Source organism: Oncorhynchus clarkii, chromosome 21 (assembly GCF_045791955.1).
Source record: "Oncorhynchus clarkii lewisi isolate Uvic-CL-2024 chromosome 21, UVic_Ocla_1.0, whole genome shotgun sequence".
NCBI classification, from domain to species: Eukaryota; Metazoa; Chordata; class Actinopteri; order Salmoniformes; family Salmonidae; genus Oncorhynchus; species Oncorhynchus clarkii.
Window position 1 is genome coordinate 12,756,694 of NC_092167.1, and position 69,025 is coordinate 12,825,718.

Here is a 69,025-nt window from a genome sequence, read left to right on the forward strand (position 1 = left end):
TTAACTCAGTACTGCTAGACCGGATAGTGTAATTTGTACTCTATAGGTGGCGCTGTATATATGCACACACAACCCTCTGCTAAAAATGGATTGTCTGGATCATAAGGTGTTTCGGATATCCGCCGGTACTGAGGTTGTGTCAGCGTGGTGTTGTTGTAACTCAGAAATGGCCTTAGGTCTGATGTCTTTTGGCACCAAACAGTTCTGACCACAGCAGCCACCGTTCCAGCCCTCAAGCGGACCAAAGTGGGCCAGACCAGTCACTCGATCAGTGCGTTCCGGAGTTTATTGTCTAAGACTCCTCTTCATAAGTGTTTGCTTTCAGTTACTTTATTTGTGCACTCACCAGGCAGCCACAATGATAATTGCTGGGGGGATGTGAGGCGGTAGAAAAACAATCACAAAGGGACTCACCACAGATTCAAGTTCATTAGTGCTTCATTGAGTGAGGTAGGCATATTCCGGTCCCAGAGCTGAGCTGGGCTTGTGTGTAAATATCTGTGATATAGCCTAGCCGACACGGCGAGACATTGTATCCAAATTGTAAATGTTTTGTACAGGAAGTATATTGAAAACACCCAAATTCAGTTGCAGCTGTATAGTACATCAGCAATGGCATATTATTCTGTAACCTTTGCGCAGAACTCAGTCCTCAAACACTCCAGAAATAAAATATAGCAAAAATACAGTTCTATATTTGATGATGGAGCACTATCAGAATAGTGCATATGAATAAATATCAATTCTGTTGTATCATTCATATGCTGAATCATTCTTGGGGAGGAATGTAGGAACTTGAGTTCTGGGGAAGGGGATGTGGGGGGTTGTTGCCAGTGTCAGCCCTGGGTCAGGCATCTGCAGTATGATTACAAGTGTTGACAGACTCAGGGGATATAAACAGCATCTGAAGGGCCTCGCAGCATTCAGTGCTGCCAGTCTTACACTCTGACACCATTCAAAATAGCATCTTTAAAACAGCATAGTTTTCTACACTCTGGCGTGGCACTTGAAGGGCATCAGCCTCATTAGGACGATTTCTCCCCCAGAGGAAGTGTCTGGATGATAGACACTAGCAATAACAATCCCATCTTAATATCTTAAAAGCCAGCGTTCCTTTGTAGGAGTCAACTGTATGTAACTATGTAACTAGCCGTATGTCAAATTATTATGAACATTTAACTGGAGAAGATGACATACCTTCAAGTGCTATTGTATTACTTTCCAAATAACCTTGTCCACCACACCCAGGCTAATTCCTACTGTATAGAAAGCCGGCTGGTGAACGAGACTACTTGCAAACTGATTTCATATTCTTTATACAAAAAGTATGTTTTGCTCCTCGTTAAAAACAGTAAATGACTATCTGTAAATCTGTAAATGACTATAAACACAGTTTGGCTGGGATTTATGTAGCAATAGGTGTATTGCGTGTGTGTTCACTGCAGCTGTCTGTATCAGACCCTCCCTGTCATACTTAGTCTCAGACTCTCCTCTGAGACTCCTCTGACACAAATTAGTTCTCTTTAGGGAGGGAACAACAGTGACAGCAATTAAACTGCCGTATTAGAAAGATTTAGGCCTAATGTAGCTCCCTCTTGTAGATGCTCCTGGGCAGTTTTTCCTGTTTTCTATTCCACTGAGACTCACTGCCTGCAATGCAGGGGCTGACACAGTGTCCTCTTACTAAAACAATGCATGATGCATTGGCTTGATGAAGTTAATCTGCTTATGTTCGTGTTCCAAATAAGGAAAGATTGTCTGTGAAAACAATGCAGATGTACAGTTCTTAATTATACTTTTCTTAATGTCATTTAAAACATTTTTTTAAAGATAGTTGATGTTCAGTCAAGCCGTGTGCTGGTGGTGGTCCAATGAAATGCTGCAATGCAGTGAATTATTATCTGTTGGACAAGGTGTGTTGTCTTTCCACCTGTTCCACACCAGATGGCGATGTTCCCAACAATGACTCACGCAGCCCAGAATGCGAGCTCATTTCACAGTGCTACCCCAAGTCTTTTTCATCAATGTCAAGCATTGCCCTTTGACTGTGATCCAACAGTGCTTTCTAACAAATATGCTTACTACCATTTAAAAAATAAAAATAAATTCTATGAGTTCTATCTGGAGAACAAGGTGGAGTATGAATTTGATTACTTGTTGTAATATGTGGACTGTCAAGAGCTTGAACTGAATTTTAAGAATGTCACCAAAAATAACAGATGTTGATCCAATAAATTAACTTTCGAAACTAAAACTAAAATGGTAAACCACTATTAGATTTAGATCAAGACCAGGGCCTGTATCCACAATGCCTCTTAGTGTAGAAGTGCTGATTTAGGATCAGTTTAGCCTTTTAGATCACAATAAATCTGAATGTAAAGACAGGTGATGACCTGATCCTAGACCAGCACTCTTACTCTGAGACGCTTTGTGGATGCGGGCCCTGATTAGCATTATTGAACATTTGAGACGTTTTCAGCAGGCCTTGATCAATGTCCACTTTATTAAATTCATTACATTTATCCCCTCAGTTTTGTCTGATAAGTTCAGTGAATGCGGACATCCTGTCTGTTCTGTAAAGGCCGTGATAGACTGAGATTATGTCAACTTTGGTCTGCTGGCGCAATGACAGAATCGGTGTATCGATGACTCACACCCACAGCGATGTGCCATCTCTGAGCGTCTCCATCAACATGATTACCTTTATGGATGCATATGGCATCACAAATCACTCTGCGGAGGCTAGGTGGTCACACCCTCACACCGTGCTCAAAGCCGGTGGCACAGTTTACGTTGTGTGGGGGTGAGAACGTGCGAAGCGGTGAGTGAATATGTCACAGAATTCCTTACATTCCCGGGATAGGTCTGGGGGAGTCTGGCCCGGTGTTGGGTTCCTGGGGTAAGGAAAGAGGAGCCAGGGGAATAGGGTGCCGACTCAGCAGCTGACACCTCCTCTGATCTCTCTCACTCCCTCCGTCCTCCACCCTTAACTAAATTCTAAGCCACACTGTAAAAAAAAAAAAAAATCTAGCTGTTTCAACTAAATATTATAAATATAAGTAACTGCTTTCACAGCCTTTTTTTCTGTTTACTCAACTTTTTGGTCAAAGTGTTACCTGAATTTAACATTTTTAGTTGGCTCAAACTTAGCTACAACATGAGAAAAACAAAGGCAAAAAAATGACAAAACGTATAATGATGTGTTTGCTCAAATTGTCTCATAATATGAAAATCACACACAGTGCTTTTAACATGCAATGTTTTCAACTTACATATTTAAAACACGTTGACATGATTACATTGTGCATGTTAATTGATACAGTAATTAATATTCAACATTATCTCACCTAGGATTTGAGCTCCCAACCTCTTGGTTCACAGCATTCCAATCGTTCTGCTCTCCACCATGTCTGTGTCAATAACTGATTTCACCTGTATTTCTACACATTGCACTTTAATGTAAATTTCAGCTCTGTTAAAAGTACACTCAAGAAAAATAATTGTATTTATCATAGTGATTAAGGAGTAACATTAAAACAGAGTAACATGCCCCACCAACATTAGACAAAAAAAATAAAACTTTTAGCAGGCTTATAGGGAAGGCCACTCAACATGCTCGGCACTGACACAAATGACTGATGATTGGCTGAAAGAAATGTGTAATAAGAAGATTGTGTGAGCTGTTTTGGAGGGACTTCAGTGGAGCCTTTGGTATCATTGAGCATAACGTATTGCTGAAAAAACGTAGGGGTTATGGATTAATATCTTCTGCCTTATCACGGATGGACAGATACCTATCCAATAGAACTCAGAGGGTTTTCTTTAATGGAAGCCTTTCTAATGCAAATTCGGTTGAGTGTGGTGTACCGCAGGGCAGCCAGCTTGTCCCATTATTGTTTTCTGTGTTTACTAATGACCTTCCACTGACCTTGAATAAAGCCTGTGTGTCCCTGTACGCTGACAACTCAACACTATATATGTCATCTGCAACAGTAAAATAAATAACTGACACCCTTAACATAGCTACAGTCAGTTTTTGAATGGGTAACTAGCATTAGGCTGGTGCTAAATATCTCAGAAACAAAAAGTATACGGGCCTCCCAAGTAATGTAGCGGTCTTGTGGTATCACTACAGATCCGAGTTCGATCCCGGGCTGTGTCGCAGCCAGCCGCAACCGGGAGACCCATGAGGGGGCGCACAATTGGCCCAGCATCGTTATGGGAGGGTTTGGCCGGACAGGATTTCCTTGTCCCATTGCGCTCTAGCGACTCCTGTGGCAGGCCGGGCGCATACACGCTGACACGGTTGCCAGAAAAAGGGGTTAAAATGAAAAATAAAACATTTTAAAATCTAAAAGCTTCATTTTTGGGAAAATCACTCGCTCAACCTTAAACCTCATCTGGATCTATTATTGAATAATGTGGCTACTAAGCAAGTTGAAGAGACTAAACTGCTGGGTGTTACCCTAGATAGCAAGCTATCATGGTCAAAACATATAGATAATGGGTGCTAAAATGGGAAGAGGTCTGCCCATGATAAGGCCTTGCTCTGCTTTCTTGATATCTCAGTCAACCAGACAGGTCTTACAGGCTCTAGTTTCATCACACCTGGACTACTGTCCAGTTGTGTTGTCAGGAAGGACATAGGCAAATTGCGGTTGGTACAAAACAGAGCAGCCCGTACTGCACTTAGATGTACACGGAGGGCGAATGTCAATGACATGCATGTCAATCTCTCCTGGCTAAAAGTTGAAGAGAGATTGACTGCATCAATGTCAATGTCTTTGTGTGAGGTGTGATGTATTGAAGGTACCGAGCTGTCTGTTCAAGCAGTTGGCACACAGTCTGGACACTCATGGGTACATCACAAGACATGCAACCAGAGGTGTTTTCACTGTCTCCAGGTCCAGAACAGAGGCTGGGAAACACACAGTACTAAATAGAGCCATGACTACATGGAACTCTCTGCCACCACAGGTAACTCAAGCTGGCAAAAAAAACATATAGAAGAACACCTTACAGCACGACAGGGACAGTGAAGAGACACACAGACATATTTTTATGTATTATGTATTGTATTATGTATGTGATACCTGTTTTGGATACATCTGTGATTTGTGGTTGTCTCGCCTGGCTATCTTAAGATGAATGCAATAGCTGTGGGTCGCTCTGGATGGGAGTGTCTGCTGAATGGCTAAGTTATAATGTAAATGTAGTGCTATCTATGTATATTTATGTATATTATTTGTTGGGTTGTTCCTGTTTGGAACCGGGGATTCTACTAAATGATGAGAGAGTAGTCAGATTAACTGAAAATTGACACAGACACAGTGGTGTAGCAGGAAGATTGGAATGCCCTGAAATTGAGAAGGAAAAAAAAACTGTGGAACCAGTTGCTTAATAATAATTAGTTTAAACAACTATATATTATTATTTAAAAAATATACAGTGCAGAAGAATATGACACACACATCTTTCATCGGTTCCAACAATGTTAGTAGTGCTGAGCATGCACATTGGAAAGCACACACGTTAAACATTTTGCCATGTAAGGCCTACTAATCTGTTAGATCACATCTCATTGAAGAGGCATTGCTGTTCCCCTCACCTCTCACGAGGTGAATCAATGTCCATGTTGTGAAGCATCCTCTTGTCATTTGGAGTGAAAACCAATCTATGAGTTAGCCTACGAGTGATGTGGCTCGAACAGGAATAGCTTTTTCACCACTCAAGCCAGATGAGGAGAAAATGCTCCCATGGTCAACATTCTCCAATTCATTTTGTCCATTGAAATTGCAACCTTGTGATCGAAATGAGCGTAAATACAGTATCTAAAGACTTCATATCAGATTCTGCTTAATGTGTATTGAATGGACTTAAATGCACAATTGAGTTTGGCTGGCAATTTATCAGCATTGGGTTACATTGTTGTCATACATGGTGTATTGTATTTATAGACTGAGAAACCTCTTAGGAGATACTGGAGAAGTATCACATCCTTCCGACGACAGCCCTCTTCTAAGACAGTCCAGAACATTTTGCTGGAAGTTTGCTAGTGGTTCCTGTTTAAATTGTATTTTTGACTCAAGTAAAATGATAATGATTTCTGCTGTGTCATCGATGACTGTGGACCTTCAGAAAGGTCACCTCTGCCCTGGTACATTTCCCCTCAAACACTTATGCCTATTTGAGAATTTCTGTGACACTTGTGTACCAGATGCACTTTTCCTTTCTCTGCAGAGGCTGTATCCTCGAAAACTGCTCTCCACTCTGAACACTCCCGTCTGCCGAGCTGCACTTACCCAACTCAATGCTGCCGAAAGGTCGCACTGAGCATGCCATTTCAACCAGGGTTTTATTATTGATTACGTTCAGTGGGCCCTCTGTGGCAGCCTGTCTGTTTAGTGGTGTATTTCGTTTTTTTGTTAGGCTAGTGAATGTAGGCTACTGTGTTGTGTGGCGTGCTCACTGCTGTTCAGTAGCTTACTCCCAATCCCTCCCATACACCTCTGACTCTTTCACGTGTTTATTCCTGTCAGAATGTTATGTATGCACATGTTATCCACAGTACATAACTTAGGCTATCAGTTACCTTTCTGAGTAAGCGGCATGCATAAGTATGTGAACATAGTATCATGCATGTACAAGCACATGCTCCATCAAACCGAATGAATCAATAAATACAACACTGCCAGTTCCTGCTGTCGTAGAAAAGGCCGAACGGCAAAGTCATACTGCTTCTTTTTCTGCTGATGAATTATGGATCAGCTGCAACAGCAAGAAAATAGTCCCCAGACCCCAACGTTGTATCCAGTCCCCTTTGACTTGACTGGCCTATTTTCATTCCAAATGAAATCCAATGCTTTTCATTTCAAGTCTATCCCATATTGATTACTGGGTTTCTTAATTGTCACAATATCACTGAAGTGAATGCTTGTCCACTTTGTTTTTGTGAGTTTTATTGCTTGCTTTCAGTAAGATGGAAATTCAGCTTTGTGATCTGAATGAGCTCGTGCAGCAGAGTTACTGCTAGTTTTGGGGTTCAAAGTTCAAATGTGAATTTCTCATCCCACTGGACAAAAACAGGTTGAATCAACGTTGTTTCCAAGTAATTTCAACAACAACAAAAATCTACGTTATTGCATTGAATCAACGTGGAAAACGACATGGTCACATTTTGTTCATTTCACGTTGAACTCTCGTTAGTTGACAACATAACCGAATCTAAATCAAAACCAGACGCTGAAATTACATCTGTGCCCACTGGGATGTCAATTCCTGAAATGTAATGGTCAGGAATGTTAGTACTGAAAGGGATAGTTGATAGATGAACAGACATGCAGTCGTACAACAATTTTTAAGTACAGTATTGACTTTCAACACAATGTTTCTCATCGTATCCTATGTTTAAAGAATGCTGTTGGCATCAATATCATTTAGGCTACACTAACAGTGCTGGTTGGGCTAGTTGCTTGAAGATAGCTGTGTTGAATACACTGCTGGGGGTATGCTAGTGGTTCTGATGTCATCCTTGAACAATTCTCTTCCAATTGCATATTGGGTCTCGCCAGCTGTTGTTTCAATATCATCTAACCCCACGTTAATAAAAGCCTAATTGAAAGAGCTTGATATCCCAGTATATCCAGTTACTTACACTTGTACACAAAGCCTGTATGAATGGCTATACCCTTCGGCCCATTCTGTGTGTGTGTGTGTGTGTGTGTGTGTGTGTGTGTGTGTGTGTGTGTGTGTGTGTTGAATAGAGGACCCTATAATTGGTATGGAGACAGCTGACCTGCCAATAACAAAAGAAACCTCTCTGGCACATTCCCCTCCGGGTAACTTCCTGTGTCTTTGTTCTGTATATTTCACATCCATACACACGCGCGCACACACGCACACTATTAATGTTTGAGATCAAGGCAAGTCAATTAATGCATTTTGATCTAGCTGTTAACCTTACAAGTCTAAATCACATCTTGATATTATGTGCCGTTGTGCCAGATTAGTAGTAGGCCTAGGCTGAGTTTGCTTATCAATCATATATAGTACTGTAAATCTCTCTTTCACCCTCCGTGTTGAATAATCCTGCCGACTCAGTGATATTCTACATATCAAACAAACTGTAAGGTCTTAGAAATGTGATGGAGAGGGAGGAAGAGAAACGATGATATGAACTCCATAGAGGGGGTTACTTCTTCTCAAAGTAGAGAATTTCTCTTTTCGATGGTATCCTTAGTTTTTCTGAAATTGGTTGTATATTATTATAAATGAAAGAAAAACACACATTTGAGACCCAGTTTGTTCGACAACGGCAGTTGCTGTTGACCTGTTTCTGTTTCCTTCTTGTGCTGCAGGCAGCTGTGTTTAATTGTATCTTTCTAGTCAGATTGCTGTGGATAGTAACCCAGCTGTTAATGGGTCAAGTGCAGTTCTCTCTGTCAAGGATTCATGCATCTAGACGTGTTGTCTTTTAATCTCGCTGTGTGATATAATCCATTCTAAGTGCTAATGGAAAGAATGTCAGAACATGCTCTAGGAAATTGCAATGTTCTTGGCTGATGCCCATTAATTTTCCTCCCATGCCATCATCTCCTCATGGTCTGCATTGGGGCTTTGAAAGAATTGTCACTATTCAAAATGCAGAGGTGCCTAGGGGTCGTTAATACGATTAACAAGATTAACTTGGCCATTGGGCAACCCCCCTAAGAATTTGAAATATTAACTTTGTTCCAGAACATTCTTTTTAGGATGTCCCAAAGAGTGAATACCATTAAACAACCCATAACGTCTGTGCACTTCAAATTTGCCAGTGGATCTCTTGAATTTCTGCTAATGAAATCCCTCAATTTTGTCACTAGAGATGTACTTGATATGGAAATTCTGGACAAAAACAGATCAAAACAATAACAGAATTTTTTTGTACAAACGATACAGATGTGATGGCCAATATTATGCATATACATTATCATGTATTGTCAGGACTGGACATATGGTGGTAAGCTGCTGATGATGGTGGTGGTATAGCAAGGTCTACCCTAAAATCACTATCTGTTAGGCTGTCATTACACTCAGCAGTTTTAGCTGCACTTTAATCAGGCTATTGAAAGCTCTCTATGGTCCATGTCTGTGTCTCAGAGCTCAGCAGTGTCAATGTCAGGGCCTCAGGATGGTTCTCATTAACATAGCTTTCCCAAAATTGATTTAAGGTTTACTTTGTCAATGACATCTTCCTTTTGCCTATTCAGATGCTGTTTGCAGGACTTTCTGCTTGCCCAGCCAGTTAAACGCTGTAGGCATACAATAAATGTGCTTTTCAGCAGGGTTTACTGATGTTGTAACTTAAATTGTAGAAGCAGGTACAATGAAGACATCTAACTAGCTTGCAGGAATCCATTGTTGTGGGTTCCCACTATGGCCAAGCTGCAAAGTCAAAATTGGCTATATCGTTAAAATGAATGGGTAAAAAATTAGCTTAGGGTTAGGTTCAAAATCAGATTTTAAGAAACCAGGGCTTCTTGGCCAGATAGTGATGACCATTGTTGTGCACTAACAGCCCGTGTTAAATTAAGACGATGTGGGGCGATGAAACAATGGAAGCCATTCATTTTCAATGAAAGAAAAGCGATGAGAAGCGAAGTGGGCGGAGGACCGTTGGGCGATGCGAGCATGGGCAAGAGAGTGTGACCATAGTTGGACCTAAGTTTGGGAAAGCTGAACTTCATGCAAGTACTCAGCAATAATGCGGGGCTATTGACCAATCGAAGCTCACTATAGCTTCAAGCCCCTACTGGATTGAGCACTACCTAGCTTGCTAGCAACCACATGACGAGCCACTCTGGACAAAGCTAGGTGATGCATCACTGCATATTAATACCCCCTAATACCACGGCGCACAAACATTCAGCACCATGGACAGATCCCTAATCAGCACGAAGTTAACAGAACAGACAATGCTCAAACATTAAGGACAATGGACAGTACCCCGATCAGCAGGAAGTAAACAGACTGTTTATTAGTCTCTGTAACTGTTTATTAGTCTCTAACTATTTGTTGGCCTCTGTAACTGTTTGTTGGCCTCTGTAACTGTTTGTTGGCCTCTGTTTATTAGTCTCTGTAACTGTTTATTAGTCTCTGTAACTGTTTGTTGGCCTCTGTAACTGTTTATTACTCTCTGTAACTGTTTGTTGGACTCTAACTGTTTGTTGGCCCCTGTAACGGTTTGTTGGCCCCTGTAACGGTTTGTTGGCCCCTGTAACGGTTTGTTGGCCCCTGTAACGGTTTGTTGGCCTCTGTAATGGTTTACTGGCCTCTGTAACGGTTTGTTGGCCTCTGTAACTGTTTGTTGGCCTCTGTAATGGTTTATTGGTCAATGTAACTGTTTTGTTAGCCTCTGTAACTGTTTGTTGGGCTCTGTAACTGTTTATTGTCCTCTCTAACTGTTTATTGTCCTCTCTAACTGTTTGTTGGCCTCTGTAATTGTTTGTTGGCCTCTGTAACTGACTGTTGGCCTCTGTAACTGACTGTTGGCCTCTGTAACTGACTGTTGGCCTCTGTAACGGTTTGTCGGCCTCTGTAACGGTTTGTCGGCCTCTGTAACTGTTTGTCGGCCTCTAACGGTTTGTTGGCCTCTGTAACTGTTTGTTGGCCTCTGTAACTGTTTGTTGGCCTCTAACGGTTTGTTGTCCTCTAACTGTTTATTAGTCTCTGTAACTGTTTCTTGGCGTCTGTAACTGTTTGTTGGCCTCTGTAATTGTTTGTTGGCCTCTGTAACTGACTGTTGGCCTCTGTAACTGTTTGTTGACCTCAACTGTTTATTAGTCTCTAACTGTTTGTTGGCCTCTGTAACCGTTTATTAGTCTCTGTAACTGTTTATTAGTCTCTGTAACGGTTTTGTCGGCCTCTGTAACTGTTTATTAGTCTCTGTAACTGTTTGTTGGCCTCTGTAATTGTTTGTTGGCCTCTGTAACGGTTTGTTGGCCTCTGTAACGTTTTGTAGGCCTCTGTAACTGTTTGTAGGCCTCTGTAACTGTTTGTTAGCCTCTGTAACTGTTTGTTTGCCTCTGTAACGGTTTTGTCAGCCTCTGTAACTGTTTGTTGGCCTCTGTAACTGTTGACTGTCCTCTGTAACTGTTTGTTGGCCTCTCTGCCATGCTTGTCTATTCTACTGTTCCCCTTTCACTTGAACTGTAGATAACTTAAACTGTATAATTGTGAAAAATATTGCTGTCCCAAAATATAACTGTCCCAATTAGAATTTCTATAGAAATCATTTTTGGAAGTTAAAACATTTACAACAGTCATTGCTTATTGTATAGTAATGGAGTGTTTTATGATTTTACACAAATGGAAGAACAGGCCATATCCACTTCTGGAAGAACAAAAATCAGGCTGCAACTCCATTTCTGTAGTCATATTTTTAATGCAATCTTTGCTATGTAATAACATGTTAATACAATGTTAAAGGCTAAAATGTTATTTATCATGGAAACTGGCCTACACTCTGATTTTAAGAAATGTATAGATATAAAAAATGTGATGTAGCAGACAAAATGCTTTGTCTTTTCAAATTCAGAATTTTACCAAAGCAAAGCAATGATTTCATATAACTGTTGTTTGTGTATCAGCAACAGCGCCCCTCTTTGTGGTTGCCAAGGTATGACTTGACTTGTGCTCCTTGGCACCCTAAGCACCTGGGGAACCACGTATCATGGTACTCTCTGACGTATAGGCATTCCCCGCGGCGTATGCGTATATATGTAGTCTGTTCAAGGCAGACAATAACGCCGCGTTTTCCTGAAGGTTGGGGGGTAAAGGAACCCGTAGACGGAAAGATCACTCACATTCCTGTGACATGTTTATATTGGTTTTCCTTTTTTAATTTGTGCATTCTCTCTATAATACACAGAAATCTTTCCAGGAATTCCGAAATGTGTTGTTGTGTAAACTTCCTGAACAAACAGCGAAGGAAGTGGCGGACAGGATTGCCATTGCTCTCCGGTGACTACTGGACTGTTTTTACACCTTCATTCTAAATAAGGAAGCAGCCTGTCAGACATATGACCAGCGTCCCAATTTGGGCTCGGTCAAAGTACCCCATCGCATCCCATGATTGCTCAACTCTACCCAATGAAACTCCTCTCCCCCTGCCCCATCTCACATGTGAGGTGACAGCGGCTGCACATACATACTCTCATCAGACTTGCAGCTCAGCGCTTGCTGCATACACTTGCTGGGTTGCAACTTTTTCTTCCTCTCTCTCTCCCCTCCCTCACTTTGACGGGCAGCAATGAAGTCAGAGTGATGTCATATAAGGATACGAGTGCCTGGCAAGGTGACATAGGTTTTTGGTGAGTGGTATTCTCCACAGCCAGCGTTGCCAATCGAGAGAGGCGCCAGCGTTGCCTATCGAGAGAGGCGCGGAGCTGCAAAAGATGATCATCACCACCACCTCAAGCTCTGTCACGCTCTCTCCCTTTTCTACTCCTCTTTCGGGCTGTCATTTCATGCCAGAAGACCTTATCTGCCTTGCAAAAATAAGCCTTTACCACCATGCCGAAGGAAGAAAAACAAGAAGACAGGTATTTGTAGGGCCATTAACTTTGACCACGTGCCCCGAAGGTAAACTGGATGGCTATTGCGCAAAGGTTCTTCATCGGTATGTGCAACGAGGCCAGCACGCACTCGACGTTGACTGCAATTGTTCTCTTGGGGTCTCTATTGGGGATTGTGTCATCATATCCGATTCCAAGCAGGACTAATGCAACTTTATTGGAGCAAAGGTGGGAGACCCTCTTTTCCCGCTCTGTTCTGGGAATCTCTGGGACGAAATCGGACATGAACTGGGAGAGTGACTATTTGATGGGCATCAAGAGAGTGCGGCGACTTTACTGCAACGTGGGCATTGGATTTCACCTGCAGATCCTCCCTGACGGCAGGATAAACGGTGTACATAATGAGAACCAGTACAGTGAGTCGCATCCTGAAATGTAATTCCATAGAGAACGTATAATATGAGCGGTCCCAAGTAAAGGCGACTTGAGAGCTCCTTGTCGGTCTTGCATGATATTTAATCATTGGGTTCGGCAACATTGAATGTCTCTCAAAGCAAAGACAAATCTATTAAAAAACCTTGTATCATTCAGTGCTAAATATCTTCCCAGGCCAAAACATGACATGAATGCTTGGACCAATATAGACGCCAACTTATTTTTACACTGGCTCCTTCTGTGGCCCAGAAAAGGATTGCCATGCACGCCAGAAAGTGCAGTTATGATAGATATTCATTTGGGCAATAGGAAATGAACAGCATTGCTCCCCAAATGATACAGAACAAAGACGATGCATGCAGAGTAGCCACCTACAAGGTTACACCCACCGCTGCATCATGCACGTCTTTGTTACCCCATAGTCAAACGCATTGATAGACTGTCAATTTGACAAGGTTCCTCTGTATAACACCATGCTTTGTTTGACTAGGTCTAATAGAGATCTCTACGGTGGAGAGAGGAGTGATAAGTATGTATGGGGTGAGAAGTGAGCTGTTTGTCGCAATGAACAGCAGAGGAAGGTTGTATGGAACGGTAGGTGTGCGCAATTGTATTTCCCTCTTTTGCTGGGCATGCTATTTCTAAGAAAGATGGAGAAAAACGCAATGTGTTTGAGATTAGCTAACTTCTTTGTTCATATGGTATTACCAATTATATATTTTTAAGAATTTGTTTTGTTAAGTAGACCCTTTGCATTATTTTGTTCTCTGTGAATCAAATATTACCTCACTGATGGGAGCGTTCTTGAGGCACGGAATGATTCCATTGTAAATTATTCATAATTTCCAATTTCCCAGGTTATAACTTGTTTCAGCATGGTCTTTCTGTAGCTTGTGTAGCATAATGGAAAGCATAATGGAAAGGGTGTTTGTAAAGGATAACAAAAATGTAATGCTTATTGAAATATGATCTGTTGAATAAGACGATATAAACGATGCCTATTGAACTCGCTAGCCTAATATTCTATCAATCATCTGATTGCTTTTCTGAGAGTTGAATGTCTGAAGCTATTTATTGAAGGAATCAATCAATGTTCAAGGTAGGAATACTAATCTAAAGAGAAGGTGCTTTAGCATTGATTATATTAAGATTTAAGATTTAAGATTTGATTTTATGGCCCAATGTTGAATTAAAATATTGCACCATATTGCACGTCTAAGTGTTGGCGTACTGCTGTAAATTGGTCTGAATTGGCAAACATTTGGCTCTGACATTTTAGCCTATAAAACTGCACCCTGCTTTTGGCTTGCAGTCAAATATGTTTTAGTATGAAGATACAATAAAACTTCAATAAAATGCAGTCTCAAATAGCCGCCTGTTCCTTTTAATAGCCGGGCATTGTCACACATTTCAGCAAATAAACGCCTGTTTCGAATAAACGATGGGTCTAAATGCATTGTTTACACGTGAACTTCAGTGCATATGGTAAAGATTGCGCAATAAGGTACAGGAGAGCAACATTATTGCCATGGATGAGACTGCAGTGTGGTTTGACATGGTCGCCTCAATTACAGTGGATACAAAGAGTGAGCGAATGATGCTGAAGCTGAAATTGCGGTGTGTGATAGGGAGCCTAGTCATTGCAAGTCTGATCTGCAGTGCATGTGTTATTAAAATGTTTATACTGGTCATACTGGTCACAAAGTGTGGTAGTCTTTTCAACATGTTTTTGAGCAATAGATGCCTTGCTCAAATGGAAGCCTCCAATTCAAACTCCCATTAAACAGATCTGCAAGTGTTATAATGTAAGCGCCAGTTGCGTTTGGTGACTGAAGCAAATAAACCGCTCTGGCTATTATTTTAAGTTGTACAGTATGTAGAAACTGCATCTCCAATAGAAATCCCCTATCTCGCTTGTAGGTGATGTCATGGCAACGTTGGCTAGCTAAACTCATGCGCAGAAACGCGTCATCGGTACAATGGTCGTTTGGCGCCGAACTGCGCATGTGCAGGCCACTAATCACTAATCACTTTTTGATATAAAGTTGTTTTTGACGAAAATTAAAACATGTAAGTGTCAATCTAGGTTGTGCCTTTAGATTTCGAGAAAATTAACAACTAAGGAAGAATTTTTTTCACTTCCCTCATTGACTTCTCAAGTGTTTTCGGAAGTCTCGCGATGTTGGGCCTCTGGGTTGATAAACTGGGACTGAACAGAGTAGTGTTTAGCTGCAGTAAACATCCAAATCTATTGCCGTGGAGGAGATCTACAATTTGCTGAAATGTATTTAATGTGTTCAGCTTGACAAGACACTGTAAATCAGCAGGCAATGATTCATCGTGACGTTGATGAACAAGGAGTGTCAGAACTCTTTTTAACCATGTTTAGTCCAGTCCTCTGTTTCCTCTGTATTTGAATTACTTTTGAAATTGTTTATTGTCTGTATGTTTATGTTAGATTGGCAGAAAACCCAATACTTGAATCATGAAAAATTATCTAAAAAATGATTACTATAGAACTTGGAAATTATTGAATATGAATGACTGCGTTACAACAGAAATTTAGAGCATGTGGTTTTAGAAGTTTGAAGTGGTAATTTAAAGCCAGCATGCAGTCTTTTTAATTAACATTTTTAATCATCACTGTATGTCTATTTCATGGAAAATAACTTCAAATGTATTTTTGTAATTTATTTCACTGCACTTCTTTTTGCCATTGAAATTATGTCTGATCATGTATGCGGGTTGATAGAAATGTACATATATTTACATACACAACCCCGATAGGTGGATAGAATCGTCTAGACTATAGAGCCTAACCCGCTTACCCCTTCACAGTAGGAGGATACATATGCAAATAAAAGATGACCAGTCATTGGTCAGAATAACCAGATCAAATTATGATGTCATGCTGTGGGCCAAAAACTCCATCCCACCGTAACAAGCTGAAATTCCAGGCATTTTTTTCCAAATGTTTTTATGCTAAAAGCTTTTTGTTGACCTTGTCTCTCCATTTGCCATTTTTAGAAATTCTTCCGGGATGAGTGCAAGTTCAAGGAGACCTTGCTGCCAAACAACTACAATGCCTATGAGTCTTCGGTTTACAAGGGCTCCTACATCGCCCTCAGCAAACATGGCCGCGCAAAGAGAGGCAACAAGGCCACCACCGCCATGACTGTCACACACTTCCTCCCCCGATTATCATGATCAAAGCTGGCAATAACTCACTAATTTGCACATGTGGAGGTTCTCCAAGGTAATATAGAATTATACAATATAAATATATACCATTACAAAATGACTGCAAAAAACTACACAAGTATTTATTATCTTTATATATGTATATTTGGATAGCTACCTTTGTATTAGAACTTATGTATATGCCATTATTTGCTGCTTATCATTATCAATTGAGGAGTGTATCTGGAAGTACCTTTTCTGGAAGTACATACCGGTCGTAACGGGAGTAAATCAAGATAATTGCTTAGCCAAACTCCATAACAAACAGATTTTGACATTATAACGCTTGCATAGCTGTCAAATGGGAGCTTGAATCGGAGCTTCCTGGGCGTTCTCTAACTCACAGATACTGGGGCAGCTTCACCCTGTCTTTGGGGTGGATGACTAATATCCTTAGCTTTTAGGAGTGAAATGGATACTTTTTATTACCTCAAAGAACCACTTGACTGGATAAAGAGATGCATGGAGTTACTGTATGCTCAAAGTAATACCTGTTTAGTCTATCCTTTCTCTGAGACCTTTGAGCACTTGCTGGTTCACTCCCCTGTGTTCAAGATTGCTGTTTTTTAGCAAAAAGGGGGATTGAGAACGAGACTACTTAAATGCACTTCCCTTGCTGAACGATGTGAAGGTGCCTTGGTGTTCCCACTTGTGGCCCTCTTAAACTTGCATGTAAGAGACACCCGCTGTAGTCAGAAATAGGGCTGACACTCCGAGGAGGGCCTCAGGGGGGGGGGGGGGGGGGGCAGGTCTATCTCTGGTTTATTTTCTTTTTCTGTAATTAGATTGATTAAGTAATATACACTCTGGTACACAGAGAGAAGACTAGAGGAGAACTTCCATGAGTGTGGGGAGATAGAGAAACTCAGTTGCCCCCCCACAGTAGAAGTTTAACCGCCATGTGAGACTCTAGTCTCTCCACAAGGTCATTTAAACATGGTGGGGCAGTTATGTGTTACAGACTGGATTCAAACCTCCTTTGTCTCAGAGCTCATTTGCATCATGGCTTGAAATGAACTGAAAAAGGGGCTGGCATAAGAACGCACAATAAAACATGTATCTGCTCACAAACTGGGACACTGCTGAAATGCCCAAAAGCTTTAGCGTTTGGCTTTGGGTGAGTGTGTGAAATGTAAAATTGCAAGCTTTTGTGCATCGCCATACATAAAGATGTCTATTAAACCAATGAAAAATGATGTAAATATTGACAAATGTGAATCAGAAAAAAGAACCAGGAACAAGTTGCGTAGTTCAGGTTGCACAGTGACCATCCATGATGGTGCCTGATGTCTTTTTTGTTGTTGAGAATCGTTCCCATACATGATTATTTATTTAGTTGTTTAAGTGTGTTTGGTGAAATCCCATAGACCACTCCCAGATCAGTGTGCTCTGCAGCAGCACTGCAGTGGCAGAAAGTTGTTGGAAGCGGTAGTTTGATGGTTTTAAATGTAAGTACGGGAGGCTCAGTTCCTGGAGTCATTGTGCAGCACTGGACTGAAGGACAGTGCAGTGCCTCATAGTTAATAGTGTTCTTTCCTCTGCTGCTGGTTACTTGAAAACTGAGGCTTCTCACTCTGCCCACCCCAAGTCACCCTCTGGGAATGTTCTCTTTGGTGGAGCCGAGGAGGAGCAGGACTATTTTAACCTAGAAAAGACTTATGGGATGTGGCCTGCTGTCGCTGTTTGTTGAATCCCCTGCAAGAATGTGTCTCATCCAGGAGGACTGGCTGCTCCCCACATACTCCCCTTTAACCAGTACCACCCCGGTCGTCAGATACCCCTGTGAAAACCCATGGGGCTGGAGGGACCTTGGGATTCCAGCAGTAACCCAGGAGCTTCTTCTCCTGCTTTAGTCCTTTTTTTAGTTCACAGTCAGAGGCATGGACCAGTGTTGACCCTGACTCTGTGTCCAGGGGGGTCTGCTATTTGAGTCACCCCCCCCCTTTCCCCCCACTCCCATCAAATCAATGTTTGTCTCTATTTGATAGTGTTATCTCTCTATTTGATTCATTTGCAATGAATTTGATGTAAAGCTAGTTGATTGGTTTTAAAGGGACATACAGGGCTGTGCTGGGTTGATTATTTATTTATGGAATTCTTTATGCACTATTTGAATGGTCTCCATAGAAAGACCATCAGTGGCCTCCAAGACTTCCATCTTGTCCTTAATTGCTCTTATATGCGCGGCTTTAAAGCTACAGTCTGTGATTGGTGCATCCATTTTTGGTCTTTAAGTGTAATGTAATGAGCCTTTATAGCCATTTATTCTTAAAGAATATAACTTAGAAATGCCTCATGACCTTAGTTAAACAGTCTTACCCCATCAGAACCCAAAATATAAGCTTGGTTTATTCCACTGTTTGTGAACAATGTAATTGTAAACAAACACTGTGGGTTAAAAATAGGTTAAAACTATAAAAACTAGTGGCTAGACAGCATTTTGTTTTTCAAATAATAGACTGTAGCTTTAAAAAAAAATAACTGTCATTGTCACTTTTCATATCTGATTGCCTGGCTGAGAATGCATGTGTCTGAGATCTACAGTTATTTGAGTTACGTCTTTAATTTCTCTTGCCGAAGTTCAAACACTTGGTTTGATGCGTCTACCCTGCATTAATGTGAATGCAGATTTCATTTTTTGTTCCTCTCACACCCCTTCCCTCACACACTTGTGCGTAGCCTACATCCGAAAACTTCCAGGGAGGGGACCTCTGCAGACTTGATGCAGTACTTGAGACAAAGAGCAAAGTCACTGCAAGTCTCTATCCTCCCAGTTCTCTGTCTCTACAGCAGGCCTTGTGGGCCACTGTGACGTCAACCAACCAACTGCTCTTCAGGAATCACCTGGCTCTGCCTGAGAACCAAGGCTCTGATGTCAAAAGACTGTGGACAAGAGCTTCCAATCCTATCTAAAACAACCCTTCCCTTACACTTTCGCAATATTAACCGAGAGGTCTTGGAACGGTTATTTAAAGATTTTAGTGGCACATTGGAGTATTGCAAGGGAGTTTCATATTGCAGCATAAATGTTAAACAATTTCCACAGTTTACAAGAGTCCGTTGATGTTATTTTCAGGAGTGATGGAAGCTTTCTCTAAAGGGCAGCACCTACCTGTACACTTACTAGTGGTGTGCAACAGGAATTTACTTTTTTTAGGCTGGATTGTTATGGGCATACAATGAATCTGTCACATGGTATAGTGGCCTGGATCAAATCTCCTTTTCCTTACTTGTTGTAATGAGAATATATGTACTGGAAGTAAATCCTATTGTTTGTCTATTAGTTAAAGAGTGGCCTCAGAGATCAGACTTAAGACGTATTGCCGTTGTGACTGCATGTGGTATTACATGAAAACATTCTGGGATAGTTATTGACATTGGTAAATGGAAAAATTCATCAGATACATTGTTCTGATAAAAGTGAGTCAAATATCTTTTTAATAAGTTCAATGTGAGTTCATTTGAACAGCTTAATCCTCATGTCAACATACCAGGGTGTGAAGTGTGTGTGTGTGTGTGTGTGTGTGTGTGTGTGTGTGTGTGTGTGTGTGTGTGTGTGTGTGTGTGTGTGTGTGTGTGTGTGTGAGAGTGAGTCTTGCACACCCTCCCTCAAAGTCAACAAGATGTCAAAGGTGCACCTTATCAGAGATCTTGAAAATATTGAAAGTAGTGCTGTTTGTGGAAAGTGAAGGTTTGCCATCTTCAAAGTAGCTTATAAAATGGTGTCTTTCCTATGTCTGAGCATGGTAACGGGATAGTGAGGCAACTAAAAGCTGGAAGCCTAAAGATTACAGGTTCATATTCTGTTTCCTATCAGACTTGACCAAAACATACGACCACAATAAATTCTAGTTCTTTTTGAAAATGATTTGTGAAATGTGTCAATGAACTTCAGCAGAGAAGGCATCCTGTTATCATGCTTGATTGGGAGTGTGTCTGCATGTGTTTCCCTTGTGTGTTTCGGGAAAACTTTCTTTCTCTTGGTTTTGTACCCCTGCACTAAGGGGAGTGAGCTTCCACCTATGCCCCTTCTCTCTGTTAACATATACCTCACCTTCTGCCTTAGTTTTAATTTGTTGTGACGATTGTAAAATAGTAGACTTCTGCAATCATTTATTTCTGAAAAACTGATGAGGCTACGTAAGAAAACTAATATATTGAAAATGTTTTTCCTTTTATTTTTGTACGTATGTGCTGTGCACAGCATTCTACTGTATTCCTGAGATACCAATAAACGTTTGTTTTATACTTGTTGTTTTCTTGGTTTCTTATTGAGCCCGTGGCTGTATGGGTTTGTTAAATGTGACAGAGAATCATGTACACTTGTACACAACTTGATTTCCTCCTACACCTCACTCACAAAGATGAGTGAATTACCAAACATATAGTGTGTAATGCACACTGACCAGTGCACTGTGCCCTCTGCAGCCTATTGCAATACTTAAGGTGATCTACTATTTTAAGGTTCAGGGGCACTGCTCTGCAAAATGTGACCCCTGAACCCCCTTATAGAATGTTGACACTTCTTATGTTGAAGCACCAATAACAAAGGCACATCTGCAGTTGTTCTTGCTTGGAAAAGTGTCTAACATGAAATCATCATGTCTGAAGATTAGATTAGATCAACTTTATTGTCCCACCAGGGGGATTTCATTTAGTCAGGTGCTTAACAAGACCAAGTACATAAAACATAGAAACAGAATAATAAAATTAATTTGAAAGGGCAATAGGCTACATATATGAAATAAGATAGTTATGTTAGTTTCTATTTGGTCCCACACTAGAAGCCCACCATATTGCGACATAAATTACCTTGTGGTTCCCTCTGCTGGTCAAACTCTGTAATGGTGGAATTGTTTGTGATGGACAGTCGGCACCAACAACCATACTTTATTTAAGGGGGCCACTCATCATCACATATACACACAGTGTAATGTTAATTTGGAGCTTAATTAGTCATATTCACGCATGGATTTATGTTTTTATAATGAAATAGAAAACGTTAGATAGAAATACAGCATAAGATAAGATTTTAAAAAACTAAAGAATGACACAAACTGAACAACAAAAAAGGACCCTAAGGAAAAGCAAAGCTAAAAAGATGTGTTTTAAGATCTCTTTTAAATATGTCCACAGTTTTACCACCCCTCAGGTTGTCTGGAATGCCTCTCCATGCTTCTTGGTCCTTGGCTTTGGGATAGTTAAAAGGCCAGTGCCATTGGACCTGAGGGACCTAACATAAAAGCATGTCTAATGTATTGAGGTGCACAATCGTGGATAGATTTAAAAACCAATAGAATCATCTTAAAATGAATTCTTAAACTCACAGGCAGCCAATGCAGAGACCTTAAAACCAGTGTGATGTGTGCTCTCCGTCTGGTCTTGGTCAGTACCCGTGCTGCAGCATTCCTTCTGTTTTGCAGTTGACCAATGGCTTTCTTGAGTAGACCAGTCTAAGAGTACAAGGACAGATTATGGTGATGAAACTTAAACATATTCCATATAAAATTAGGCCTGCTACAATGTTGGATATGCCAGTATGCCTACATGTTATAGGCCATTTTCTTGCAGTGAGACATTGAATTTAAAACGGGAATGAATGGCAGGCCTACACCCTACAGGGTATCAGAACACATAGAAAGGACAGGTTGGTGATAGGTGCTGGCCAGCAAAAGCAAGCAACAAAGCCAATCCCAATAAAGTTGAAAGAAAGTATTTATTTATTTAAATCTATTAATTTAGTGTTATTTCTAGTATTTATATGGATGCTTAACTGTTAAAGAGGAATTCTGAGTTGGCCTTTGATGGGATATAGCTTCCATTTCCCCAGAAAACCAGATGTGGTTAACCAGATATTATTAAAATTGTTCTATGTATTTATTTTATTATATTTTAGATACATATTTTAGTACTTAAAGATGAAAAACTGTATTCTTGAGATCCCCATGATGTCACAATAGCAAGCAAATGCAGTTCTGGTTGGAGAAAAAGGCGTACTCTGTTTTGTTTCTGAATCATCTGAATTGACTTGATAGTGACAGTAATTTACAACGTGGGGACTTTGTAATTATATAAATTACAATAAGTCCCACATTCAGCAATCTAATATTTTCATGTGTTATTTTGCTTATGTTTAGAGCTTGCAAGAAAGGTATTTCACTGTACTTGTGTATTCTACATTAAAACTTGAAACTGTGTGAGACTGTTGGAAAGGTTAGCAATCACACCAGTTGGCATAAAGTTGGCTCAACCAAATCAAATAAAATACATTTTTATTGGTCACATACACATGATGTTAATGCGAGTGTAGAGAAACGCTTGTGCTTCTAGTTCCGACCATGCAGTAATAGAATTTGACGCCGGCTACAGTCAAACAAAATTAAATTAGAAGTCAATTCACCATATTCTCTATCATTGACTACTTCAATGTCTAACTTGCATGCTTATAGGACTTTGCATGCAATGCCCTGATATATTTAGTGTTCTAATCTCTGTGTTTTTGTCATTTGTTTTGGGCTGTTTTTTAAGGACACGTAAATGTGGCTCATATGGCCAACATCCCTCATTTATTGATGGCGCTGGCTACGCCAGGTTGGATCTGATTGCATATGGATGTCCATTATATTCATCAAAGGTTAAATTGTAAATTAAAATCTCCCCTCTCATGTGGTCCGGAGGCAATTTCTCCTACAGGAAACTATTCAAGTATTTTAGAATATTCACATGAAAATCTGTTACCAACCGGATGGAAACCAAGCTATAGACACCCTAAAGACTCTGGCAAGTGTGCTAGTCAAGTGTCACTTCGATTATTTCTGCACATCATGGTTCACCAGCAGCCCCAAACATCTAAAGAACAAGCTACCAGCCAAACAAGCTTGTAAGAATTGTACTTAAACTCCCCCCTCATACTCATCCAGAGATTGAGCATTTTGCATCTATATCTCTGTAATGTGTCTGTATCTATGCACACTGAACAAAAATATACAATTCCATTTAATCGATGGCAATTTGAATGCACAAAAATACTGTGATGAGATCCTGTGACCAACAGATGCATATCTGTAGTCCCAGTCATGTGAAATCCAATTAATTTATTTAAATGTATGATTTCCTCATATGTAACTCATGAAATTGCATTTATATATTTTACCCCCTTTTCATGGTATCCAATTGGTAGTTACAGTCTTGTCCCATCTCTGCAACTCCCATATAGACATGGGAGAGGCAAAGGTCAAGCCGCACTGCCCACTTAACCCGGAAGCAATCCGCACCAATGTGTCAGAGGAAACACCGTACACCTGTCAACTGTGTCAGTGTGCATTGCCATGGGTCTCCCAGTCACGGCCAGCTGCGACAGAGCCTGGACTCGAACCAGGATCTCTAGTGGCAGAGCTAGCACTTGATTATAAAAAACGTTTGACATGTTTCTGTGGACATTACGGATACTATTTGGAATTTTCATCTGCGATGTCGTGACCGCTCGAGCCTGTGGATTTCTGAGCATAATGCGCCAAACAAATGGAGGTATTTTGGATATAAAAATAATCTTCATGGAACAAAAGGAACATTTATTGTGTAACTGTGCAAACGTCTGAAGATCATCAAAGGTAAGCGATTTAATCTATTGCTTTTCTGACTTTCGTGACCAATCTACTTGGCTGCTAGGTGTTTGTAATATTTTGTCTACTGAGAGAGATGTTCTTACATAAACGCTTGTTATGCTTTCGCCGAAAAGCTGTATTGAAATCTGACACGCCAGGTTGATTAACAACAAGCTAAACTGTGTTTTGCTATATTGCACTTGTGATTTCATTAAAATTAAATATTTTTAGTAATTTAATTTGAATTTGGTGCGCTGCAATTCAGCGGGTGTTGATGAAAATGATCCCGCTAACGGGATGGGTGCGTCAAGAAGTTAAGGTAATGACTAAAGAAATCCACCCTGAAACTTAATTATTAAATTATGTAACACGTATAATGAATAAATAGAGTGATAAACTTAAGTCCATTAAGGTTTGGTCAAGACAAGTAAGGGAGAGAAATGTGTGTGTGTGTGACTAAGAAAATACAGAGGACAATTAAACTATTATACATGACCTGACCTGGTTGGAACTCTAAAAAACTTACGACAGGAAAGGGAGTCCTGTCAAGGTCCCTCTAATCTCAGGAGGATGGAACTGCCAGCCTGGTAGTGATAAACGAGGAATGAGAACTGTGGGGAAAGATACATCCCACCTACTGTTTGTGTGTCTGTGTGTGCGTGTAAGTAGGTAGGGGGGTGGAAGTTATAAAATGACACGTCTTTGCATTTTTTGACTTTAGAACATTCTCGTGAATAAAGAACCAACCTTTTGCATAAGCTGAGTCTTTGCCTAATTATTATTAAACCCGGGGTCTTACAAAGCTTAAATAATTGTTTAGTTATCATCATTGGGATTGAAAATTCTTGTGACAGCTTGGTCCTTCGAGCCGGATCTCAATGCCTGCTTCTGTCGGTCCATGGAGACACTGAAATCATGCACGGGCGGATGAAATATCTGTAAATTAAAGACCTGGCCCCATTCGGAGGGTTCTTTACAGACCGGTGGCAAACTGGTATACGACAGAAACGGTGACGAGATCCAACCAACATTGAAACCTCAGCTGCAAAAAAGTTAGGTCAGTGCTCTTTATTTACGGATTCAGGGGATAATATCTGTATGATTAAATGATGTAAAGGATTTTAATGTACTCTGGGTGTTAGATGCTGAAATATCCAAAGGGGTTTATGTCTGATGATCTGTCTTTAGAATTTTGAGTGGAGAAAAATGTTTTAAAGGGAACCAAGTATTCTGTGCAAATGGAAGGCAGGAATTGGACATAGATCCAAATCAAACCTAAGAGTTCTGGGAGGGAGGTCTGTAATAACCCTAGGCATCTGTAGCCACTGCCGATTTAAACTAGCTAATATTGAGACCTAAGAGGAAACCTAGTCAAAATATATATATAGGCTGCAAACGTAAGAGTTCTGGTGAACGTAAGAATTCTGGCGAACGTAAGAGTTCTGGCGAACGTAAGAGTTCTGGCGAACGTAAGAGTTCTGGTGGGGATAGTCAAGATCTACCGGAGGGGCGCAAAAGAGGTCTGATTATTCCATGAAAGGAGGTACAGACACATAGAGAGAATACACATTGGGAAATAACTATAGTAATTGAGTGAGAAAATAAAAAGCAGACACATAGACAGTTTTCAACACAGATAAGAAGATAATTACTTGCGTCTAAGATAGATATATTTATTAACCAGTCAAAAGTCATAAGAAATAACGGTAAAATAGGCTATTAACCAGGACCTTACAACCCCTGGGAAATAGCTTATTGAACGTAAGAGTTCTGTGGTTGTATACATGTGAGACCTAATAGTTTATCAAAAGTCATGAAAATTATTATTCTAAGATCCTAGAGGAAATTAACGGGAGGTATTTATAATCATAGAAAGTAAAAGCACACACATAGATTTTCCAGAATAACAACAATAGTAATTAAATAAACATGGGTGCTAAATCCTCTAAGGTGATTCCGGAATTTACCGGAGATGAGAGATTTATGGAGGCCAGAGATAAAATAAACATTTATTTTGGCCCGAAATGGAGAAAGAAGTACGAATTTGATGGACGTTTAAATATAGAAAAACTAGAATTAATGATCAAACAGATACATAAGGTATGTGGGGACCGGACAGAGAAGCAACAGGCGGAAGGGCTTGACACCGCTAGGGTGTGGCTGTCTGAAGCCCAGAAAAGAAGTGTAGAGAAAGAGAGAGAGAAAGTTTCAAGAAGGATATCAGCAGGGGAAAAATGATATGCATGTGAGACCTAATAATCAAAAGTCACAATAGTAATTATTCCTCAATTCTGAGGAGATAGAGAGCGTGACGAAGTTAGAAACGAAAGAACGGAAAGGAGGTCAGTATCTCAGGAAAATAACCTCACACTCAACGTCAACAAAACTAAGGAGATGATTGTGGACTTCAGGAAACAGCAGAGGGAACACCCCCCTATCCACATCGATGGAACAGTAGTGGAGAGGGTAGCAAGTTTTAAGTTCCTCGGCATACACATCACAGACAAACTGAATTGGTCCACTCACACAGACAGCATTGTGAAGAAGGCGCAGCAGCGCCTCTTCAACCTCAGGAGGCTGAAGAAATTCGGCTTGTCACCAAAAGCACTCACAAACTTCTACAGATGCACAATCGAGAGCATCCTGGCGGGCTGTATCACCGCCTGGTACGGCAACTGCTCCGCCCTCAACCGTAAGGCCCTCCAGAGGGTAGTGAGGTCTGCACAACGCATCACCGGGGGCAAACTACCTGCCCTCCAGGACACCTACACCACCCGATGTCACAGGAAGGCCATAAAGATCATCAAGGACATCAACCACCCAAGCCACTGCCTGTTCACCCCGCTATCATCCAGAAGGCGAGGTCAGTACAGGTGCATCAAAGCTGGGACCGAGAGACTGAAAAACAGCTTCTATCTCAAGGCTATCAGACTGTTAAACAGCCACCACTAACATTGAGTGGCTGCTGCCAACACACTGACACTGACTCAACTCCAGCCACTTTAATAATGGGAATTGATGGGAAATGATGTAAATATATCACTAGCCACTTTAAACAATGCTACCTTATATAATGTTACTTACCCTACATTATTCATCTCATAGGCATACGTATATACTGTACTCTATATCATCGACTGTATCCTTATGTAATAAATGTATCACTAGCCACTTTAACTATGCCACTTTGTTTACATACTCATCTCATATGTATATACTGTACTCGATACAATCTACTGTATCTGCCTATGCTGCTCTGTACCATCACTCATTCATATATCCTTATGTACATATTCTTTATCCCCTCACACTGTGTACAAGACAGTAGTTTTGGAATTGTTAGTTAGATTACTTGTTGGTTATTACTGCATTGTCGGAACTAGAAGCACAAGCATTTCGCTACACTCGCATTAACATCTGCTAACCATGTGTATGTGACAAATAAAATTTGATTTGATTTGATTTATCTAATAGTAACTATCGGGGTAATTGTAGATAAGCATAAATGAGGCTTTAAGGGAAAGGGACCTAAGAGAGAAGGGGAAAAATGGACAGGATCAGACGATAGAAATTGTTTCAATTGCGATAAGACAGGACATTTCGCCCGGGAGTGTAAGGCTCCCTGTAAACATTGTGACCGAGTAGGACACAACCACCGAAACTGCAGAGGTAAGGGGAAGGACAGGTGCGACAATCGGGAGAGAAAGAGAGAGACAACGAGAGCGAGAGTAATGAGAATCATCGCCGGAGTAACGCTTGGACCATTAAATTAGGGCTATTTTCTGGGAATTGTCTCGGTAGTACGTGCCTGATTTTGCAACTATAGATAGGGTTATTTATGTGGAGTCTTCGTCATTTCAATAGATTTGGTGATTCAGTGGTAGAATTCTCACCTGCCATTTGGGAGCCTCGGGTTCGTATCCTGGTCTATGCACCAATGGGCTATAATCTGGGTTTCTGATTGTAAATCAACTATTTGTATATTTTGCCTAGAAAGATACGGTCGTTAGTGTTTGTTTAAGATATAAACTGAATGTTTTATTAGCTTGTTTAGGTTAAATTGAAAGACTAATTCATTCAAAATAATAGCGAGGCGATTTTGATGTAATACGTTGTCTGTTGCCTAAATGGTCTGCTGGAATAACATATGGAGAATAGGAGTCATATTTAAATAACTGAATCAAAGAAGAGACAGTTACCTAAATCTAATGAATTCTAATAATAGTGGAGAGGTAATTGCAATGGAGTTGTGCCCACCGAAATGTGTTTTTTATTCTTATGGATTGACTGATGTATTTTATGAATGTGGCGCTTTACATGTTATTTTTAAAGTCTTGGACATTTCATAAGTGGAAAGCTGAAAGAGAAGGGAAAGTTGTGAAGTTTGGTTTTAATCTTACGATAGAGGTAAGGCAGAACGTTGTTTGAGTAGGGGTTATATTTTTGCCTACTGGTAAGAATAGGTGAGCTAGTTGTGCTTGCTGGGCTATATTTGGCTGTAAGGGATTCAGGTCTGAATAGTTGAATCGTAAAAGTTTTGTGATAGTTTCTGATTATTGTTTCTTGGTGTTATTGTTTAGGTAACACCAGTGAATTTGAGAAGGAAGTTAATGTATACTAACATTATAATCTGTTTCCATTACGTGGAACAATGTCCGGTCATTAACTTCTTGGTGACAGGGGGGCAGTATTGAGTAGCTTGGATGAATAAGGTGCCTGAATAAGGTGCCCAGAGTAAACTGCCTGCTGCTCTGTCCCAGATGCGAATATATGCATATTATTAGTAGTATTGGATAGAAAACACTCTGAAGTTTCTAAAACTGTTTGAATGATGTCTGTGAGTATAACACAACTCATATGGCAGGCGAAAACCTGAGACAAATCCAACCAGGAAGTGGGAAATCTGAGGTTTGTAGTTTCATTTAAATGTCTGCCTATCCAATATGCTGTGTCTACGAGGCCAGATTGCACTTCCCAAGGCTTCCAGCAGATGTCAACATTCTTTAGAAAGTTGTTTGAGGCTTCTATTGTGGAAGAGGGTCGAATAAGAGCTGTTTCAACAATTGGACTAGGCTGTGGCCAATCAGTTGTTTACTGCGCGGTCACGCGGGCCCGCCATGCTTTCTTTTTCCTCTGTAATGAATACGCTATTGTCCGTTTGGAATATTACTGAAGATTTATTATAAAAATACCCTAAGGATTGATTGTAAACATCGTTTGACATGTTTCTACAAACTGTAATGGAACTCTTTTGACTTTTCGTCTGGAATTTGCATTTGTGCATTGTGCCTTTGGAATTGTGAACCAAACGAGCGAACAAAACTGAGATATTTGGATATAAATATGGACGTAATCGAACAAAACAAACATTTCTTGTGGAAGTGAAGATTTATAATGCTATTTATGACTTTTGTTGACTCCACAACTTGGCGGGTAACTGTATGGCTTGCTTTTGTGGCTTGAACACTGTGCTCAGATTATTGAATATTGTGCTTTTGCCGTAAAGCTTTTTTGAAATCTGACACAGCGGTTGCATTAAGAACAAGTTTATCTTTAATTCTCTGTAAAACGTGTACAAAGTTAGTTTATGATGAGTATTTCTGTTATTTGATTTGGCTCTCTGCAATTTCTCCAGATGTTTTGGAGGCATTTCTGAACATGGCGCCAATGTAAACTGAGGGTTTTGGATATAAATATGAACTTGATAGAACAAAACATACATGCATTGTGTAACATTGAGTCCTAGGAGTGTCATCTGATGAAGATCGTCAAAGGTTAGTGATTAATTTTATCTATATTTCTGCTTTTTGTGACACCTCTCTTTGGTTGGAAAATGGCTGAATGCTTTCTGTGACTAGTTGCTGACCTAACACAATGATATGTTTTGCTTTCGCCGAAAAGCCTTTTTGAAATTGGACACTGTAGTTGGATTAATGAGAAGTGAATTTTTAAATTGGTGTAAAATGCTTCTATGTTTGAGGAATTTTAATTATGAGATTTCTGTTGTTTTGAATTTGGCGCCCTGCACTTTCACTGGCTGTTGGGGAGGTGGGACGCTAGCGTCCCGAACAATCCCAGAGAGATTAAAGTGGATTGCAGTTTGAGTTTATTTGTATTTTTACAGGGACAGTGCACATTAATTACAGTTGTGTGTGTCTAATGGCAGGGTATGGCAGCTGAAAAGTATTGATCTTTGGGGCATGCAAACATTGTAGCCATGAGTGGGGGGAAAAAAGTTAGTTTTGACTCTTACGCTGATGAGACAGCACCAACTTTTTAAAGGTTTGAGATTTGTTAAACAACAGGATTCTTTCTCCCCAGGATAATTGTATCTAAGGGTAGAGCATGTTCAATTAAGTACATATAAACATTGAGGAAGTTTAACACTAATGATTTGAGGGTGTACAGTGGAATCATCATTATTATTAGGTTTTGTTTGTTTTTAACCTAGGGTTTGCAAATACCCACACACAACAAATAGTGTATAACTATTTGTTGATATTTTTTAAATACTATGTTTGGATTGGTGTGTTCTATTTCCTTTGTGTTTAGTGAGATTTCCATTTGTCTTAGTGCATTAGGTTTTGTTTGTTTTTAACCTAGGGTTTGCAAATACCCACACACAACAAATGGTGTATAACTATTTGTTGATATTTTTTAAATACTATGTTTGAATTGGTGTGTTCCATTTCCTTTGGGTTTAGTGAGATTTCCATTTGTCTTAGTGCCACGATATCTTAAAGGAGATTTCCATTTTATTTTCAGAGTTTTAATAAAACACGTGATTTCTTTTGATAAAGGAATGTTCTGGGAACCTGGGATACAATATGTAGAAAATGTTTGACAGTTTTCCTTTAATTTGTCTAATATAGTAAGAAACACTTCTTTGAAGGGTTAGTGTGACCTATGACCTCTGTCATGACTTTCCTTTGTGGTTTGATCAGCCTCATTGGAAAGCCATTTGAATAATGAATTTAAGGTCATTTTTAATACTGATTTTAAGGTAATTTGTGTAATTCATAATTATGATGGAGTTTAAAGTTCTTAGACATATTTGTAATTTGAACCAATGAGAAGAAGGAAAGGGCATAGCCTTTGACTAAGGGTAGGCTTCCTTAAGTCTATCTTCCTATGACCATAAGGGTACAATAATTTTTCATGTTTCAGAGTAGTGATTTCGATCTGATTATGTTATTTGAAATTGTATTTTATCTTTTGACCCGTAGTAGTATTTTTTATAAATTACCTAGCTAGGTTTTATTTTCCCTTAGGAGTTAGCTGTTGTTATTGTGTGAATTACAGGAGAAGGTGATTCACTCAATCCAACCAGGAGACTGGGTGTGGATCCAGTCCCTGAGGGAAAAAGACTGGAAGCAGCCCCATTGGGAAGGTCCATACCAGGTTCTGTTAACCACCGCCTTTTCCATTAGAATAGCTGAGAGAGTCACTTGGGTCTACGTTACCCACTGCAAAGAGGTAGGAACACATACAAGCACTGCTGATCACACACAGAGTTAGGAGAAGAACCGAGTACCAACAGGGTCCGGGGGTTGCCTCCTTAACGAAGATTCCCTATCCCGACCATTCATCACTGTGTGTGCTCCTAGAAGTGTGAGTATGGGGTGGTACCTAGCAGACCAACTAAGGGCAGGAGAGGGTTGGCGGTTTTTGGGAAAATTAGGGACTCTGAGCTGCATCATAGTCTTGGTAATCTTTCGGATAAATCCAGATCCACCACCTTCCGGTACTAATTATGTGACGCTGTTGTCATTGATAAGAAGTAAACAATAGACAAACAATATAAAATACTGACCATCAAGGATGAGTGACTTACAGAATAAGGAGTCAAAGAAGGTCAAGATGTCGGATCTAAGCTAAACATTAACTTCTTTGGGACTGGGGGGCAGTATTGAGTAGCTTGGATAAAAAGGTGCCCAGAGTAAACTGGGCATATATGCATATTATTAATAACTAATTACTAATAGTTACGTTTGTCTAATTATTTATTATACATTTACATAATCTAATAGTTATGTTTCAGGGTGGAATTCTTTAGGGATTACCTTAAACATATACATTCACTTATCAATCCACCCTTTGACTAAATATTACACACTGATACGTCAACCGCCATATGGAATCATAAATGTTACACAAAAGCAAACAAAACCAATACATGTATTTACATCAGATACTCATCAATGACTGTTCTAGACCTATATCCAATTATAACTCTTCTTTTTAGGATTTTCATTATAATCTTCATTAAATGAACAGTCTGTCTAAACATTGAAGATAGTCTCATCCAACATGGGCTCCTCGTGGTTGAAAGAAACAGAGCCATCTACTAGGCCTGGAGGCATGAAGTTGTCATCCCACTGGTCGGAGCTTGGAATCGGTCCATACCTCATCATTTGTTGCGTCATCGATCTCTCTAGAGTCCTGGTGATTAAACCTCTCACACATGGGATCAAACAGCATCCACACAACACCAACACACTCATACAGGTGAAAGCAGCCAACAATACGGTAATTACAAAATTTTTCCATTTTCCAAACATTCTATCGAACCACCCAGTATCCACCCCAGAGTTCTCTGCTAACTCATGAGCTAATGTGGTTAAACCGGCCAGGGCCTTGGTCACTGATCCATCTGGAGCTGTGTTATTAAAAATAAACGTACAGCAATGAACGCCTATCATTCTACATACCCCACCCTTTTCTGACAATAACATATCGAGAGTCAGTCTATTTTACCAGGTCATGGGGGAGGTGGCAGATAATTGGTCAGAGAACCCCTTTACTGCATCCCTGGTTTCATTCATGAATCTCTGTTGATTATAATAGATGTAATTAGTCCAATCCACATTTTTATTTATTGTCAATCACCAAAAGAACGTAGTGGTAAAGCCTTCACCTAATTTGATTCATAGCTATGTATTCATCTGGAACTTCCCTGGGGATGCCAATAGTATCCATCTAGACAAGGCTACTCCCATCCTGGTCAAAACTCCTCCTGTGCCTACTTTAGCCTCCTATAACTGGCCTCTGATGACTAACTCAAACTGGTTGGACCAATAACACCGGGGCGCACGTTCCTAACCACCCTTTTGGTAGTGTCTGTCGTATGCATCCTTTGCTGGTACAAGCCCACCATACATCAGTTATAGTTGCTGTGCAATTAAGAATTTTCTCCTGTACTTCCAAACCTAAGTCAGTCACATTAACGATTGCCTCACAGCCATTAAAATCACCTAAGTTCTTGGTGCCCTTCTTGTATCTATAACACTGGTGCTCATCGGGAGTTAAAGTGAACCGAGGTGGGTTGACCGAGTACTTCAATCTGGCCAACCCAATCCCTGTGAAGTTATTTGTTTCCGAGGAAATTGTTTAACCTCTCTGGGATTGTAACAGATTTCCTCCTCTTCGTCTGAAGAGGTGTAGCAAGGATCGGACCAATACGCAGCGTGGTAAGTGTCCATGTTTTAATAGAAAAGATTGAACATGACACAAATACAAAATAACAAAGTGAAATGGAAACGAAACAGTCCTGTGTGGCACAAACACTGACACAGGAAACAATCACCCACAAAATACCCAAAGAATATGGCTGCCTAAATATGGTTCCCAATCAGAGACAACGGAAAACACCTGCCTCTAATTGAGAACCAATCTAGGCAACCATAGACCTACATAAACACCTAGATGGAAACAACCCCATAAATAAATAAAAAAACTAGACAGTACAAACACCCTAGATGAGACAAAAACACACATATCACCCATGTCACACCCTGACCTAACCAAAATAATAAAGAAAACAAAGAATACTAAGGTCAGGGCGTGACAGGGATATTCGGGACGGTAGCGTCCCACCTCAACAACAGCCAGTGAAAGTGCAGGGCGTCAAATTCAAAACAACAGAAATCTCATAATTAAAATTCCTCAAGCATACAAGTATTTTACACCATTTTAAAGATAAACTTCTTGTTAATCCAGACACAGTGTCTGATTTCAAAAAGGCTTTACAGCGAAAGCAAACCAAACGATTATGTTAGGTCAGAGCCAAGTCACAGAAAAACATAGCCATTTTTCCAGCCAAAGAGAGGAGTCACAAAAAGCACAAATAGAGATAAAATAATCACTAACCTTTGATGATCTTCATCAGATGACACTCATAGGACTTCATGTTACACAATACATGTATGTTTTGTTTGATAAAGTTCATATTTATATAAAACAATCTGAATTTACATTGGTGCGTTACATTCAGTAGTTCCAAAACATCCAGGGATTTTGCAGAGAGCCACATCAATTTACAGAAATACTCATCATAAATGTTGATGAAAATACAAGTGTTATGCATGGAACTTTAGATAAACTTCTCCTTAATGCAACCACTGTGTCAGATTTCAAAAAAGCTTTACCGAAAAAGCAAACCATGCAATAATCTGAGTATGGCGCTTAGAGCCCAAACAGGCCAAAAATATATCCTCCATATTATGCAGTCAACAGAAGTCAGAAATAGCATTATAAATATTCACTTACCTTTGATGCTCTTCATCAGAATACACTCCCAGGAATCCCAGTTCCACAATAAATGTTTGATTTGTTCGATAAAGTCCCTAATTTATGTCCAAATACTTCCTTGTTGTTCGCTCATTTAGTACACAACCCAAAATCTTGACGCACCGGCAAGTACATGCGAAAGTTCAGACGAAAAGTTATATTACAGTTCGTAGAAACATGTCAAACGAAGTATAGAATCAATCTTTTGGATGGTTTTATCATAAATCTTCAATAATGTTCCAACCGGAGAATTCCTTTGTCTTCAGAAATGCAATGGAACAGAGCTCGCCCACACGTGAACGAGCATCACGAGCTCGTGGAACTCTGCCAGACCACTGACTCCAAGAGTCCTCATTTCCCCCTCCTTCACAGTAGAAGCTTCAAACAAGGTTCTAAAGACTGTTGACATCTAGTGGAAGCCTTAGGAAGTGCAACATTACCAATATCCCACTGCATCTCCAATTGGGCATGAGTTGAAAAACTACAAACCTCAGATTTCCCACTTCCTGGTTGGATTTTTTCTCAGGTTTTTGCCTGCCATATGAGTTCTGTTATACTCACAGATATCATTCAAACAGTTTTAGAAACTTCAGAGTGTTTTCTATCCGAATCTACTAATAATATGCATATCTTATCTTCTGGGGATGAGTAGCAGGCAGTTGAATATGGGCATGCTTTTCATCCAAAATTCCAAATGCTGCCCCTTATCCTAGAGAAGTTAAGTCCAATAAGGTTTGGTCGAGACAAGTAAGGGAGAGAAATGTGTGTGTGTGACTAAGAAAATACAGAGGATGACCTGACCTGGTTGGAACTCTAAAAAACTTATGACAGGAAAGGGAGGCCTGTCGAGGTCCCTCTAATCTCGGGAGGATGGAACTGCCAGCCCGGTAGTGATAAACGAGGAATGAGGACTGTGGGGAAAGATACATCCCACCTACTGTTTGTGTGTTTGTGTGCGTGTAAGTAGGTAGGGGGGTGGAAGTTATAAAATTGTCATTTTTTTACTTTAGAACGTTCTCGTGAATGAAGAACCAACCTTTTGCATAAGCTGAGTCTTTGCCGAATTATTATTAAACCCAGGGTTTTACAAACCTGGGATTGGTCAAAGTTTAAATAATTGTTTAGTTATCATCATTGGGATTGAAAATTCTCGTAACAGTCTCTGAGTCAGAATATGAACTACACCTAATGGCAATGTTCCCTCAAAAGACTTTGGGCACCGAGCAAATTTCAGGTCTGCTGAACGCAAACTTGAAAACTGTGAAAATTCTGTGCAACTTCTGGCGCATGTTTACTGTGAACACTGAGGCTGTAGCCACTTTAAGTTACAGTTTTAACCGTGGTCAAGTAGACTACTGTGGCTATTTTATCATAATGTAGGCCTACAAGAGTGGCCTACCATTAAAAACAATGGAGAAAATGCATCCCATAACATTTTAACATGGAAATAGCTGTTCTATCATTAAGCCAACAGTAGCAGCCAATGTGTGGTGTTCAATGTAGGCCTACATTCCATGAGACTTTTGGAGAGAAAAAAACATGCAGGGCTTGACATTAACCTGTTTATCCACTTGTCCTTCAGACAAGGAAGTGATTGAAAATGTGTTTGATGCAAGAAACCACTTTACAAAATAAAATGCAGATTTATTCCCATATCATTATTATAGAGAATCAGACAAATTATGCTACCCTCTACCTATTGGCTACTTAGCTTATTCAAGCCTGTCTCAAAATATAACACTGTCCCTTTAAGATAGAAAAAAGCGCTTTACCTGATTCACTTTTCAAAGATAGCTAGAAATGCATAGGTTTTGTGCTTTTGTAGGAAGCAACCACGTCCCCATTGATGACTAGAAATTAGCTTTAACTGGGCTAATAACTAAATTACTAGCAAACAACCTGAACAAATGTGCACACATGGCTACATGTTTTGTTCTCAAAACAAGCGTATCTAGACCACTCATGATGGGAACACAATCCAGTTCAAAGTGAACAGCACAGATCCATAAATGGCAATGGTCTATTTGCATAAGAAATATCAGCTGCTCTGCTCTAAAAATGTATTGAAAATGCGTTGAAGTTTAATCTCTTGCTTCTTTGCGCAGGCTGATATTTCTTCTGTGCACAGCTTAGAGGGAACATTGCCCACCAGTCCCACACTGGTTGGCCCAAGTCACAAAAGTTGAAAGTTATTCCCCCAAGGAAAGTCCCTACTCCCTACCCTTCAACAGGGTGACTGTTGCACAAGGTCAATAATATGCACAACGTCATTCACTATAACAGTGAGTCAGCTGTCATGTAGTATGACACTGTTAGCATTTCCCATGTGCCCGTAGTGAAATGGGACATTGAGCATGAGGAAGCTACAAGAAAGGAATGCTGTCGACAGATGACAGACCAGCACATCAACTTTCACATGAAACCCTCAGGCCTTGTTGTTTACAATGCCCTACCCTTCCTAGCCGATTCACCTGATGGGATTTCCTGGACGACTGCCATGGGTATATGGTCCTCAAGATCAAGTGTCCCCAGATATACAATGACTTGCCTCCAATGGACATACAGTACCAGTCAAAATTGTGGACACACCTACTCATTCAAGGGTTTTCTTTATTTGTACTATTTTCTACATTGTAGAATAATAGTGAACACATCAAAACTATAAAATAACACATGGAATCATGTAGTAACTAAAAAAGTGTTAAACAAATCTAAATATATTTGAGATTCTTCAAAGTAGCCACTCTTTGCCTTGATGACAGCTTTGCACACTCTTGGCATTCTCTCTACAAGCTTCATGAGGAATGTTTTCCATCAGTGTTAAAGGAGTTCCCACATATGCTGAGCACTTGTTGGCTGCTTTTCCTTCACTCTACTGTCCAACTCATCCCAAACCATCTCAATTGGGTTGAGGGCTGATGCAGCACTCCATCACTCTCTTTGGTCAAATAGCCCTTACACAGCCTGGAGGTGTATTTTGGGTCATTGTCCTGTTGAAAAAACAAATGACAGTCCCACTAAGCGCAAACCAGATGGGATGGCGTATCAGAACCCAAGCTTTTTGTTGAACATCACCTGATTCCAGATTTCCAGAAAAGGACGTTGCAAATGGTATTGAATGAACAGGAGGATGGGGCAGCAGCAATCTGTTCCTGCAATAGACATCTGTTCGGCAAGATCACCTGCTGCACAAACTAGGACTGCATGGTGAAGTGGTTCCATGACAGATGTGTAGGAATCAAAAGGAAGACAGGACAATTGTGCAATGCGTGTAGGAAGTAAGCTAAACAAGAAGCGGCACTGTTGATTCTACACAAGGTGTTTTATTGGACTATAGACTGGGGTAAGTCTAGCTCCCCCAGTCATCATAAACTATGCACACAGTGTAATGTTAATTTGGAGCTTAATTAGTCATATTCAGGCATGGATTTATGTTTTTATAATGAAATAGAAAATACTAGATAGAAATACAGCACTACATTAGATCTGTGTTCTTAAATGGTCTAATATTTATCTAAATCTAAGATGTTGTCTTATCATTTAATTTGAACAGATTGTACCATAATGTTCGATTACTATCATAGAATTCAGTTTTCAAAACATTGGAAAGGTGTTGGGAATAGGTTGTATAAATTAGGGACAGGAAACCTTGGGAATTGTTTGTATAGATTATCCATAGACTTATCTAAAGTCAGTATTTCAATGTGCAATTATTAATATGTTTCTATATCTATAAAAAATATCTATGTCTATTATAATATGCTTACTGGACAGAGGGTTATATTGCACACACTGTGATGACATATGCGATTTAAAGATTAGTGCAAGGATCATGATTATGAAAGTGCTGATGTTTGGGAAAAAAATACGATGTCACTTTTGTACAGTCATTGCTCAATGAAACTACTACGTTATTTGGTGACCAATACCTTTAGACAAACATGCAGGTGGAAATGCACCCCCTTCCTTCCGCCGAGAGAAAGACCCACATCTGCGAATGCTGCGTAGGCTAAAGGATGTGAGCAGGGGTGGCACTTGGGTCCCTTTAAATAGAGCCGTCCTTAAACTTTGGACAATCAGATCAGCTGAAGTTTGCAAACAGCTTGCTGTAGAACTCAAAGCTACATCCGAAATCTCTGGGATACATTTTCTGTGTTTTGGGGGTAAAAGATGGAAATAACCAAGACATCTGGGATGAGGAACGCCGTTCTTGTGCTCTTACTGGCTGTTCTTCAGGGATTTCGACAAGTAGACGCTCTTCCAAACCCATCACCTCTCCTGGGATCCAACTGGGGGAATCCGAGAAGATACGTACACCTGCAGACGTCTTCAGACGTGAACAATTTCTACCTTGAGATCAGTTTAAATGGCCACGTGAGCAAAACTACACTTCGAAGCTCATACAGTAAGTTCTTATTACATTTTGGGCGTTTGGTTTTGATTGAAATGTAGTTTTAAGTCATTGTCTTTAATCTGCTTCTATAGGCTAACACAATTAATTTTGTCAACAGGTGTGATGTTATTGAAGGCGGAAACAAGAGAGCGCGTGGCGATACTTGGAGTCAAAAGTAACCGCTACCTGTGCATGGATGCCCTGGGAAACCCTTTCAGCTCTGTAAGTAATTCCCATTATCATTGTCCATTGAACTGAAATACATGTTTTCTGTCATATGCCTACCAAAAATGCGCTTTTACGCACGGATTTCAGACCACTTTTATCCAAACACAAAGCTAATATAATATCATATTTTTACATTGGTCGAAGTATTCTTGTGTTTAGCACTCAAGTAACACTTTGAAAATGATTTGAATTGATGTACGTTCCTAAGTGGTCTGTTTGCGTGAATTCATCCATTTATCTGTTTGCAGACTGTTTGCCTCAAGGAAGACTGCCTTTTTAACCACAAGCTGTTAGAAAACCACCGCAACGTGTACTACTCTTGTAGAACTGGTATTCTGCTCAACTTGGAAGGGATAAAGCAAGTGTACACAGTGGGTCAGAATCTACCGCAAACCTCCCTCTTCCTGTCGGAGAAGAACACCGTGCCGCTGGAGCGCCTCTTGCATCGGGAGAAGAGGAACCGGGCGGTTGACCCTTCTGACCCGTACAACATGCTGGGTCAAACGGAGGAGGACTCCCGGGCAATGCCGCAACTGGATGACACCTTGGAGGTGGACCAGGAGGCTGAACTCCCCGAGGGACGCAACATCTCCCGGGAGACCCCTCAGTCTCCCTCCGACGACCCGTGGAACGTGCATTCCCTAAACCCCCCTCCCAGCCCCCGTATCATGAATGGAATGATGGGATAAGAGGACAGGACACTCGCAGTTGTACACTTGGGTTTATCAATGTAAGCTATGTATGCGTTCACGTTGGGTCTTTTCCAGCAGTTCTGCAAACAACCCTCAAAGTTTTAAACAGATGTTATACTTGTGAAAGTCTGACCGTGACACCCTTATTAGGGCATATTGGTAATTTATATGTAGTCATAATATGAAATATGTAGCTAAAAAAATACCACATTGGAACATTTTATTTCGGCCATTCTTTACTATAGCACAGTGAGTAACTATTGGTTTCCGTGATTTTTGATTCCAGGACGCAAATTTTGTATTCTGTATTTGATTGCGCTCTGTTTACGGGGAGGATTCTTATGAGAATCATGCTGAAATCCGAAATAATTGTGCGTCTTTTTTGGAGAAAAAAAAAAGAGTTGAGCTGAAGTCACTTTATTAAATGTTATATAATGCAAGAAGACTGCAAGAAAATACCATTGATATGAAACTTAAACATATTCCATCTAAAATGAGCCCTACTATAATGTTGAATATGCCAGTAGGCATGCATGTTATAATGCATGTTCTTCAAGTGAGACGTTTAATTTTAAACGGAAATGAATGGTCCACTCTACTGGGTATCAGAACGAATAGAAACCACATGTTATAAATGCTGGCCACCAAAAGCAAGCAACAAAGCCAATTCCATTAAAGTTTTAAGAATTTATTTATTTAAATCCATTCATTTATTGTTATTTATAGTATACTATTTATATGGATGCTTAGCTGTTAAAGAGTTATTTTGAAAGCCTGTAAGTTATGAGGAGACTATGTGTGTGAGGGCTAGTGACATTTATCTTGAATTTTTTTTATTATGTTGATGAAGAAAATATTACTTTTTCCAATTAATTAATTTATATTCTATTTTAGATCAATATTTTAGAACTTCAGGATGAAGAACTGTATACTCACAACCACTTCATCCTAGAATTCTATGTATGATGCAATCATATAAGTACAGGCTAAATGTGTGAGGAAGCTCTGTGTCACATTAAGTGCGTAAGCAGGTTGACCATTGACTCATTCACTTTGAGCTTCCAGTCATTAAGGTTGCGTGTCCCACGCTTCCGCATCTCATTATGGAGAAAATTGGCATATCTTAGTTCCTGCCAAACCATCTTCTAAAAATAAACATTTCCACATTCTATTTTTGTTTCAATCTCACTAAGTAACATGTTGGAGGTGTTTTAGTCAAAGGAACACATGACGGTGACCACTAACCTTTGTCCTGTTTCACTTTGAGGTTAAACCACATTGACCTGGCTGTCACATCTGAGAGGAGCCTTAACAATCTCAGTGGCGGTCATGAGTGAAGGCACTTTTTTTTGGATTGATATACTGTAGATATTTGTCAATATTTTTGAGGCAGTTTATTCAAATATGGCAATATTCCTTCAAAGGAAGAACTGTAATAACACTTAAGTTGAATAAGATTTAAGCAAACCCACCCATTCATGTTGAAGGATCAGATTTAGTACAGATGTTTATGCTGCCACTTGGGCCTTTGGAGCATTACTCATGGTTGTCTCTGGAACAATCTAGACACAGGTCAGTAGCTGTCGCATAATTTTCAATTGCCCCAGTTCTTTTGACCTGTCACGCTCAGCCTGAACACTGAAACAAAGTGAATTATTTCATGTTTTAAACATGAGAAAGTTCGCAACTCGGAAGTGGCCCCTCAGGTGATTAAACCTGATATTTCCCAACCTGCAAACATCCACTGGTTCCAATCCTGCTTTGCATAAAGAAACTACAAGACTTGCACACTCTATTGCCTCTTATGCAACCTTTAGTGACAATTACATTTGTGCAAGATCAGAGGAAGCTTGTCACCATTTATGAACACTTGAGATACATGGCCATTGAACATGTTAAACACCAATATTGAAGCCTTTTATTGGCAATACAATACCAAACAATACTGTAACGATGTACTGCTTGCATATGAAAATGACAATGTGTAACAATAAAGACAAAACACTGTCAATGTGTAACATTTAGCTGGTTTGTAAAAATAAGTATACTATGTTTAAACTGTTATGATACAACTGTCTGATATAATTGTAACTGTGTAGCAGTGACAGGTTGCTTGCAGTATTGCTCGAGTTCATGCATAGCACACCAGTCTCACAGAAAAGACATCAATTTCTGATAGTGTATCATTTATTATCTTGTAATGGACATGGACCACAATAAGAGATAACTCCATGTTGAATTGTAAAGGCTTTAAAAGATACTGACATTCTTCGCACTTTTCTGCCTTTGGTATAATATGACACAAACAATACAACTAAATCTTCAACATGATCGACTTAGTAGTGGAAACAAACCACTACATTATCCACACTAAAACATTCCAAACAAGTCCTAATTTCATTGGACTATGACACAGGAAGTGTTTCGTTTCTATAGAAAATTCCATGAATAATTATTGGAAGACCGGGAAATCCACTCATCCAGGATATACATACATCTTGCCAATAGTTCTGCAGAATTTGCACTGAGCAATGTTCTACTGTAAAAAGGGTCCATTGACAGCTAAAAAGCAAATAATTTACCCTGTATTCCAATAATACATTGTGTCCTCTACTTCTCAGTGTCATTGTCTGTGGTCGGGTAGTCATTCCCTTGTGATACATTTCTGATTATATTTTTCAATAGACCGGGAAAACAGACAAACCTCAATGACAACAGCGCAAAACATGATGTAAAATAGATACAGGAAATCACAACAGAGATATGGACCCAACTTCAGACTCATTCAAGCTCCACCATCCAACCTCTCAAGCCAACCCAACCCCTAGCCAAATAAATACACAATCAAAAGAACAACTGAGGTAGTACATTTTTTTGTGTTATTGCCATACCAGTGCCAGCATCTTGTCTGCTGTTGTTAACCCTGTCAGCATTACACATCATTGTTGGAGTGACAGTGTGTGTGATGAGTCATCATTAAGGACTGGTATAGTGACTCCAAGAACATCAGATAAGGTAGAAGATACCGATCTTCAAAATGTATCCACTTTGGGGCACTTCCAATACATATGCATAAGAGCCTAGGTCACCATGGTTACATATGTCACACAACGTGGGGGTTACTTAAAATGTTTTAAAACAGGCGAAGATATAAACTGTGCAAAAATGCTTAATTTATTTACTGTGTATAAAATAAATAAATAATAAATGGGTGATTAGGGTTCTTCGATGACCCTACTAAAATCTCACCCCAACTCATATCATCAAATAGTAGACAGGTCACTGTCCCAGATATTCTTTACTTTTAGTGGTTTGTTATCTACAGTAAATAATATTTAAACAGAACAGAGTAGTGACTAAACCTTGTGTTGCCTTGTCTATCTTTAATGTGTGATGTAACATATGTTACGGGAGGTCAGGTGGTCCTTCCTGTTGGTGAAAACACAGCGGACAGCAGAGAGCGCCAGGCCAGACTCACTGGGAGACACGGTGAGGACAAAGCGGCTGATGCCTGTGTTGGGGCAGGCTGACAACACCTTGGACATTTTCAGGCCCTGGGGCAGAGAGCACTGCAGGTCCTCCACAAAATGTCTCACAGCCACGCGGATGTAGGCACCGTGGCTCACCACCAGGGCATGCAGAGGGACACCTTCCATCCCGTCGTCAGGCAAACCAGCCAGGGGCCCATCTGTGCCAGACTCAGCTGCACCGGCCCCAGCCTCTGTCCCTACAGCAGCAGAACTCTGTCCTGAGCAGCTGTGGTCGTCAACCATGCGCTGGTAAAGCGACTTCAGAAACTTCTTGCATCGCAGCCTTACCTGGAGGGAGACATAGACACACGTTAAAATTATTCAAGTACTAAAATAATACTCATCTCCTTCGAAGAAAAATGAATGATCTATTAATGATGTGTTGAGCTTCTGCCTTGAAGTTCCGAGTTAAACCCCTGCATGGCACTGTTGGCCATGGAATCCAGCTCTGAGCTGTTGGCAGCTAGCCAACAGCAGGACCAAAGGGAAAGCTGATAAAATGTTCAGATCACAGACTAACCTGTTCCAAGGTCTCCCCTCCAGGAGGAGTATAGTCTCGACATGACTGGCCGGCTGCGTTAGCCATGTTCTTCAGATCCTCCTTGGGCCGTCCTTCTGCGATCCCAAAACCCTGTATGATTGATGAACCACTTTGATGCGGATTTTCTATGCATTTTATTTGAATGTCAAACTCTAGGGTCCCTGTCGAGGTAGACTGGGCTGGCACAATTGTATACTACATACATGCAATAGGAAATAGGAGGCATATGAAAGACTTACCCTCTCTCTGAGTAAGGGGTCAAAGACCATTTCAACGCCCGAGGAGTGAACATTGTTCCTCATAATGATTTCTGCAGTCTGACAAAGGATAAGGATGTGTGAACAATGACAGCACTGTCTTAATCTCCGCACCCACAACCAAATCAGCTACTAGGCCATCACGATAAACTAACATTACTTCTAGTTCTACCCGCTGACATTTCTCATATCCTGTAGTCTATATCTGTGGTTTAATATATTCTCTGCTCTCTTCCCTACTTCAACAGTAACATACACAATGGAGAAGTTTTGTTCCAGGAATTATTGAAGTGACTTTGCCTTATCTGAGTGTCTCCCACTGAAAAGGTGTTGCAGTAGAGAATCATTTTACTTTGACATCAGTTCCCAACACCTCCTGCCATTGAACGGCAGTGAGTGTAGCCGGTGCCCACAATTATAAGTCGCACACTGGGAATCTAAACTAAACAGAGGCTACATCCTACATCTGCTGTGCATTGTTAATATTTATGTTGGTCACCTAACCTTGTTCCCAGGCTCAATTGATACATAGAGCAAGCTGGGTGGACGAGATTAGTGGTCACCTACCTGTAACCTAAGTCGACATCACATGTTACACCAGTGGCATCTCAGGAAAACTCACCTGTCTGGCGCGCTGCAGGTTACTGACAAACACGTTGGAGAACCTGAGCTCTCTGAGGTACAGTCCTGCAGCCTCTGCCTGCTGGAGCCCCGGCTCCGAGAGGGAAGTGTCCACCCCCTGACCTGACAGCACAAGACCAACAGGTATACACACTTAGAAAACCAGTTGGATAAGGGAGTAGTCAGTGTTTGTGTGAGTGACCTTTCTTTTAACATTCCCCCTCAAGTGAACATGGAAACAGATGAGTATCAATCACTTTAATTCTATCAGCTGATACATGAGAAACAAGGAAAGGTGTGTAGCTAGTTCTTACAGCCTTTGGTTTTAAATCACACAGGATTCCCGAGTGAAGGTCATTACTGGTCAAGGTTGGAATGTTTACATATAACAGCATACCTTGTAGCAACTTCTCCTTGTTGTATTGTGTCTCCCCACTGTGAAAGTGAGAAGATAGTCATTTTGAAATGTACATGCATAGCATTTTTCTAAGAATACACAGCATCAGGGAAATTCTAGAGGTGTACAAATAGCTTAAACGTTAACGTTAGTAGCTTTGATCGCTTGCATGTCTTTCAAGGAGGCTGCATGTGAGAGAGGCTTTATATGCGGTCTATGGAGAGAGGACACTCAGAGTGACACTGCTTCGATATGGTGGCAGAATAAGAAACATATGGATTTAGCTAGGCAGCCGCTTTGGCACAGAATAATACTGTTAGGTGATACATTTGATTTGAATAGGCAACACGCTTGCTAGCTAATATTGTCGGCAACGGACAGCTTCGCTTGAAGTGGTTCAATAGGGTTGTCACGTATGCAGAAGCCTACGTACATTTTATAAAATATATTATACATACAGCATACAAAACAGAAAGGTGGTGGTATTTACTTACTGTCTAACAACGGTCAAGCTAAATGTAAGCATTTTAGGCTATTCCAAAAGACCCTCTGCCTCCTTACTGACTCAATGTTTACGGGTTTCTTCCTAGTTCTATGACACGTGACGTGACGTCACGAGGTCTACTCTAACAGACCAATGGCATTGCAGAAGGTGAAAAATGAATAATAAATAGGTCTAGTTAACAAGAATACAAATGTTACTCTTATTAAGATTGTTCCCTGATCAAACACAATTATTTGAACAATTGAACAATTCTTAGAACATTGTTGTCTAGAATAATCATTAAATTAACCCTAAATATCTTTCGTGAGGTGAAGATACCAGTTTTGTATGGGGACCCTGAATTAATGGTAAATTACCCGAATTGGATTGCCGGTCTACCAGCCATTGGTGTGGAATGGTACCTGATAAATGTAGCCTATTCATTGAAGAGAGGGAGTAAGGATGCTTGCAACTGAAAAGGTACAAAACCATTGAATTTGACTTGTATATATTTTCTTCAACAACATAGGCTGTTTACCACTCTGTATATTTTATAATCTAAATGAAAGCTGCTATATAGTAGTTACTCATTACTAGTATGTCACCCCTGATGATTCAGTACTGTAATTGTTAGTGAGAAGATATAATACCCAAACAACTGGCGCTCTAGTGTTCATTTCCAAAACTCTATATGTCAAATACACAACGAGAATTGTAAGAAGTGTGAAGAGGTGTGTGACTCTGCGGTTTAAACCATAACATGCAGCCAAGAATTTGTAGGTTCAAATATCATCTTGTGTGTGCGTTTGTGTACGTTTTGAAACATAAGTATACACCTCAAACACAAGGTTATGACCTTAAAAAAAAGAAGGAAAAAAACGGTACCATATCAGATAGAGTTGAAATTATGTAAAATATGAACACGATTCCACTCATGAGGTCATTTGTCTGCAGGAAAGGGGCACAGACTTGGTGGTTTATTAGTCATAGCACTGACTTACAGCCAAGAGGTTGTGGGTTTAATATCATCCATGTGTGCTTTTGTATACGTTTTTATAACTCTCGATGTCAAAATTACAAAGAGAAGAACGTTTGAAGGAGTCTGTGGTTCTGTGGTTCTGGCGTAAGGATCTCACCCCTTAAGACGTTTGAACCCTCAGACACTAGGTGTCAGATAAGACTATAGCTGCAGACACACAATAGCCTTTTGGTGCAGCATATCTTCAATCAAATGAGAAGCCATTTAGCACCCTTCAAGCTTTAACTTACCTTCATATGAGCCTGCATAGTTACTTGACAGCACAGTACACCACCACCAATCCAATCACTCTACACATTTCACCTTTCCGTAATCTTGTCCACCAGCTGGCTCTCTATACACCAGCAATTTGAGCCTGCGGACGAGGTTAACCTTCCCTTAACCAGCACAGAACAGAAGACAGGTACATTACTAGCCAGTAAAGATACTTCACTCTTTTTTGTGGGTCAAATTTATTGAACAGAAGTTGTGGATCAGACACTTCTGAGGTACATGTGGTTGGCAGTGGTGGGGGTCAAAACGAACTAGAAACCCACAGTTTTCCACACTGAAGGAATACACAAACATTTTTTTTTTGATCATTAAAAAAACTCACAAAATGGGTACCTCACAAAATGCATTCCACTTAATCCAATACACAGATCCTAAATGTGGCAATTAAGTTGTAACTCATAAGTAGAAAAAACAAGATACATATATATATATATATATTTTTTGTCTTCCAAATACATTTCAAATAGCCGTCTTTTATTTGGCACCAGGTATGATATGAAATATCTGGTATATGGTCCTCTACTTAGCAAACGACAGATCAGTGTAATCTGACAGATGAGAAGGAATATCTGTTGTCTAAAGAGAGTAGGTGCCACGTGAATCTCCTGCCTCTCATCCAGGGAAAAAAATGGATAACCTATCAAAATGCATCAGAGTCAGATTTGATTCCACTAACTCCCTGAAAAACTGCTGAGTTGTGAGGTATTGTCCAATGAACCTGAGGTACAACAACATTTCAACGGTAGAACGCAGCAAGGAAACAAACAGATAAACGGAAAGAAGGGAGTAAAACATGCTATTGGAGAAAACTGCAGAAGGTACTTCCAGTTGAAGACATGTCCGACTTTACCACTCTCTCCAGTTTACATACAACAAGGAAAAGGCAAGGAAACAATAAGATACTTTAAAATTCATCATTTAGCAGCACACTCAAGTGAATATCACAATTCTAAGATTGAAAAACAAAAAGCTTAATAGCAGCAAGAAAAAGATATCAAAGATAAACAGATCCATTTTGGCTTTCATCACTTGGAAATTCATTTAAGTAATTCACATAAACACAACTTTAAATGTTTACCCATATCTTTTCTCAGTTTATAGCAGATTGCGTTTAATTGCGAACAAGCAAATATGTTTTTAAGTACTTTCTGCATTGTTGAACGTGGAAGCCAAAAGTAAAGAGCAAAGTTTTCTGCCTATAGGTTTAATTGTGTTATAATTTTTTTTTCTGAAAAACAAGCTGAACTGTGGAGCAAAACAAAATACAAAAAAACTATGAACCAGAAGAAAAAAAACATTATGATGTGTTATCCTTTCGTAGGACCATCATATTGATTTGGATATGAAGAAGGCAAAAACAAAATTCAAGTTAAATGGATGTAATCAAAGAATCAAGTCTAGATGTGATTTTTAAAGCTTTCCTAGGTTTGCATTGCAAATGATTTGGTTCCACGTTGGTAAACCCTACTCCTACCCATTGGTCAGGAAATGCTTTCTAGTCCTCGTGCATCACCCTAAGTGGGAATCCAGCCCAGAGAATATCAAATAAATTAAAGAAAAAAAATCATTCTAAAAAAATAAAACATTGAAAACCCACCTACCCCGTTTGATAACCATCCCCTTTAGCTTTTACGGAACATGTTTTTAAAAGTGCATTTAGGTTGATCCAAGTCTTTGACCATGACTTAAATATCTAGTTGGATTTAACAACAGGCCCTTACAGGAAATGTTCCAGCACACCAAACTGCTCCCTCATGATCAACTCTTGACCTATCAGAATGACAACTGTCTGCAGCCCTTCCAATTAAGAACAGGCTTGTTCCGGTGTGCCGATCGGGAGCTTCCTACCATGTCTTCATCCATTTTCCCCTCATTTCAACTGTCTGCAGTCCTTCATTTCATGGCACCAATCGTGCCGTCTCTAGTTCCACTCTTAAAACCTCCTTTTTTTGCCATCTTCTCTCACTCTCCAATAAGCTACTCCACCTCTGCCAAACTTTCACAGCTCTAAATGTTCCATACACTCCAACTCCACAAAACTGTTTTAACAATCCATCTGACACTAACAAACAACTGTAGTTTCATTCTCATCTCCAGACTAAGACCATCCCTCCAACATGCCGTCTCCCTTTCTCTAGTATTGCCTTTGTCTGACCCAGAACAAAAACATGCTTTCACGCCAACTTTACTGACAGTCTTAAAACAGTGCTCCCTGGTATAAAAGGTATATATGATCCTCAATAATGTTCTAATAACGTGCAGGAGTTTCTCAGAGCACACAATTCAATAACATATAACAACAAAAATAGCCTTGTTCAATTCGAAAAGTAAATATTGGCTTGGTATTAACTTGGCAATGAAATCAAGACCGTAACAGCTGATAGTTGTTCTGTCCTCACTCTCACCCTTAGGGGGCAGTATATACACACCCTCAGGACTCCACACGTGCGTCTCTCTACCCCCTCACTCACTCACTCTCTCTCTCTGTGTTCTGTGTGAGTGGGCCCAGCCCTCTCCTGGCCAGCATATAAGAGCATAAATAGGAAGCAGTGCTACAGATGCACAGTTTAGCAGGCAGGAGATGCAGCTCTCCTCGTCCTGTACATTAGCTTCTCCTAAATAAATGTGTATGAACACTGTGCAGGACCAAACCAGTACTTAATGTAATGCGCACAGTACTACAGGGGCTTCCTGTATTTGAAACTGAGGGAAACACCCACTCATTGTGAAATTGATAAATTCTTAATAATGATTAACAATTATTATAAAAATAATCATACAACTAAATTATATTGAAATAATGATAACAATATTTAGAATAACAATAATTATAATACAATAATATGAATAATAACTCAATGTTTTTGCTAGCTTTTTTCAGAGTGAAAAACTATATTTGGTATTTTTTATCAAGTAAAAAACTAATATTTCTATATTTCATAATTCAAGTATGCAAATCTATTCAGGTTTCCTTTCTGCAAACCTAAGGCTCTTTCAAAGTTTTCAAATACATTTTGTGTCTAAAAGAGCTTGTTTAATTTAATATGGCACATATGTCAATATGTGACCAGCTAAATATAGATGGGAGCCGCCCATTGAATTTTTTTGACCTATTCTCTATATTGCTTGTAAAAGTTCTTATCAGTTGATCATTCCAGCATGATGCTGTTGACAGCTCATAGATTGCCAACCTCACAGGTTGACTTAACAAACAAGGGTGGGAACTCGTAGGTTGGTGTGGCATTTAGTGGTGGGAGTTCACTGGTTGACTTGGGGTATGTGCTGGCAGCTCATCGTTTGACATTGCGCATGTTGTTGGATCCCATAGATTGGCAGAGTGACGCGATTGGTGGGAGCTCGCTGGTGGACTTCACTCTTGTAGATGGTGATGGGAAGCTCATAGGTTGACGTCGCGTACGTCTGTTGGGGTGCTGGATACGTCTGTTGGGGTTCTGGACTGGTCTTGCTGCTCCATGGCCTTGCTGCCCGACCTGCCTAGGGCCTCCTGCCTCTGCTGCTGTTGCTCCTGCTGCAGGCTACTGGCCAACACCCTCTCTATCTGCTCCTGACACGCCTTCAGACAGTCCTGCAACAGACACAGAGAAGAGACATCAATACACTAACACCTCTACTTTAGGTGCAGTACACACACACACACACACACACACACACACACACACACACACACACACACACACACACACACACACACACACACACACACACACACACACACACACACACACACACACACACACACACACTCTTGATTGACCCCAGACACCTGTGGACGCGAACACTTATCGCTGTCACACAGTTTCATATTCGACATCTGACTGTTATTGGAACAGCTTTGGTCACATGCATGGCAGGCCAGACCGGGAGGATATTATGAGTCTTGTGATAGGTGGTCGTGCCTGTTTCCTGACCAGTCAGTCCCTAGAACAATGGGTACCAGTGCACACAGACACCAGGCAGAGAGTGGTGACTATTGGGCCCTTGAATCCTCCTAAACACACGTGAGGTGTGGCTAGAACATTCCTAATAATCCTAAAGTGGAGAATGGGCTGGACTTCCAAATGGTTACATAGTCTATTTTTAGTGCAACATTTCTGACCAAGGCCCATTGGGTTGTTGAGAGGAACACAAAAGCTCTGAGACCAAAGAAACCATTCTCATCACTCAGGAGAGTGGGTGAATCTCAAAAGTAATTTCTCTGATTCCGTGCATCCTCTCGTGAGAGGTCTGACTCTACGGAGCCGAAAGCGCGGGCTTTAAAGAGTGCACACAGCTCGCAGAGGCCAACATTCCTTTGAAATGTACGGATAATTAAAACTTAATGGGCCGCAGTCTGAGCTCCAGCGTTGCCATGGCCACATAATAACCACAGGTCTATCGAGAGATGCTGGGTTGTTCCTAGTCTTAGACTGACTGTGGCCCCTGAGTTCCTGTGTGCTGCTGTACTGGCCTCAGGTTCCTTTGTGTAAGCCAAGGGAGCAGACTTACAGTGATAAAGAAATATCTTAGACTACAAACAGCGGTTTAATCTGTGATGTAAAATGCTAGATTTTCGCATCTACAGTATATATACATATACGGTGCCTTTGGAAAATATTCAGACCCCTTGACTTTTTCCCCATTTTGTTATGTTACAGCCTTATTCTAAAATGGATGAAATAAATACAAATCCTCAGCATTCTACACACAACACCCCATAATGACGAAGCAAAAACAGGTTTTTAGAAATGTTAGCAAATGTATAAAAGACTGAAATACCTTATTTACATAATTATTCGGGGGGCAGGGTAGCCTAGTGGTTAGAGCATTGGACTAGTAACCGAAAGGTTGCAAGTTCAAATCCCCGAGCTGACAAGGTACAAAATCTGTCGTTCTGCCCCTGAACAGGCAGTTAACCCACTGTTCCTAGGCCGTCATTGAAAATAAGAATTTGTTCTTAACTGACTTGCCTAGTAAAATAAAGGTAAAAAAAAAAAAAAAAAAAAAAAAAATTCAGACCTTTTGTTATGAGACTATAAATTGAGCTCAGGTGCATCCTGTTTCTATTTGATCATCCTTGAGATGTTTCTAGAACTTGATTGGATTCCACCTGTGGTGGATTTAATTGATTGGACATGATTTGGAAAGGCACACACCTGTCTATATAAGGTCCCACAGTTAACGGTACATATCAGAGCAAAAACTAAGCCACGAGATCGAAGGAATTGTCTGTAGAGCTCCGAAACAGGATTGTGTCGAGGCACAGATCTGGGGAAGGTTACCAAAACAATTCTGAAGCATTGAAGGTCCCCAACAACACAGTGGCCTCCATCATTCTTAAATAGAAGAAGTTTGGAACCACCAAGACTCTTCCTAGAGCTGGCTGCCCGGCCAAACTGTGCAATCAGAGGAGTTACTCTGACAGAGCTCTAGAGTTCCACTGTGGAGATGGGAGAACCTTCCAGAAGGACAACAATCTCTGCAGCACTCCACCAATCAGGCTTTTATGGGAGAGGGGCCAGACGGAAGCCACTCCTCAGTAAAAGGCACATGACAGCATGCTTGGAGTTTGCCAAAAGGCACCTAAAAACTCTCAGACCATGAGAAACAAGATTCTCTGGTCTGATGAAACCAAGCGTCAACTCTTTGGCTTGAATGCCAAGCATCACGTCTGGAGGAAACCTGACACCAACCCTACGGTGAAGCATGGTGGTGGCAGCATCATGCTGTGGGGATGTTTTTCAGTGGCAGTGTCTGGGAGTCAGGATCGGGGCAAAGATGAACGGAGCAAAGTACAGCGAGATCCTTGATGAAAACCTGCTCCAGAGCTCAGGACCTCAGACTGGGGGCGAAGGTTCACCTTCCAACAGGACAACGGCCCTAAGGAGACAGCCAAGACAATGCAGGAGTGGCTTCGGGACAAGTCTCTGAATGTCCGTGAGTGGCCCAGCCAGAGCCCAGACATGAACCCGATCGATCGAACATCTCTGGAGAGACCGGAAAATAGCTGTGCAACAACGCTCCCCATCCAACCTGACAGAGCTTGAGAGGATCTGCAGAGAATGGAAGAAACTCCCCAAATACAGGTGGGCCAAGCTTGTAGCGTCATACCCAAGAAGACTCGAGGCTGTAATCACTGCCAAAGGTGCTTCCAGAAAGTACTGAGTAAAGGGTCTGCATACTTATGTAAATGTGATATTTCCATTTAAAAATATATATATAAATTAGCAAACATATCTAAAAACCTGTTTTTGCTTTGTCATTATGGGGTATTGTGTGTAGATTGAGGAACATTTATTTTGTAATCAATTTTAGAATAAGGCTGTAACCTAACAAAATGTGGAAGAAGTCAAGGGGCCTGATATATATATATATATATATCAGTGAAGGCTGGTGGGAGGAGCTATAAGAGGATGGGCTCATTGTAATTGCTGGAATGGAATAAATGGGACAGAGTCAAACATGTGGTTTCCATATGTTTGATGTTTTTGATACCGTTCCATTCATTTCATTCCAGCCATTACAATGAGCCCATCCTCCTATAGTGCCTCCCACCAGCCTCCACTAATATATATGGTGTGAGAGAGCTCTCAATGCATGTCATCTTAAGGAGTTAGGAAATCTGTGTTTGTTTCTCGACCGCCATTTCCCCTGGAAAGATGGAGCCTCTGTTAGGCATAAGAGAAGAGCTAAAGTGGGAGCCGTGCAAAGGAACTGCCTGCTTGTGTTCTACCACAAGAATGTGGGCCCTGGGTTCTAAGAAGACATTCCCTCGCCTCTGCTCTTTATAGCTGCAGTCTAGGTCCCGAGCCAAAACCCACAGGCTCTGACTCCATGAAAAGTAAATAACTTCAATGTGCGACTACTGCAGGCATACTGTAGCATCGCTCTTGTTTACCAGGAAGATCTCCGTGCTCCAAGCCCAGAAACATTGGTGAACTGCTAGGTCTAACAGGCAGGGCGAAGAGGGTGTCGGTGCCCAATGTTGGAACACATTAAGTATTTTGCGCTATACGCTCGCCAACACTGATATTACCACCTCTTCAAAAGTTCCTCGCCATGCTCCTAAAATGTCGGCCGTGTAGCACTTACCTAGCCTGATGTCAGATCTGTTTGTTCTGTCTCGCTAACTCCTTGTCATTCATTGATATAACAAGGAATTGGCCAAACAGCAAAAAACAGACCTGGGATCAGGCTATAGACACTACTTACCACCTCTGTGTTGGTGATCTTGGCCAGCAGGTCAGTCAGACAGTCTCGACTCAGGGCCTGGTCTGATTGGTCCAGCTGCAGGCCGCAGATGGCCGCCCCCACGCTTCCCGTAGCGATCATGGAGGGGGGGTTCATGGCGAAGCTGAAATCTGAGGACAAGAGACAACATGATCCGTCAGTCACCTGTCGGACATCAGTGAGTTCAGAACAGTCAAGGGGTGACAAACCAGAATCATAGTTGCACATTCAAGTCAAGGAGTAGTCCAAAGTAAGTGAGGAAGCATTTAAAAGAGGGGAAAAATCTACAATATAAATTAAAAACTGAGTTGAACTGTACTTTCCCACAGACTAATACATTCCCACAAGATGCACTATAAGATGTAGTCCAAATGAAGTACAGGAGCTGAGCATTTAAAGACGTTCAAACATCATCATAATCTCTTAATATAGGTTCTTAAATAGCTTAACCCAACTTTCCCACAGTCTAACACATGGCCGTGGTGGAGCCTGTGTGTTTTCCCTCACTCTGCCTCAGCTGTGATTAGGAAAACAGAGCAGGAATCCTCCTACTCAGTGAGCAATGAGTTCCAGGAACTACTTCCTCTTGTTCTCCATCAACCAGGCCCAGAGCGCTCAGCGACAATAGCCCTGCCGGCTGGCGGGGGAGGGAGGAAGCAGGCCTGGAGGAAAGGAAACAGCCCTAAAGTGGACTGGGTTTAGCTTCAGCTCCAGCTCTAGCCCAAGCACAGTCCAGCCAAGCACAGACCCTGGTCTCTGTGCTGTGGCCTTCTCTCTCTTTATAGAAAGAGGATGCGACTGATAGCTTTGGATCAACCCCAGGGAGTAGTCCAACCACTCTCGTCTCCTCCTCAAGAGGCCAGCTGTGCAGAGGCCAGAGAGCTCCCCTGTCATGAGAACAGCATTCAGTGCAGCACATAAAACCCCAAACATTTACATTACTGCTAAACCACAGCTGACTCTTTTTTTATTGTGGCTGTTTTGCGCTTGTGATATAAACGGTCTGCTTATGAATAGTGGGGAGACCGCTGGAACACGCCCTCCCCAAAAATGCAACACTAAAATGGCACTTAACAGCCACAGGCCATGAACCTCATTGAAGGAGACTATGGCTTGAATACCACAAAGTAGTAAACAAGGACTTATGGGCCAGATCGGATCAAAGAGACACAAGGCAGTAAATCTCAATACACCAAAGTGGACTTTTTCCTAAGCTGTATTTCCTCCCCCTAAAATTGTCTTACGTGAAAGATGCAATGTATAGAAGAGAGGTCAGCTTTTGTAACTGTTTTATTAATGCAGTCCATTCAATCAGAACAAGGACATAGGAGGTAGGGCATACAGTAGGATATAGGAAAGGAAACAAACCCACTGGGATTCACCCTTAGAGGAAGACCGCCGGCCGCCAGTTCTGACTTATCAAACCTGGAAGGGCCTCTGTCAACAAACAATACGCAGAAAGAGAGAGCGAGAGAGAGAGAGAGAGAGAGAGAGAGAGAGGGAGCGAGAGAGAGAGAGAGAGAGAGAGAGAGGGAGCGAAAGAGAGAAAGAGAGAGCGAGAGAGAGAGGGAGAGAGAGAGAGGGAGCGAGAGAAAGAGAAAGCGAGAGAGAGCGAGAGAGAGAGCGAGAGAGAGCAACCCAGCTGCTGCACCCGAGTCATCCTAGTCCACAGAGGAGGAGGTGGAAGGGGAGCCAAACAGCAGGCGAGGAGACTCATCCACCCACTGTCATCACAGGGGGAGGCTAACCTAAACACCACACGCACTGAGAGGATTCTCCCAGCCTCCTTTAACTATACTATTAATGCCTTATATGCTCAAAGTGCTCTCAATACAGCTTGCATCTGCTTTTAGAAGCCGTTCTAATGTAAAGAAGACCCCATTAGGCTACGAGCAGTGTTCCAGTGATGGGAAGAGAAACGTGGAGAGCAGCCATTGGCTGGATGTGTGTTTGTGGTACCTGCCCTTAGACTGCTGAGTATAGGGTCAGATGAGTGCAATCAATGATGAGTCACAATGTCAGATAGATTGTAAACGAGAATTGGCAAGACTATCCTATCAGGAATTTCCTGTTATTACCTGTGGCACACAAGGCGATGAATGTCTGTGTGTGCTTGCGGATCACAGATAGCTTCTCTTTGGGCAGGGGCAGTCTGTGTAGGATGTGATCCACAAAGTTGTTTGGGATGACTGCCGCCATGTTCCACTTCAATTTCCCTAGTACCACCAACTCCCACTCCTAGAGGACAGAGACGGAAGGAAGAAAACAAAGCATGAGAAGAATTGAGAGCAGCTGTTGCTTCGCGAGGAATCTCTACCTGAAAATAGATTGTTGGTATTCAGCAGTCATAAAAGTATGCCTTATTTACTTTGAAGAACTACTAAAATAGTGATTTTGTCAGACAGCACAGGCAGCAGCTCTATAGAGATGAGACGATGACTTGGAATTAAATAATAGTCCTCAAATAAAACAAGTGTAATATACACAACTGAAATACTTTATTAAAGGAGTATTATTGATCCTGTTACTCTTCTGTTTGCCATGAAATACCATGCATACCAACAAGTCTGTCTCAATTCAGAGGAGAGATCATTCAACACCAGAGCAACATTTTCCTTGACTCTCTCTTTGCTCCATCTCTCGCTCGCTCCCTCTCTGTCTCTCTTTCTGAACATTTGTCTGCGTGGTTCTCTCATTGCTCTTTGTGTGACGTGTCGAGCCTCGCCACTGGTTCCAACCAAAGAGACAGAAGCATCGCAGCCACAGTTGCTTCCTTCCTGTCACAAGCCTTAGCTAGCTTCTTTGGTCTGCACCGCCCGCGTTGGTTAGTGCGCCGCGGGGAGCTTTCGTGTTAAAAGCAACCTCACCCCAAGGGGAAAAGGAATGGAACAAAACAGCCGATGTGACAAATTCAACTGATCCCCCGACTGGTTTCATCTTTTGAGATGATGTGTCAACCCGAGACGGAGGCTGTGGCAGTGAACGCCCATGTTTACTGAAACCCCTCTGTTAGCGTGGACAGGGACAGGCCCCTCTCTGAGCGGCTCTCTCAGATTACAGGGGCAGCCCAGGACAAGTGCCAGCCATACAGCAAGACTTCATTCATTTATATGTGTTTCCTATAAGCACAGCGCCACACATGCAAACGATTAACCTATGGTAAGCCCGTGGAGAATGTTGACTGAAGATGTGCAGGGAGGAGGTCTGTCATCGCTGCTGTGCTCACTTCCTGGACAGCTGCCCTTGCTAGAAACCCCCTGAATTCCCCTCTCTCTCCCAGCTGATGCACCAGCAGTGGCTCATTGACAAAGAATCTACATTTCACCATGTCTCTTCTTAGCCTGGTCCCAGGTCTGTTCGTGCCGTCTAGCATGAGTTGGCATTACTGTGACCTTAGGAATTGGCAAGACAGCACAAACACATCTGGGACCAGCCTCTAACTATAAGTTTCCATTCACTTTTTCCAAGGAAACCTCTAGCACAAGGGCGTGTGATGATGCAACCCCAGCAGCTGGACAACAGAGGAGAAGAGGACACAGTCCTATAGCTCTCCTATGGTGATTCATATTTGGCCACTTGAGCAACATGGGTGGGACATGCCATTTACTGTAGAAATATTGATGTAATAGTAGGGAGGAATGTCTTATCTGATACTAGGGAGTGACAGACTTTAAATGGTTGCTAAGAGGGTGGGCTGGTTAACTGGGAGTCCCCTGTGGGATAACCTGTGAATAACTGGCCCCTGGGAGAGACCAATCATTCAATTAAAAACAGAGAGTGGTCAAGAAAACATGTTGAGATATTATAGAACTAATGCATATAAACTTACTCAGCCAGTGGATATTAACAGAACCATTTGTGGATTTATGCACTACTGTTCCTTTCTACAAACGATTAATCCACAATGTTGGAAATCTACCTTCTACCACAAGACAAACTGAACAACTGCCACTAGGTGGCAACACAGGCCACTTTAGTTCATCCCTGATCAGGCACTCTCCTCATGCATGCATAGGCCCACTGTATGGCCAAGGAATGAATCAGTCTCCAGAACTGTACACTGACATATTTAACTAAATATGGCAGAAGAAACAATTATAATATTGTACAATTATTGAGCTATATTTGAATGTATGATGCTTTAAGTAATTGCATACTTTTCCATGCATTAAGAGAAAACAATAGTTTCTTACCAGCAGCTCCCTTGGTGTGATGGAGTTGTCTGTGTACATGCACAGCTTTTCTGCAGTTAGTGGACGACTCTCCTTTAACTTTGTTGCAAGGAACATGCATACAGCTCCTAGAAGTTGCAAATAACACTTTCTAGTGGGCTCCACCGCTAAAAACCTGTCCAAATAATTAATAGCCAAGGGGAAAACGTCTTCCTCACTCTTCTCCTCTTCACAAACCTGGTGGGAGAGAATATATTATATTAGGCCTACTATTTTTTTATTATTCTATCAATATTTACATGAATGTCTGCAGAAACAAGAACATATCCCATTTAAAAATGTGCATGATGGGAAAACCAAATGTGATCTATGCTGTTGATATTCAGTCAGTGGATCCGCATTAAAAGCTTCAATATCAAAGATCTCTCAGTCATCATAGCCTGTAGCGGAAATCGTGCCCAAACACCCACGCTGCTCATTTCGCAGATGTCCGTCATATTTTCAAAAAATAATTACAAATATAAATAAATTAGCTACAGCTGTGAAATTGTATGCGCAATGTTCATAAACCATTCCTAAACCATTCCCGAAAATTGTGAGAGTCATTTGTCTTCAATTAAAGTTCAGAATGGCAAAAACGAAAGTAGCCTGTGCGTGCTTGTTGTTTTGAGGCAACTGGAAATATTTTTAAAAAATTGTCATAATTATTCAGAACGGACAAATTGGATAGATTCAACATGAAAATGAAGATTAGAATGTCTTCTTTCATTTGACTGATTCCATGACCAATACAATCCAGGCTGTTGACATTCAGCGAACTTAAATGCATGGTGATGACTTTAAATAGCCTGGTGGAACTTCCGAGGCACCACATGCCTGGCATGGGTCATTTCTCATTGAATTAAATTGTAAAAATTCGGCGACATGCCATGAATGTCAGCTCTCAAAACAACCATGCTATGAAACTGTAATAAACCATCTGAATAAATACACAACCTTATTACAGAGTTATTAGAACATGAGCAACATGCAAAACTCTTACACAAAAATGCACACACCCCCCTGTAGGTTCATTTGGATTATAGAAATCAAATCGTATTATACATAGCACACTTATTCGAGTGAGATAAGTAAATGACATGCCGTCAAACAATATACCAGACCAATGCACACATGCCTTCAAAACAGCAATATACCTGACCAATGCACATGTAAGCTAAAAAAAACACACAAACCTCGTGCATCCATCCTGCAACCATTCGCCTCATGTGTGGCTGAATGTCCTTCTGGACACATTTAAAATACGAACATTGCGGTAAAAACCTGTCTTCAATGGTTAGCAGATTTTGCAGTACTCTGTCGTCATCAAGAATGTTGGGGTCACTTTTGGCTAGCACGACTTTGTCCTCGAAGCAAATAAGTTCCATGTTTCGGATCTTGCCCTTGCAGAAAGAAATAACGTCAAAACAGTAGTGGGGACAGTGTAAAACAGATGGATAAGTAGTCTATTCGGGAGGAAGCATGGGTGGGTGAGACTGCAGCGTTTATTCCAGCGTAGTCCTGCCTCTCGATAGCCTGTTTCCTCTCAGCCCTGAGCTTTAGGCTACTTGCCGCTTATTGAAGTCTGAATAAACGCAGGGTAGGCTATAGGCTATGATGCAAGCATATCTCATTCTGCACAACAGTTGGCTATGCTATAGTGATAAATTAAACAACAAGCTTTTGCTCTGTCTCTTGCTTTGCTGCTAGAAGCAGGAACCGGATGAATGCCACCTCACTCGTTTAACTTGTCCCTCTCCCCACCCCAACTCCGGTCTCACACATGCGCTGATGCAGTGAAATCGAAAATTAGGCTATAGAAATGTCAGGCAAAAACCTAATCGATCACACTCGCATTGTGAGGTTTCTGTATCTCTTACATCTTAGTTTGTCATATTTAACTGGCTACTGCTTCTACTACGGCTAACAAATATGAAATAAACGTGTTATTATAAGATTATAACTAGGCTATTCTTAATTGGCACTTAATTGGTTAATTATCAAGAGCTTGGAATCTATCAAACTAAACTGCAAGCTTTTCTTTAGTTAAACTATTTCAATGCTTACAGAACAATATCCTAACCTGTTGAAAGAGGAACTAAACATCATTGAGCTGAAAAAGCAACATCTTACTGGGAGGAGTACACAAATGTCCTCTTTCACAATCATTACCAAAAATAACAATGAAATATGGAGTTTCATTGAGAGAAATAAACTGCTGCAGCATCTGCTGAGTTTTTGTGAGAACGGAATGCCCAGAAAGAGAGGGGGAATTGTCTCTATGGGAATGTCAAGGTTAGTCAGATTATTTTTACTTCAAAGGGGACAGGCTGAAAGCATTCAATTTGCATTCCACTTTCAGGTCAGACAGATATGCAATTAATATAGGCCTATGGGGAACAAGTTGACAAACTCAGCTATGGTGTGCAGGAGTCTCAGCTGGGACCCTGGCTGCTATGCTCATACCAGGCAGCCATAATCCAAACCTTGGGGGAAACGGAGGTGTCAGACAGATAAAGCTCCCTTTAGTCAGTGCTGCTGTGTGTGCATGTGTCTAATGATAACACGTGTCAGCTACTATCACACAGTCCAAGTCGCACAGAGGTAACAGAGACTGGGCAGAGCCCTGGGAAAACGTGGAGGAGCGTGAAATCACCTTGATCCAAAGATTCCTGCTGCATACCAGCCCACTGAACCCATTAGAGCAGGGGCTCCGAGACATACAGGCCCCCAGATCAGAGCAGATCACAGGATGACACCAGGGTCAGATAAAGAGACACAGACACACACACACTGGGTGAGAGAAAGATAGTGGGGTAAAGAAAGATATTAGCTAATCCCTGAAATTGGCCTAAAGGTCAACGTCATTATATTATGAATGATGTGTGATCGAGTGAGTAATGCAAGCGAAACAGGTAAATAAATACAGCAATGAAGTGTCAGTTAACTGCCAAACCTGATTATACCGTTCCCACATAGCCAGGGCCCCCAGTTTTGTTCCTGACAGTCTGACCCGTCAGGGAAAACTCAGGGCACCACGATGGGACATGAAGAGGCACAAAGTCTATTTTGGCTTATTTGCAGCAGAGATGAGCATTCCAAGCTGGAATGCCTGTGTGTGAACAGTCAGTGGTGAGAACCTTTCTCAGAGCTGCAGAGTGTTACTGGAAGCCAATGCAGTGAGAAACTCTCTCAGAGCTGCGGAGTGGTACTGGAAGCCAATGCAGTGAGAAACTCTCCCAGAGCTGCAGAGTTGTACTGGAAGCCAATGCAGTGAGAAACTCTCCCAGAGCTGCGGAGTTGTACTGGAAGCCAATGCAGTGAGAAACTCTCTCAGAGCTGCGGAGTGGTACTGGAAGCCAATGCAGTGAGAAACTCTCCCAGAGCTGCAGAGTTGTACTGGAAGCCAATGCAGTGAGAAACTCTCCCAGAGCTGCGGAGTGGTACTGGAAGCCAATGCAGTGAGAAACTCTCCCAGAGCTGCGGAGTGGTACTGGAAGCCAATGCAGTGAGAAACTCTCCCAGAGCTGCGGAGTGGTACTGGAAGCCAATGCAGTGAGAAACTCTCCCAGAGCTGCGGAGTGGTACTGGAAGCCAATGCAGTGAGAAACTCTCCCAGAGCTGCGGGGTGGTATTGGAAGCCAATGCAGTGAGAAACTCTCCCAGAGCTGCGGGGTGGTACTGGAAGCCAATGCAGTGAGAAACTCTCCCAGAGCTGCGGGGTGGTACTGGAAGCCAATGCAGTGAGAAACTCTCCCAGAGCTGCGGAGTGGTACTGGAAGCCAATGCAGTGAGAAACTCTCCCAGAGCTGTGGGGTGGTACTGGAAGCCAATGCGGTGAGATAATTGCATTACAGATATTGGGTAATGGACATGACATGCACAGCTTCAAGGTTTGTATGTGGTAATGGGGTTAACACACTTGGTAGAGTTATGTATGTGTAGGGTAGTAGGCATTTTACATAAGAGACTCCCATCCCTCCTATGGTTCTTCTGCAGAGCAAAGTGAACCTATGAAGAAGCCAGTGAATGCGGAAAAGCTGACCTGGCACAGAATAAAAACCATAGAGAGCAAAAGGCATGTGGGTTGGCCTGACTGAAGCCCAAGTCATTCCTTTCAATTTGAGTCCTGTTGAAGACTGAAGGAAGATTATAAAATATTTACATAGAAAACATAGACAGACACACAGATGTAGTCTATGCAGACATGCATAAACAGTCAAATTTACCCTCAGACGAGCTAGAGAGAAATTAATGGAAAAAACTATACATTCAGAACAAAAAAAGAGGGGTTTTGCATTGAGAGATTTTGCATCGAGAGATTCTCAGGGAAACTGAAAGCCCTTATTTAAAACCCAATGGCAACATTTGAGAAGACTTTGGTCTTGAACACAGACCTGAGTCAATGGTTCTATCCCCCCTTCTCTCAGCCCCTCCTATATACAACTCTCCCTCGATCTCTCTCTCCCTCTATATCTATCTCTCTCTATCTCTGTCTCTGACGTCCATCACTCGTAACCAGCATCTCTCCGAGAACATTGGCCTACTCTGTTCCTACCATACACTCAGGAGTGAGAGAAAGAGAGAGGGCGCAAGAGAAGGAGGGGAGAGGAGGAAGGGAGGAAAGGGGGGAACGCCTAGCACAAAGGGGGAGCTTGGATTAAGTCACGAGCAGCTAGCGAAATAGGTCGGATTTTTACAGGGTGAGATCACATCCTCTCCTCTGAACAGAGAACAAAACTCATCCTCTGATGCCTGAAGAGCGCACTGTGATGAGCCTGAGACGGGGTCTGTGTCTCTGTATGTCAACCTGTACGTACAGTATACAGTATGCGTACATGAGTGTGATGTGTGTGTAGCCTATGAGCGAGTGATGTAGTTCCTGTGAATGCAATTCTTGGTAGAGGGACTCTGCGTTATGTAACTAACCAGGCTGAGGCTGAGGCCCCCCCCCCCTATGCTGCTCCGTCTGTCAGCTCTACAGTCAGTTCACAGGAGGTTGGTGGCACCCTAATTGGGGAGGATGGGCTTGTGGTAATGGCTGGAGCGGAATTGGTGGAACGGTATCAGCTTCATCAAACACAGTTTCCATGTGTTTGATGCCATTCCATTAGCTCCATTCCAGTCATTATTGTGAGCCGTCCTCCCCTCAGCAGCATTCACTGAGTCAGTTCCCTTCCTCTCCCTCCGGTTGCCTCTCCTCTCCTCACATCACAGACATCTCAAGGCGGTGAAGAAGGGAAGTGGTCTGAGTGGGAGCCAATAGGCAGTGGGCTGCCTGTCACAAGTGGACCGGGTCTGTGCGGTCAAAGATCAGGGGAAGGGAGAACACAAACAACTAAGATTCCGGTGAGGGAACTCCTGTCAGCAGCAGCGTCGGCTGGTGCTTTCTGAGTGGGGAGGATGCTGTATTTGGTTGTGCTGGACTGAGGGTGTGTGTCCTTGCGACCACCAGCTTCCTCTTTAAAGGCTGATTCATCAGGGACAGGATGTCCAACAGGAAGACAGGCCCAGGGGGCAGATAGACCAACTGAGTAGCTGGTCATACATACAGTTCTGTACAAACTGATGATTGCTGTTTTTCTGTAGCCTGTTGAAAATATGGTGTGTTAATCAGTGGCGAGCAGTTTCCAGTAAAACGTTTTCAGCTAAGTTTATTTTAAGGCACTGGCCCCACTTGTCCACAAATAACATTGCTTTCTTTGTCTCTGTGACTTCCCTCTGTCTTTGCAACGTTTCCTCCCCAGCACACTTACATTTCCCTACAGAGAGAAAGGAGGAAATGGGCCCTAGCTCACATGGCTGAAGAAAGTGCTTTGAAAACTGCTATAGCAAGGTGATCCGACTCCCTATAAATCGCTAGCAGGGGAGGGTAGACTCCTGGGTCTGCTCTAGGGGCCTTGTTCCTTTCCTGTGTATGATGCATGCTAACCATGGGCCTCTTATTCCTATACCAGGCACAAAGAGACCTCTGTGAGAGGATAGCCATCTCAGCTCACATCTTAATTCACCTTATTGGCCTCATTGCTTGATTAGATTGAGGGAGGACGCAGGACGAGAGAGCTCCCCTGTCGCCAGACTCAGCCATTCAACAGGACGATGGAAGTCATTGTGCAGCCCAAAGTGGGACTTGGATTCCATCCTGATAAAAGGGTTGTGCAAGCCAGACCAGGGTTGAAATAATTAGAATATTTCAAAAACTTTACCTGTGCTTGATTGTGCTCGACTGGTTTACTGGGCCAATAGAAAAGTCTCCAAAAGTGCAAAACCTGCTCACCTGGCACTCCAGCCAAGCTAAAGCAAACGCTCAATGAATTTGAAAAATGTCATATAGTATTTGAACCCAGGTCTGGAGCAAGCACAGAGCGTTATCCTCAAACGCAGCAATGGCTGGGGACACTGCTGGGCTTCAAGCAATTCAAGGGGGGGGGGGGGGGGAGTCTGTGAGGTACAGTAAGTCTTTCTGACTGATTTCCCAACATATTTCTCTCAAAGTGAAAAACCATTCTAGGAATCATGGCTGGGTCAAGTAGAATCTTGCAGCACAGGCTTGGTTAGCCCACTCAGGGACCATAGGGTGGGGGCGGTAGGGCCTATCGCCCAGAGATGGCAGTGGCCATCTACAGTCCACTCCCAACCGCTCACCACAAACCAGTCCAGCAGCACAGACCGGCGTTTAACAAATCAAATAAACCAACACTCTCACATTACGATGGTAATTTTAAAAAATCCCAACAAGATTGCATAATCTTACATTCCATACAGCCTAGAGAAGATCTGAGATAAGCACCAGGCATACCAGTCTTATCGCCTTAACTGCAGGAAATGCCATGATATGAATTAGAGTGGTGAGGTCGGTGTGACCGGCAGTGACCATTCCGCCTGCTACCCCCCGTCCCCCAGGGACACGGCCTGGCTTTGATCCTGTGATTTATCTTATGGAGTGGAGGACCAGGGAGGCAGAGGAGGCTGACCTGACCAGGGTGGTACCAGTATTGCGGTGGTCTGCCTGGGATCAGAGCGTGGTGCCATCAGGCTGGTATGTCAGTGCTCTGTACCCACCAGGGCATTCCTTTGGACCAAGCCAAATAATTTCACATACTGCACACTGAAATAATCTAATCTCAAAACTCAAATGGAGAAATATGAGACTCAAACATGAATGGTATGGAGCCAGTGTTGATTGCTCAATAATGTGGTGTTGTGATAAATTATGTCCTTTTTCTTCTTCTTCCCTGTTCCTCCTCCTCCAAATTACACTGAAAATATGTTTAATTGTTCTCCCATAATTCCCTGCCTGTCCGTTCAGAATTATGGTCACTGTTTTCCTATGTATTTTTTCACATGACACATTTCTTTGGGCACAGCTGGGAGCCTAAATTCAGTTCATCAGGCTGGATGTTTATTTAGCAAGAGGGCAATAAGCACTTTCTTTCTCCACAGTGAAAACCAGTTGAAATACAAACCTGGAGATGAAGAACCTAATAAGACCTGATACTGGTGTTGTCACACAAAGCTAGAGACACCCAAGAAATGGGAGGTGTATCAGAGCAGGCTGATGATGGTGATGGCATTATGATGGGACCAATCAGAGAGCAGGGTTATGATGATGTCATTATGAACGAACAATCAGAGAGCAGGGATAAGGGATAATCAACGAGAGGCTATGCATGTTATGGAAAATAATGAACGAAGTCGATAGTGTGTTCTAGCGCGACGTGGAACTGACCCTCCACGGAGTTTCATTGTTTCAAGTTGATTATCGCTTTTATACCATGCCTATAATTTAAGACATTTGACGCTAGAAATGTGTCCATTTGCAGGTAGAAATGTGTTCAACATCTACTGTAGCTAGCAAGTTTACTAGATTGCTACAGTAGTTTCCTTGGTAACCAAACAGTTGCTAGTTTGGCTAACCAAACCATCAGTCCTAGCTTGCCATTATGAAAATTCAACAATGCCAATAATATTTTCAATTCGACTTTTGCTTTCAAAAGCAGCACAAACATAAAACATAAGAATTAATTATAAGCCATTGAATTTTGCCGTGCTGATACAGTGAGTTGTAGGGAAATAATGCAAGCTCTCAAATTTCCTTCAAGCCAATCAAAAATAAGTATTCAACAATGCCATGGTAAGACAATGTGTATAATGTAAAATTGGTCCCTCATTATTACATCATCATAACCCTGCTCTCTGATTTGTCCTTTCGTAATGAAAATGATCTTATGATGGACTAATCAGAGAGCAGAGTTATGAAGATGTCACAATGAGGGCCCAATCAGAGAGCAGGGTTATAACGTCATTATGAAGGGACCAATCAGAAAGAAGTGTTATGATGATATCATAATGTCATAATTAAGGCCGGGCCAATCAGAGCGCAGGGTTATGACGTTCATTATGAAGGGACCACTCAGAGAGTAGCAGGTATATTATACACACAACATGTCACACACACAAGCCTTATTTAAACATTTTGAGAAACAAGTGATATACAATCAAGACTAAAACATTCCCACAAGGACTGTTCAGTTCACTCCATTGGGCATTTTAATACCAGATACCCCTCTGAAGAGACATATCCCTTCCTCCACCCTGAGGTCAAACGAGAGGAAGTCATCGATTCTTCCCACCAAAATTCTGGGAATAAGAATATAGGATTGTTCCCCTTAAATGTTATTATTCCAATGTCCACTTGTGTGAGAGGAGAGAGCGAGGTTCATAGTGCTTCCGAGTCTTCACTGCGATGCTCCAGGCTCATCCTGGGCCACCATTTCCCAGGACCAAGGCCACATCCCTGGGGATCAACCCGTCCAGCTTCGGCCCCCATCGCTCTGGATCCTCCGTGGTCTTCCGGACTGGGAAAACGGCCCACCAGGCCATCACACTGACCTACATAGTGCACTGTTGGATGGCCATTCTATAAAATCCATCAGACATACAGTGCACTCAGATTGTTGTAGCCTTTTCATTTCCAGGAATGATGAATGTGACATATCCAATGTTTAAAAAAACAAACGTTCTTCTGCTGGAAGCTGCATTTTTCCATTATTCTATGTCAGACTAAAGCCATGTAAACAAATCATAATCAAAAATCTTGCTTTATCTGCCTGCCGTCATCAATTTACACAGTGATGCACATTCTGTAATTATATAATCTGGGAATGTCTTGATAAGAAAAAAGCAAGGTTGGGTTACAGAACAATAACCATATTGGAACTCTCATTGATGCCAAATACAGAGAAAGTGTTCTGGCTGTTTTTGGAATTGAACAACCTTGAATGTCTGTGTTTCCGAGCCTTATGTAAGCATCCATAACAGGAAGTAGTGAGGCATATGTAATGGTTGGAGCGATGGCTGTGCTGGGGCTTAGGCCCTTGGTCAGGATTCCCACTGTCACTGAGGAATTCAAGGCAAAGGGAGGCTCTCTTTATGGTTAGCCCTGGTGGACATAAATACTCCAAGGGAGATGGAGGAGGACTTTCAATGGGGAAAAATAACAGACAATGTACAAAACTGAGCAATGAAACCGACCACAATGCAACAGGACATTTTCATTGCAAACTAATCGAATTGTCTTGGTAAAGAGACCAAAGATCTTTCAGGAATCTCTGCAATGCATAGTGTGGGAGGAGTGATTATCCAAACCGAGATGTTTGTAGACATGACAGGGCATTGAAGGTGTGTCTCTTTTCTCCATGTCCTTTGCTGTCATGGTAGTCATTCCTTCTGATATCACTACTCCTGGGTGTGAAAACTGAGTGTGTGTTTGCAGGCCCAGGGTATACCCACTGGGATAAAAACTGGTTGAATTAACGTTGTTTCCACATCGTAAAAAAACAACAACTGCAATGTGATGACATTGAATCATCATGGAAAACTGATTGGTCTTGAAAAAAGTTATCAACGAAAAGGAATTTCGGATTTTCTTCACCCAACTTTTAACCTAATATTTTAGTTGATTTCAAGTTAAATTCACATTAGTTGACAACTCAATCAAAACTAGATGTTGAAATTATGTCTGTGCCCAGTGAGTACACACTAGTGGGAATATGGGGTCCTGTGGAGATTCCCAGTTCCCCAAAACAAACAGGCTATTAGTCTACACTGTGACCTGCTTGCAAATCTGTTGAAAAGGGAAGAAGAACAACAGAGGTATGACTACCCAGTACATGCAAGGGGAACATCATACAGGCCCTTCCACTGTGTGCTGGGTAACCACAAGAACCAACATGACATTTGGCAAAGGCATTTCAATATACAGTATCAGTCAAAAGTTTGGACACATCTACTCATTCAAGGGGTTTTCTTATTTTTACTATTTTCTACATTGTAGAATAAGAGTGAAGACATCACAACTATGAAATGACACATATGGAATCATGTATTAACCTAAAAAAAAGTGTTCAACAAATCAAAATACACTGCTCAAAAAAATAAAGGGAACACTTAATAAACAACACAATGTAACTCCAAGTCAATCACACTTCTGTGAAATCAAACTGTCCACTTAGGAAGCAACACTGATTGACAATAATTTTCACATGCTGTTAGGTAAATGGAATAGACAACAGGTGGAAATTATAGACAATTAGCAAGACACCACCAATAAAGGAATGGTTCTGCAGGTGGTGACCACAGACCACTTCTTAGTTCCTATGCTTCCTGGCTGATGTTTTGGTCACTTTTGAATGCTGGCGGTGCTTTCACTCTAGTGGTAGCATGAGACG

The 69,025-nt window shown here is 41.4% G+C and overlaps 4 protein-coding genes across 4 annotated transcripts; 2 read left to right on the forward strand and 2 right to left on the reverse strand.

The window, feature by feature from the left end:
• The first annotated feature begins 12,157 nt into the window (after positions 1-12,157).
• Positions 12,158-20,477, forward strand: LOC139378567 (fibroblast growth factor 4B-like). The gene is made up of 3 exons (XM_071120853.1): positions 12,158-12,970; positions 13,480-13,583; positions 16,017-20,477. Exons 1-3 carry the CDS (start codon positions 12,631-12,633, stop codon positions 16,194-16,196), a joined length of 624 nt encoding a protein of 207 aa, XP_070976954.1. The 5' UTR covers positions 12,158-12,630; the 3' UTR covers positions 16,197-20,477.
• Positions 20,478-38,572: 18,095 nt separating this feature from the next.
• LOC139379471 (fibroblast growth factor 23-like) lies at positions 38,573-39,712 on the forward strand. The gene is made up of 3 exons (XM_071122287.1): positions 38,573-38,807; positions 38,914-39,017; positions 39,272-39,712. The coding sequence occupies exons 1-3, from the start codon at positions 38,573-38,575 to the stop codon at positions 39,710-39,712; spliced, it is 780 nt and encodes a 259-aa protein (XP_070978388.1).
• Positions 39,713-41,880: 2,168 nt separating this feature from the next.
• On the reverse strand, positions 41,881-45,660 carry LOC139378569 (fructose-2,6-bisphosphatase TIGAR B-like). Its single transcript, XM_071120857.1, has 6 exons — positions 45,556-45,660; positions 45,062-45,099; positions 44,666-44,787; positions 44,026-44,103; positions 43,766-43,876; positions 41,881-43,533 (listed from the first exon to the last, which is right to left on the reverse strand). Exons 1-6 carry the CDS (start codon positions 45,585-45,587, stop codon positions 43,099-43,101), a joined length of 816 nt encoding a protein of 271 aa, XP_070976958.1. The 5' UTR covers positions 45,588-45,660; the 3' UTR covers positions 41,881-43,098.
• Positions 45,661-47,019: 1,359 nt separating this feature from the next.
• On the reverse strand, positions 47,020-60,026 carry LOC139378568 (G1/S-specific cyclin-D2-like). Its single transcript, XM_071120854.1, has 5 exons — positions 59,492-60,026; positions 58,278-58,493; positions 56,163-56,322; positions 54,067-54,215; positions 47,020-50,443 (listed from the first exon to the last, which is right to left on the reverse strand). The coding sequence occupies exons 1-5, from the start codon at positions 59,681-59,683 to the stop codon at positions 50,255-50,257; spliced, it is 906 nt and encodes a 301-aa protein (XP_070976955.1). The 5' UTR covers positions 59,684-60,026; the 3' UTR covers positions 47,020-50,254.
• Positions 60,027-69,025: the final 8,999 nt, after the last annotated feature.

What these genes read in the sequence shown, in the direction of transcription:
- LOC139379471 (XM_071122287.1), top strand. Translation starts at nt 38,573, where the DNA reads ATGGAAATAACCAAGACATCTGGGATGAGGAACGCCGTTCTTGTGCTC. An exon ending in TACACTTCGAAGCTCATACA is followed by an intron (nt 38,808 to 38,913) that starts GTAAGTTCTTAT and finishes TTTTGTCAACAG; the next exon opens with GTGTGATGTTATTGAAGGCG. An exon ending in TGGGAAACCCTTTCAGCTCT is followed by an intron (nt 39,018 to 39,271) that starts GTAAGTAATTCC and finishes ATCTGTTTGCAG; the next exon opens with ACTGTTTGCCTCAAGGAAGA.
- LOC139378568 (XM_071120854.1), bottom strand. Translation starts at nt 59,683, where the DNA reads ATGGAACTTATTTGCTTCGAGGACAAAGTCGTGCTAGCCAAAAGTGAC. An exon ending in CATCGCCTTGTGTGCCACAG is followed by an intron (nt 54,216 to 56,162) that starts GTAATAACAGGA and finishes TCTTGTCCTCAG; the next exon opens with ATTTCAGCTTCGCCATGAAC. An exon ending in AGATCACCAACACAGAGGTG is followed by an intron (nt 50,444 to 54,066) that starts GTAAGTAGTGTC and finishes TGTCTGTTGCAG; the next exon opens with GACTGTCTGAAGGCGTGTCA.
- LOC139378569 (XM_071120857.1), bottom strand. Translation starts at nt 45,587, where the DNA reads ATGCTTACATTTAGCTTGACCGTTGTTAGACA. An exon ending in AGCTTGACCGTTGTTAGACA is followed by an intron (nt 45,100 to 45,555) that starts GTAAGTAAATAC and finishes TCACTTTCACAG; the next exon opens with TGGGGAGACACAATACAACA. An exon ending in ACCTGCAGCGCGCCAGACAG is followed by an intron (nt 44,104 to 44,665) that starts GTGAGTTTTCCT and finishes ATCCTTTGTCAG; the next exon opens with ACTGCAGAAATCATTATGAG.
- LOC139378567 (XM_071120853.1), top strand. Translation starts at nt 12,631, where the DNA reads ATGGCTATTGCGCAAAGGTTCTTCATCGGTATGTGCAACGAGGCCAGC. An exon ending in ACATAATGAGAACCAGTACA is followed by an intron (nt 12,971 to 13,479) that starts GTGAGTCGCATC and finishes TTGTTTGACTAG; the next exon opens with GTCTAATAGAGATCTCTACG. An exon ending in GAGGAAGGTTGTATGGAACG is followed by an intron (nt 13,584 to 16,016) that starts GTAGGTGTGCGC and finishes TGCCATTTTTAG; the next exon opens with AAATTCTTCCGGGATGAGTG.